This window comes from Bos indicus, chromosome X (genome assembly GCF_029378745.1).
Source record: "Bos indicus isolate NIAB-ARS_2022 breed Sahiwal x Tharparkar chromosome X, NIAB-ARS_B.indTharparkar_mat_pri_1.0, whole genome shotgun sequence".
Classification (NCBI taxonomy): domain Eukaryota; kingdom Metazoa; phylum Chordata; class Mammalia; order Artiodactyla; family Bovidae; genus Bos; species Bos indicus.
In genome coordinates this window covers 83073447-83145535 of record NC_091789.1, presented here as the reverse complement: position 1 = coordinate 83145535, position 72089 = coordinate 83073447, and the positions used below count along the sequence as shown (strand labels likewise).

General features: G+C 36.5%; 1 protein-coding gene across 6 annotated transcripts; it reads left to right on the top strand.

Moving 5' to 3' along the window:
- The first annotated feature begins 22480 nt into the window (after window positions 1–22480).
- CHIC1 (cysteine rich hydrophobic domain 1) lies at window positions 22481–69530 on the top strand. 6 transcript variants are annotated; one of them, XM_019956438.2, is made up of 8 exons: window positions 22481–22966; window positions 36895–36949; window positions 42635–42790; window positions 48899–48931; window positions 61385–61441; window positions 61682–61741; window positions 61851–61899; window positions 63052–69530. In XM_019956438.2, the coding sequence occupies exons 1-7, from the start codon at window positions 22668–22670 to the stop codon at window positions 61875–61877; spliced, it is 687 nt and encodes a 228-aa protein (XP_019811997.1). In that variant the 5' UTR covers window positions 22481–22667; the 3' UTR covers window positions 61878–61899; window positions 63052–69530. The 6 variants fall into 6 exon arrangements, with proteins under 6 accessions (XP_019811997.1, XP_070640807.1, XP_019811996.1 ...); XM_019956437.2 differs by lacking the exon at window positions 61851–61899 and having other exon boundaries at window positions 22483–22966; XM_070784705.1 differs by lacking the exon at window positions 48899–48931 and having other exon boundaries at window positions 22486–22966.
- Window positions 69531–72089: the final 2559 nt, after the last annotated feature.

Here is a 72089-nt window from a genome sequence, read left to right as displayed (position 1 = left end):
TCATTTAGCTCTGGTCAGGGTTCCGCCTCTTAACTCGAGTGTAATGCATCCACGAATCAATTCCTGGCACTCTGACAGCTGTGGGAGAAGAAAGAATAACCTGGTAAGGGCCTTCCCAGAGGGGCTCAAGAGATTGGCCCCCAGATCCTAATGTTTTTTTATCAGGACCTTGGTTCCTGGCTCAAATAGAGGCTTGCTTGACTCAGATGCTGGGTCAGGAGTCACCTCCTGGAGTTCCATTAATGCCTGTTGAAAAGCTGAGGGCTGAGCTACATAATTAGCTAATTCTAACAGACTAGTTCCAAATAGGAAAAGGAGTACGTCAAGGCTGTATATTGTCACCCTGCTTATTTAACTTATATGCAGATTACATCATGAGAAACGCTGGGCTGGAAGAAGCACAAACTGGAATCAAGATTGCCGGGAGAAATATCAATAACCTCAGATATGCAGATGACACCACCCTTATGGCAGAAAGTGAAGAGGAACTCAAAAGCCTCTTGATGAAAGTCAAAGAGGAGAGTGAAAAAGTTGGCTTAAAGCTCAACATTCAGAAAACTGAAATCATGGCATCTGGTCCCATCACTTCATGGGAAATAGATGGGGAAACAGTGGAAACAGTGTCAGACTTTATTTTTGGGGGCTCCCAAATCACTTCAGATGGTGATTGCAGCCATGAAATTAAAAGATGCTTACTCCTTGGAAGGAAAGTTATGACCAACCTAGATAGCATGTTCAAAAGCAGAGACATTACTTTGCCAACAAAGGTCCGTCTAGTCAAGGCTATAGTTTTTCCAGTGGTCATCTATGGATGTGAGAGTTCGACTGTGAGGAAAGCTGAGTGCTGAAGAATTGATGCTTTTGAACTGTGGTGTTGGAGAAGACTCTTGAGAGTCCCTTGGACTGCAAGGAGATCCAACCAGTCCATTCTAAAGGAGATCAGTCCTGGGATTTCTTTGGAAGGACTGATGCTAAAGCTGAAACTCCAATATTTTGGCCACCTCATGCAAAGAGTTGACTCATTGAAAAAGACTCTGATGCTGGGAGAGATTGGTGACAGGAGGAGAAGGGGACGACAGAGGATGAGATGGCTGGATGGCATCACTGACTCAATGGACTTGAGTTTGAGTGAACTCCGGGAGTTGGTGATAGACAGGAAGGCCTGGCATGCTGCAATTCATGGGGTCGCAAAGAGTCGGACACGACTGAGTGACTGAACTGAACTGAAACTGAAGGCTTCAGGAAAACTTTTCCATTGAGGATTTTCAGGAATTCTTAATAGTGCATCTGCAGACTGTAACCATCCTTTATCAGTAATCTTTGCTCCTCTTTTCTCATATCTTTCTAATTCTTCCTCAGTATATTGTGGTTTTTCCTGTTCCACAGGACCTGTCCAGATCAAAGGCGTCTGCAGTGAAGGGGTTTTGCAAAGTGCTGCTTTTCTGGCTTGACAGTCAGCCAGCTGATTACCTTTGGCTACTTTACTCCCATCTCTGTTTCTTTAAATTCTCAGTGATGGGTTTTAACCCGTCCTTAACCTCAGGTTTCAGTGGATACTGCTTCTTATGTGGAACTAAGTGCGGGTCTTTGAGCTTGACAACTACAGGAATAGCATTTTGTGCTCGACCCACAGATTTTCGATCAGCCCACACTCTAGGATTTACATATTCATGAAAACAGAGGCATGGACTTTGCTCAGTATATCCCTCCCCAAAAGGGATGAGAGAGACTCTGGCACAATCAGAAACTCATGTGAAAATAGCACAGAGTCCCAGTTACAACTTAAAGAACAACTGAAGTAATACCTTTTGGCTCGTCCAGACGGTCCCACTATGGAAGCGGATTAGGAAGAAAGAGGGCCAGGGGCTTCAGTAAGCACAGAGTAAGTTGCCCCAGTATCTAAAAGGAAATCAATGGATTGGCCCCCCACAGTTATTAATACCCAGGGTTCCTCAGGTGTAATTAGGACGGGAGCTTGTGTGGGGACCCCCGGGCACCTTCAGTCCTGATTGTCTTGAGAGTCCAACCCCTGAAACCTACACTTCTGAGGGCAGTCTCTCCTCCAGTGTGGTCCCTTGTAGACCGGACATGGAGCTGTGGGCAGCTTAGATGCCTGAGGGCAATCTTGCTTGAGGTGCCCCTCCCTTCCACAGTAATAGCAAGCCCATCCTTTTTCACCTGGGTTCCTCTGGGCATTTTTCTCAGGCTGTTTAAGAATGGTTTTGACAGCCATTACAAGGGCTTCCACCTGTTCCTTTGTCTTTTTCTGCCTTTCTTTCTTTTCCTCATATTCCCTACCATAATAGACTGAGGCAGTTGCAACAGATTATCAAAAGACTGACTTGGTCCATATGCCTGTTTTAATAGCTTATGGCAGATATCTGGAGCCGATTGAGTGAGAAATCTATCTTGTAAGATCACTCTTCCCTCTTCACTTTTGGGATCAATCTCAGTGAACCTGCGAAGGGCTTCTCTCAGTCTATCTAGGAATTTACCAGGAGCTTCCTTCTCCTCCTGTTCTATGTTTGCCAATTTGGCACCATTTAAAGTCTTAGCAAGCACTTGCCTGAATCCTTCAAGAATACATATGACAAAATGACTCTGATCCCATCTTCCTTTAGCCTTGTTATAGTCTCAATCTGTTTCTATAGTTAGGACCACCTGAATCCCAGTGGGGAGGGCAGCTATCTCGTTCTCCCTCTTCCCTACTGATTCATTACCAAGCCATTCATCTCCATAGGCAACTGCTTTCCCCAAAACTCGACTTTTTGAGTCGGGAGTCAGCGTTTGTCCCAAGATATACATCACATCCTTCAAAGTAAGGTCATAAAGCAGTCATAAAACACCTTTAAAAGCTCTAATATATTTTTCTGGGTCCTCTAAATAGTCTCCCAGATCCTCCTTGATTCTTTGTACTTCTTGATAAGAAAAGGGCTTATTAACTCTCATAGACTGATTACTTCTCCTGGTGGGTGCTTCATGAAGAGGCCAGCTTGTGTGGCTGTTCCTCAGCCACTCTGGCTGCTCTGCACATACAATCCCAGGGGTAGATTGGAGAAACCTGCTTTTCTTGATCTCTTTGCTTCCTGTCCTCCATCTCATCCTGCATTTCACCCTTAGTTTTTACTGTCTGAGCTTCTCTTACTTCAATTGTCTGAGTTTCTATTGAAACCAGAGTAGTCTGAGGTCATACTGAGACAGGAGTTGTTTGGACCTCTACTTGGGCTGTTTGAATCTCAGTCTGGGTTTTTACTGAGACCAAGGCAACCCTTCCTAGGGAGGTTCCCTGACTTTCAATTTGCTTAGTTTGGAGCCCCATAGGGTTAAAGTAGGAGGACAGGAGGGAGTTGAAGGTTTCACACCCAACTCTATACCCTTAAGACATAAGTCTGGCATACCTCACAGAGCGAAAAAGGGCAATACATATGCTACTTCTACACATTTCCCTTGTTTTCTACCGAGCCGGTCTAATTGTAGAACAGCAATAATTGAGATCCTTCAACCAGCCACCATTTGCCATCCTCCAATGGATACTGTGGCCATGCAGTATAACATAAGAAGACCAGGCGTGTCTTCTTTAAGCTCTGGGGATCGAACCTATCCCAGTTTTTCAGGATACAGTTCAAAGGAGTGAGGCTTTAATTGTTAGCTCCCATCTGTAAGAGAGAAAAAAGTGACCAGTGCCATCTTTCTACCAGAGGTGTTCCTCCCAGCTCTAGATGGGGGTATAGACAGACTTTACACCAAAACTTTCCTTCCCTGGTCAGACTTAGTCTGTCCCTTACTGACACAGGCACCATACACGTCCCTCGCAGTTCTACCACCAAGATGGGGTACAGATGCACCAGGGGTAGACCTGATGGCATCCTAGACTGATGTCCAGTTTCTCATCATTAAAACCTTGCTTGCCTCTGATGCCACCTGGGGTGCAATCAGAGTAACCTTCCAGAATTCCTCCCAAGCTAAGACTGCTGGGGGAAACATTCATCACCTGAGTGCCTGTGCACAACCCTGAGTATATTCCTGACCACAGTAAGACTGGTACGAACATAAAACTGAGATGTTCCTTCCAAGAGTCACCACACCAGTATGCTGCTGCTGCTGTTAAGTCGCTTCAGTCGTGTCCGACTCTGTTCGACTCCATAGACGGCAGTCCACCAGGCTCCCCTGTCCCTGGGATTCTCCAGGCAAGAATACTGTAGTGGGTTGCCATTTCCTTCTCTAGTATAAGCAATAGCAAAAGAGATGGTAAAAGGCTGGCCAGTGAGGAAAAAGTGATTTTTGTCCTCAAGTTATTAGGGCCAGTCCTTCTAGTCCATTCCCACAGATTCCACAGAAAGAATATCTAAGGAGTTTGGGACCAAAGCCATTGGAAAGCCTCCTCTGGTCCACTAAGAGCTAGTGTTACTAAAGGAAGAAACGCATTGCACTTCCAATTTGAGTAACCTTTAACCTCAGAGATGCTCTTGGAGCTAGAGCTCCATCTAACTTCCAAACTTTCAATCCCTAGCAAGGCTAGGCACTTCCTGACTACCAATCCAAGTTTGGGACCTAAGTAAGAGTACATAGTAACAGCATAGATCACAAGTCCCTTCAAAGTCTATGATCTGACAGATTAGGTTAGTAGTTCTAATTCCCAAGAAGTTATGAATTGGTCAAAGAGACTGGAAAGTTTTACCAATAAAGGAGTTTGGTCCACACGCTTTGCCCATTTCTGGTCAGTTCACAAAGGAGACGCTGGGTGCCTCTTGGCATTGGCAGGTCGGTATAAACCCCCAACAAGTTTCTGCCATAAGCCATATGAGGTCACCATGGAACTGGAGAGCAGGGCTCCTCAATTGCTTCACACATGCCATGTCATTCATTCATACAAGCACACCATAGAGTTAGTAAAGTACAGCAGAAAAATGTGTTCGCTAGGAGAACAAAGAACTAGAGCTCCAAGCATCCTTACCTTGTCCTGAAGAATCTCAGATGAGCCCCCAAGATGAAAGGTTGTTGCTGAACCATGAAAGACACCAGGATTCTTGGCCTCCAGAGGAGAAGAATTCAATCCAGGGCCAGAGATGAGGCTTGATTGCTCAGAGCTTTTGTTTAATAAAGTTTTATTTAAGTATAAAAGGGATGGGTAAAGCTTCTGACATAGACATCAGAAGGGGGCAGAAAGAGTACCCCCTCGCTACTGTTAGCAATGAAGTTATATACTTTTAATTAGTTATTACAGTGAATCAAAAGAATGTCTGGAGGTTGTAAAGACCTTACTAGACCCACTCCCATAATTTACATTTTAAGATAACAGGATTAGCCAGAAGGTTTTTTCCAGAGACTGTCCTCAAGCAGGATACATTTTTGTTATATAATCCTAAGGAATATAGAGGGGGAAAAAAAAAAAGTTTGTCCTTTCTTCCTCCTTGAGAATTTCAGACCCCTCTCTCCTTGGGGACCGCTGGACTTCTTATCAACCTGCCTAGGAATTGACTCTCTCAGTATATCTTGGTTGCCAGGGAAAAGAGATAGTTAGGGATTTGAGGAGAATGGTCATATGCCCACTGTTATATTTAAAACAGATAACCAGCAAGGACCTATTATATAGCATGTGAAACTCTGCTCAGTGTTATGTGGTAACCTGGATGGGAGAGGGGGTTGAGAGAATGGATACATGTATATGTATCAGTGAATCCATTTGCTGTTCACCTGAAACTATCACAATATTGTTAACTGGCTACACCCCAGTACAAAATAGAAAGTTCAAAAAAAGTGAAATTTCATTAGAACTACCTTTTTAGGAAGGGTAACATCATGGTAATGGGTATCCCAGAATAAGAAGAGAGGGAGAAAGTAACAGAGTTTATTTAAATAAATAATAGTTGAGAACTTCCCAAACCTGGGGAAGGAAATGAATATACAAGTTTAAGAAGCTAAGAAAACACCAAATTGATTAAACACATAAATATTTTCTTCAAGACACATTATAATAAAACTGTCAAAATCCACAACAAAGAAAACTGTAAAAGCAACCAGAGGGAAAAAAGAGATGGAAGCCTACAAAGGAACCCCTGTTGTGCAATAAGCAGGTTTCTCAGCATAAATTGTCCAGGCCAGGAGGGAGTAGAAAGACATTCTCAAAATACTGAAAGATAAAAAGTGTCAGCCAAAAATACTTTATTCAGTAAGGTCATCATTCAGATATGAAGGAGAACTAAAGGGATTCCTAGAACAAAAATTGAGTTTATCAACACTAGACCTGCCTTACAAGAAATGTTGAAGGGAGTTCTTCTACCAGAAACAAAAAGGAAAAAGTACACAAAACTTGTAGTCATGAACTTCCAGATGTTCAAGCTGGTTTTAGAAATGGCAGAGGAAGCAGAGATCAAATTGCCAACATCCACTGGATCATGGAAAAAGCAAGAGAGTTCCAGAAAAACATCTATTTCTGCTTTACTGACTATGCCAAAGCTTTTGACTGTGTGGATCACAATAAAATGTGGAAAATCCTGAAAGAGATGGGAATACCAGATCACCGGACCTGCCTCTTGAGAAACCTATATGCAGGTCAGGAATCAACAGTTAGAATTGGACATGGAACAACAGATTGGTTCCAAATAGGAAAAGGAGTACGTCAATGCTGTATATTGTCACCCTGCCTATTTAACTTATATGCAGAGTACATCATGAGAAACGCTGGGCTGGAAGAAGCACAAGCTGGAATCAAGATTGCCAGGAGAAATATCAATAACCTCAGATATGCAGATGACACCACCCTTATGGCAGAAAGTGAAGAGGAACTAAAAGGCCTCCTGATGAAAGTGAAAGAGGAGAGTGAAAAAGTTGGCTTAAAGCTCAACATTCAGAAAACTAAGATCATGGCATCTGGTCCCATCATTTCATGGGAAACAGATAGGGAAACAGTGGAAACAGTGTCAGATTATTTTTTGGGGGTGGGGGCCTCCAAAATCACTGTAGATGGTGATTGCAGCCATGAAATTAAAAGACGCTTACTCCTTGGAAGGAAAGTTATGACCAACCTAGATAGCGTATTAAAAAGCAGAGACATTACTTTACCAACAAAGGTCCGTCTAGTCAAGGCTATGGTTTTTCCAGTGGTCACGTATGGATGTGAGAGTTGGACTGTGAAGAAAGCTGAGTGCCGAAGAATTGATGCTTTTGAACTGTGGTGTTCAAAAGCACTGTGGTGAGAAGACTCTTGAGAGTCCCTTGGACTGCAAGGAGATCCAACCAGTCCATTCTAAAGGAGATCAGTCCTGGGTGTTCATTGGAAGGACTGATGCTAAAGCTGAAACTCTAATACTTTGGCCACCTCATGCGAAGTGTTGACTCACTGGAAAAGACTCTGATGCTGGGAGGGATTGGGGGCAGGAGGAAAAGAGGACGACAGAGGATGAGATGGCTGGATGCCATCACTGACTCGATGGACATGAGTTTGAGTGAACTCTGGGAGTTGATGATGGACAGGGAGGCCTGGCGTGCTGCAATTCATGGGGTTGCAAAGAGTTGGACACGACTGAGCAACTGAACTGAACTGAACTGAATAAATATACAGAAAGAATCATAAAATTGCAACTCTATATCAAAATAGGTTTTTAGATGTAAGAGATCAAGATGGTAGAATAAAAGGACATGGAGTTCACATTCCCCCATGAACACATCAAAAATACATATATATGTGGGACAGCTATTTCAGTTAGACATGGAAAACTAACAGGAAACTGGAAGAAGGACTTCTGTACAAGCAAGGTAGTAAGAAAGATACACATATAATCAATTATGAAGAGAAGAAGAGTGATTGGTTTGGGACTTGTGCCCCAAGTAGGGGACTCAGAGGAAAAGGGAGATCACAAGGGTGGATACTCTCCCTGGGGAGTGAGCAGATGAAGCTACAGACTGGGAATCCCAGTCCTGGGATCTTACACGTAAGAGACAAGACCCTTAGCTACTTAGAGAACCACTGAAATGGATAGAAGGGATGGAGAAGCTTACACTGAGCTCATGAGAAGTGTGAGGATATTGGCTTGCCCATAGGAAGGGCAGAGAGAGGTCTGACCCAGTGGTTGTAACATAGCCATGCAGCCCAACGTGAATTGAGTAAACACCCTAGCACTGCTCACCCCAGGCCACAACTTGGCACTGGATCTAGGGCATCCACAACCTGGGAAAAGACTGAGACCTATGGACACAGTGGCCACCCAGGGCATATTCCAGGACAGGGTGTAGTAGCTGCTGGACATTTGCTCAAATGGGGTCCCAGAAGCACCCCAGAATTCTGATGGCAGTGCAGATACCATAATTCTCACATCTACCTTGCTGTGCACTCCAGCCAAGCCAAGCAAATGCTCCAGCCCCACAAACTCCATGTTATGGTATAACACTAGATCTGGGATAGTCATGCCCAGGGAAATGATGTGACTGTGGGCTGCACCTGAACTTAACCACAGATGCCTGCACAAGAAAAGCATCCAATCTCTGTAAGTGCACAAGCTCCACTTGTTTGAGCACTCCACTCCTTTGGCATGAAAGTCCCATTAGGGAAGAAGGAAAAATACACAATTAAAGTAAAGAAAGCCAGCTTGAGACCAACTCTCAGGGCTTCCACTCCAGCAACCTGGAATCAGGCCCTACCCCTGACAGGATGGTGGCAGCCACTGAATAGAAAAGTCCCACCTCACAGCCACACCTGCTACAAAAACGATAGCTGCCAGCACACCCTAAGGAAAGACATTACTGGCATCCACCTCAGATCCAGCCCTCTCACCAAACACAATGGGTACACAGAGTCTGGAAAGGGATGCTCCACCCAAGAACACAGCTTCAAGGCTACAATAATAATTCTGTCATCTAAATTCATAGTGAAGGAAGAAGTTAAGTAAAATGAAAAGACAGGGAAACTACTCTCAAATGAAAGAATAAGATAAAACTTCTGAAAAAATAAATAATAAAAATAATCTATCAGATAAAGATTTCAAAACATTGATAATAAAAATGCTAACTGAATTAGGTAAGATAATTAATCTAAAGAGATCAACTTGATAAGGAGCTAGAAAATATAAAGAAGACTCAACCAAAAACAGATAACTCCATATTTTAGATTAAAAAACACTCTAAAGAAAATGAAGAGCAGACTAACTGACATAGAAGAATGCATAAGTGATTTGGAAGATAGAATAAGGGAAATTATCCAATCAGAACAACAGACAGAAAGACAAATGGAAAATAAAAAAGAAAGTAACATAGAGATCTGAGATGTGAAAGTAGGGCCATAAAGAAGGCTGAGCACCAAAGAACTGATATTTTTGAACTGTGGTGCTGGAGAAGACTCTTGAGAGTCCCTTGGACAGCAAGGAGATCAAACCAGTCAGTCCTAAAGAAAATCAACCCTGAAAATTCATTGGAAGGACTGATGCTGAAGCTGAGGCTCCAGTACTTGGCCATCTGATGTGAAGAACTGACTCATTGAAAAAGACCCTGATGCTGGGAAAGATTGAGAGCAGGAGGAGAAGTGGGTGAAGGAGGATGAGAATGGTTGGATGCTATCATTGACTCAATCGACATGAGTACGAGCAAACTCCAAGAGATAATGAACGACAGGGAAGCCTGGTGTGCTGCAGTCCATGGGGTTGCAAAGAGTCGGACATGACTGAGTGACTGAACAACAACAACATGGAGATCTAAGGGATAACATTAAATGTGTCAACAGCTGCATTACAGGGTTATAGAAGGAGAAGAGAGAGAAGGGGATTAATGCTGTATTTGAGGAAATGATGGTAGAAAATATCCTAAACCTAAAGAAGGAAACAGATAACCAGGTACAGGAAGCACAGAGGATCCTAAACAAGATTAACACAAACAGGTCCACACACATCAAGACATATCATAATCAAAATGGCAAAAGTTAAAAATAAAGAGAAATGTCTAAAGGCAGCAAGAGAAAAACAGCCATATAAAATTGTCCCTATAATGCTATCTGGAGAAGGAAATGGCAATCCACTCCAGTACTCTTGCCTGGGAAATCCCATGGGTGGAGGAGCCTGGTAGGCTACAGTCCATGGGGTCGCTAAGAGTCGGACACGACTGAGCGACTTCACTTTCACTTTTCACTTCCACACATTGGAAAAGGAAATGGCAACCCACTCCAGTATTCTTGCCTGGAGAATCCCAGGGCCAGAGGAGCCTGGTGGGCTGCCGTCTATGGGGTCACACAGAGTCGGACATGACTGAAGCGACTTAGCAGCAGCAGCAGCAGCAGCAGCAACAGCATAATGCTATCAGTTGGTTTCTCTGCAGAAGTTTTGCAAGTCAGAAGAGAGTGGTATGATATATTCAAAGTGCTGAAAGGGGAAAATCAGCAACCTAGGATACTTTACTCAGCAGCATTATTATTTAGAATAGAAGGAGAGAGAAAGAACTTCTCAAACAAGCAAATACTAAAAAAAAATCATCAATACTAAATCTACCCTAGAAGAAACGTTGTAGGGTCTTGTCTAAATGAAAAAGTGAGAATCTATAGCAAAGAGAAAATCCCAATAGGAAAAGCAAATATATAGTAAGAATCGAAAATTTCTTAAATAAGCCAGTATATGGATTAAAAGACAAAAAAAAATTGTTAAAGCAACTATAACTACAATAAACAGTAAAAGAATAAGCAGAAAGATATAAAATATGACATCAAAACAAAAATGTAGGTCAGGGGATTAAAAACATAGATCTTTTAGAGTGTGTTTGAACTTAAATGACTATCAAATCAAGTTTTTTAGTTTAAATCAAGTGCTACATGCGAAGTCACTTCAGTTGTGTCCAACGCTTTTCGACCTTATGGACTCTAGCCTGCCAGGCTCCTCTGTCCTTGGAATTCTCCAGACAAGAATACTAGAGTGGGTTGCCATTCCCTCCTCCAGGGGATCTTCCTGACCCAGGGATCGAACCTGTGTTGCTTATACCTCCTGCACTGGCAGGTAGGTTCTTTACCACTTCTGCTACCTGGGAAGCCATAACTAAAATAATAATGAAAGTGAAAGTGAAAGTGAAGTCGCTCAGTCGTGTCCGACTCTTTGAGACCCCATGGACTGTATAGCCTACCAGGCTCCTCTGTCCATGGGATTTTCCAAGCAATAGTACTGGAATGGATTGCCATTTCCTTCTCCAGGGGATCTTCCCGACCCAGGGATTGAACCTGGCTCTCCCATATTGTAGACAGATGCTTAACCGTCTGAGCCACCAGGGAAGTCCTAAAAAAATAATAGTAGAGGACTTTAAACCCCACTAACATCAATGGATAGATCACAGACAGAATAGCAAGAAGGCAAGCCACAGCAATCAGAGAAGCAAAAGAAATAAAAGATATCCCCACTGTAAGGGAAATAGTAAAACTGTCACTATTTACAGATGACATGATACTTTACATAGAGAACAGTAAAGTCTCCACATCAAAACTATTAGACCTGATAAATAAATTCAGAAATTTTGCTGAATTAATATACAGAAGTTTCTTGGATTTCTATACACTAATAATGAAATATCAGAAAAGGAAGTAAAAACACAGTCCCATTTAAAATTGCATCAAAAAGAATAAAATATCTAGGAATAAACCAAATAGGTGAAAGACCTGTACCCTAAAAACTATAAAGCACTGATGAAGGAAATTGCAGATGATACAAAAAATGGAAAGATATCCCTTGCTTTTGTATTGAATTAATATTGTTAAAATGGTTTTACTACTCAAAGCAATCTACAGACATAATGCAATCACTATTAAAATACTCATGACATTTTTCAAAGAACTAGAACAAATAATTCTAAAACTCATATGGAACCACAAAAGACTACAATTTTGAGAAAAAAAGAACAAAGCTATGGTAGTCAAAACAGTGTGGTACTGGCATAAAAACAGTTACATAGTTCTGTGGAACAGAATAGAGCCCAGAAATTGCACCTATAGTCAGTTAATCTATAACAAAGGAGGTTAAGAATATACAATGCAGAATAGACAGTCTCTTCAACAAGTGGTGCTGGGCAAGTTGGACAGCAATATGTAAAAGAATGAGATTAGAATATTCCCTCACACCATGTAAAAAATTGAAATGGTTTAAAGACCTGGATATAAGAACAGAAACCACAGAACTTCATAGAAGAGAACATAGGCAGAACACATGTTGACATATATCATATCAAATTTTTTGGATAAGTTTCCTAAGGCAAAAGAAATAAAAGAAAAAATAAACAAATGGGACCTAATAAACATTTTTTAAGTTTTTAAACAGATAAAAACCTTTTGCATAGCAAAGAGAATTATCGATAAAACCAAAGGACAACATCTGGAATGAGAGAAAATATTTGTAAATAATGTGACCAACAAGAGGTTAATATCCAAGATACATGAACAATTCATACAACCCATTATCAAAAAAAAAATCCCAATCCAATCAAAAAATGGGCAGAAGACCTGAATAGACATTTTTCCAAAGAAGGCATACAGATGGTGAACAGGCACAGGAAAAATGCTCAGCATCATTTATCATTAGAGAAATGCAAATTAAGACCACAATGAAGTATCACTTCACATCTGCCAGAATGGTTTTTGTCAAAAAGAACACTAATAACAAATGTTGGTAAGAATGCAGAGAAAGGGGAATCCTCATACACTGCAGGTGAGAATGTAAATTTGTGCAGCCACTGTGGAAAACAGTATGGAAGTTTCCCAAAAACCTAAAATTAGAACTGCCATATGACTCAGTAATTCCCCTCCTGGGTAGATATATCAAAAAAAAAAAAAAAAACCACACCACTAATTTGAACAGATACTGGCTCCCCAATGTTCACAGCAGCATTTACAATAGCAAAGATATGGAAGCAACATTGATGGCCATCAACAGATGAATAGATAAAGAAGTACATCTTCTTTACATACACACACACACACACACACATACACACAATGGAATAATGCTCAGCCATAAAAAGAATGAAATTTTTCCATTTGCAATGACACGTATGAACTTGGAGGGTATTATGCTAAGTGAAATAAGTCAGAGAAAGACAAATACTATATGATATCATTTATATGTGGAATCTAAAAATAAAACAAAATAGTGAATATAATAAAAAAGAAACACTCAGATATAAGGAACAACTAATGGTTATCAGTGTGGAAAGAGAAGGGAGGAGGGGCAAGATAAGGGTATTGAATTAAGAGGTACAAACTACTATGTATTATATAAGCTACAAGGATATATTGTACAGTATAGGCAACATAGCCAATATTTTATCATAACTATAAATGGAGTGTAACCTTTAAATATTGTGAATCGCTATGTTGTACATTGGATATTTACATAATATTGTAAATCAACAATATCTTAATAATTTAAAAAAGAAAACATAGGGAAGAATCTCTTTGGTGTTAATGATTTTTTGGATTTGACACCAAAACGACAAACAACAACAACAAAAAATCAACAGACGTGAGCACATTAAACTTAAAAGCTTTGCACCACAAAAAAGAATCAACAAGATGAAAAATACAGAATAAAAAAAATATGCAAAGCATATATTGAATAAAGGGTTAATATCCAAAATTTATAAAGAACTCACACAACTCAATCTAATTAAAAATAGGCAGAGGAACTACATAAAGATTCTTCCAAAGAATCCAACAGGTATATCCAGCAGGCCAGTAGGTCATGAAAAGGTACTCAACATCACTATTCATCAAGGAAATGGCAAATCAAAGCCACAATGTGATATCACCTCAGACTTTTAAGAATGGCAGTTACCAAGAAGACAGGAGATAAGTGTTGGTGAGGATGTGGAGAAAAAGGAATCCTTGTACATTGTTGGTAGGATTGTAAATTGGTTCGGCCACTATAGAGAACAGTATGGAGGTTCGAGAAAAAGTTAAAACTAGTACTACCACATGGATATATATTCAGAGGAAATGGAAACAAGTTATTTAAGAGATATGTGCATTCCCATGGTTTTTGTAGTATTATTCAAAATAGCCAAAATATGGAAACAGCCTAAGTGTCCATCAGTGGCTGAGTGGATAAAAAAGATTTGGTGTTGTTGCCATTTTTAACAACACAGATGGACCTTGAATACTTTTTGCTGAGATCAGTCATACAGAGAAAAACAAACTACTGTATGATATCTAAACTCTGGGAGATAGTGGAGGACAGAAGAGCCTGGCATGCTACAGTCCATGGGATCGCAAAAGAATTGAAAGTAGAATAGTGGTTACCAGAGGTTGGAGACTGAGAACTGGAGAGATGTTGTTTAAGGGTACATACTTAGCAAGCAGTAAATAAGTAAATCCTAGAGATATAATATACACTACAGTGATTACAGACAACAAAACTGTATTATAAATATTAAACTTACTAAGAGAGTAGATCTTAATTGTTCTACTTAATTGTTCTAATTATCACCTCTAGAAGAAATGATAACTATGTGATATGACAGAAGTGTTACCTATCATTACAATGGCAATATTTTTGCAATATAAATTTATGAAATCAATATGTTGTACATCTTAAACTTATATATCAATGATATATCAATAAAAATTTTAATAAAGTAGAAGAATGGAAAAATATTATGGAAACAGCAACAATAAGAGAGTTGAAGTATCTACAGTAATACAAAAAATAATGTTTTTACTTGAGATATAAAGGGATATTATATAATTATTAAGGATCAATTTAAAATACAGTATGAAAAAATAGTTACACCTAACAAAGGAGTCCCATACTACATGAAGCAAAAGCTAACAAAAATGAATAAGAAATGGAAAATTCACCAATAATATTTGGAGACTTCAGTGACCCATTCTAAGAAATGAACAGCAAAATGAGACAAAAAATCAATGAGGGTATAGAAGATATTAGAAGGCAAAAGGAGAAGGGGGTGGCAAAGGATGAGATGGTTAGATAGCATCACTGACTCAATGGACATGAATTTGAGAAAACTCTGGGAGATAGTGGAGGACAGAGGAGCCTCGGGTGCTACAGTCCATAGGGTCACAAAGAGTCAGACACAACTTAGTGACTGAACAACACATAGAAGACATGAAGAGCACTATAATGTACACATAACTGACGTTTTTAGAACAATCCAACCAATAAGAGCAGAATGTAGATGGAACTTTCTCAAAAGTAAATGATATGACAGGCCATGAAACAAGTCTCAGTATATTTAAAAGGACTGCTATCACACAATTTGTGGTCTCAAACAACACTGGGAGTAAATCAGAAATCAGCAAGAGACAAAATTTTGGAAATCCTCAAATATATGGAAACATTTCCTAATAACCGATGGGTCAAAGAAAAATCACCAAGGAAAGTAGAAACAATTTTGAGCTAGATGCAAACAAAAACACACAGAGAAAAATTTCTCTGATAGTTAAAGCAGTCCCTAAAAGGAAATTAATAGGAGTAAATATAATGCATATGAAGGGTCTCAAATCAATAATCTACATGTCTATCTTAATAAACAGAAGAAAAGAGCAAATTAAACTAAAGAAATCAAAAAGAAGGAAATAATAAAAATTACTACATAAATCAATGGAATGGATAATAGAAAAAATAGTTTAAAATCAATGAAATCAGCAGTTGGTTCTGTGAAAAGGGGCTTCCCTGGTGGCTCAGACAGTAAAGCGTCTGTGAAAAGATAAACAAAATTGAAAACATGAAAAATGAGAAAGAATATATAAATTACTAAGTCATAATGAATGAGGACAGGACTTTCCTTGTGGTCCAGTGGTTAAAACTCCACGCTTCAACTGCAGGGGGTACGGTTCACTCCCTGATGAGGGAACTAATCCTGCATACTGTGTGGCATGGCCAAAAGATAAAAAAAATTAATAAAGAAAGAAAAATAAGATAAAAAATTTTAAAAACATAGTAAATGATGAGCTATTACTACAAAACTTACAGAAACTAAAAGGATTATAAGAGAATGCTATGGACAATTTTAAGCCAACAAATCAGACAACTTATAAGAAACAGATAAATTCCTAGAAAGACAAAAAGTACTGAAACTGACTTAAGCAGAAATAGAAAATCTAAATAGATTTTTAACAAAGAGATTGGATTAGTAACTAAAAACTACCCATTTTAAGGAAAAAAAAAAAAAAAAAGCCTAGGCCTGGTTAATTCCTTCAAACATTTAAAGAAGAAATATAACAATTCTTCACATATTCTCCCAGGAAATAAAGGAAAAGGGAAAACAAAATCCCCAAATGATTATAAAAGCCTGTCATTACCATAATACCAAATCCAGACCAATATCACATGGAAAAAATAGAGCCCAATATCCCTCATGAAGATAGATGCAAAAATTTAAATATTAAGAAATTGAATCAACCCACATATAAAAGTGACTATACACTAAGACCAAGGGGAATTACTCCAGGAATGAAAAGTGGGTTTAAGAACTGAAAATCAGGGAATTTTCTGTTGGTCCAGTGGTCGGGACTCCATGCTTCCACTGCAGGGCATGGATTTAATCCCTAGTCAGGGAACTCAGATCCCACATGCCACGAGAGGAAGCTAAAACAAAACAAAACAAAAACTAGAAATTATATTATGTAATAAAACATATAAGAGAATAATGAACAAAAACTTAATGATCATTTCAATTGACATGGAACAGGCATTTGATAAAAACCCAAGACCCATTCATGATTTAATTTTTTTTTTAATTCAACAATCTAGGAATAGAAGGAAACTTGTTCAACCTAATTAAGGACATTTACAAAAAAAAAAAAACTACAGCTAACATCATACTTAAAAGTGAAAGACTGCTTTGGCTCTGAGATGGCCCTGAGGGATGGGATGGGGAGGGAGGTAGGAGGTGGGGTTCAGGATGGGAAACACATGTACACCCATGGCTGATTCATGTCAATGTTTGGCAAAAACCACTATAATAATGCAAAGTAATTAGCCTCCAATTAAAATAAATAAAATATTTTAAGTGAAAGACTGAGTCATTTTCTCTTGAGATTGGGAACAAGTCAAGGAATTCTGCTCTCAACCATTCAGTTCAATATTTTTTTACTGTAAATTTAAGGCCAGGTAATCAGACAGGAAAGGGAGGAAACGAGAGGGAGGGAGAAGAGAAAGGAGGAGGAGGAAGAGAAGGAGAAGGAAAGGAGGAGGAAGAGAAGGAGAAGGAAAGGAGAAGAAAGGAAGGGAAGGAGAAGAAAAGGAACACATAAAACTATGCTTATTTACAGGTTACACAATTTATATGTAGAAAATCCTAAGGATTTCACATACACATAGACACACATACACAGGCTACACGTCAATACACAAAAATAAATTGTATTACCATAAACTAACAATGTGCAATCCAAAAGGAAATCAATTGAACAATTCCATTCACAATAGTATTAAAAAGAACAAAATAATTTAGTAATAAATTTAACAAAAAAAATTACAAATTTTGTACACTGCAAACTATAAAACATCACTGAAGGAAATTAAGGATCTAAATAAATGAAGAGGTATCCCACCTTAACAGAGGAGAAGCGTTAACATTATTAAGTTGCCAATATTCCCAAATTCATATGCAGACTCAATGTGATTCCTATCAAAATTCCACTTGTTTTTTCTATAAGAAATTGATAAGATGATCCTAAAATTTTTGTGGAAATGTAAAATATTCGGGGGGCAAAATATTATTGTAAAAGAGCAAATTTGGTGGACTTACATTTTCCAATTTTAACAAAATTTATAGTATTCAAGATGGTGTGGTACTGGCATGAAGATAGACATAGATGAACTGAATAGAATTAAGGGTCCAGGAATAAACCCATACATTTATGGTTAACTGATTTTCAACAAAGGTATCAAGGCAATTCAACAGGGGGAAAAAAGTCAGTCTTCAGGAAACGATGCTGGGACATGCAAAAATATGAATTTAGACTCATGCTACATGCCATACACAAAAATTAACTCAAAATTCATCACAGATATTTAGAAAAACTTTTAGAAGTAAACAAAGACCAAGTTTTTAGACAATGCACTGGCAAAAATTTCTTAAGATATATTATCAAAGGTACAAGTGATAAAAGAAAAATTGATAAATTGAATTTCATCAAAATTTAAAACTTTTTTAGTTCAAAAGACACCATTAACAACATGAAAAGGCAAGCCACAGACTGGGAGAAAATATTTGTACACCATATATCTGATAAATAATTTCTATCTAGAATAAAGAACAGGCACCTTATAACCCAATAATATGTAAACAAATAACCAATGTCTTAAGAAGGAAAAAGCTATACACAAATGTTCATAGTAGTTTTACTTATAATATTTAAAATGTGGGGAAACAATAGTAGGTGAATAAGTAAACAAACTGCTGTACAGTCATACTGTGGAATAGTACACAGCAATAAAAAGGAATGAACCACTGATGTACTCAATAACCTAGATGATTCTCACAAGTATAATGAGTGAAAAAGGCCAAGGCCCAAAGGTCACACACTGTATAATACAATTTACATAATATTCTTGAAACTCTAATAATTAAAGGTGGTAAACAGCTTAATGGTTATGAGAAGGGAGAAGGTGATTATAAAAGGATAACAACTGGCATCCTTGTGGTGATGTAACTCTTCTGTATCTCAACTATGGTGGTGGTTAAATGAACCTACATCTGTGATAAAATTGTATAGAACTAAATACACACACACAAATGAGTACATGTATGACTAGAAATCTGAGTAAGATGGTAGATTGTGTCAATGTTAGTTTCATGGTTGTGATAGTGTACTATAGTTATGGAAGTTGTTACCATTCAGGGTACTAAGTAAAGGATTAAACGGGACTTCTCTGTATTATGTTTTACAATTGTATATGAATCTCCAGTTATCTTAAAGTTTATTTTTTAAAATGGACCAAAAAATTTGAATAGACATTTTATCAAAGAAAGTATAAGAAAGTTCATTTGTAAATGAACAACAAGCACGTGAAAATATGCTTAACATTATTAGTCATTCAGGAAATGCAAAGTAAAACTACAAAGCAATAGTACTTCATACCCACAAGAATAGCTATAACCGAAAAGACAATAACAAATGTTGGAGAGGATGTGGAGAAAAATGGAATCCTCATACATTGCTGATGAGAATGTAAACTGAGTAAGCAACTTTGAAAACAGTTTGTCAGTTCTCTTAAATTCAAAACAGTCTTACCATATGTCCTAGCAATTGCACCCATGGGTATTCACCCTGGAGAAATCAAAACATATGTTCATACAAGGACTTGTATGTGAATTTTCGTAACAGCATTTTCATAATATCCAAAGGTGGAAGCAATCCAAATGTCAACAATTGGTGAATGGATAAGCCAAATGTGATATATCCTTACAAAGGCATGCTATTCATCAATTAAAAGCAATGAAGTATTCATACAAGACACAACATGACCAAACCTCAAAAACATTATGCTAAGTTCAAGGAGATCCAACCAGTCCATTCTGAAGGAGATCAGCCCTGGGATTTCTTTGGAAGGACTGATGCTAAAGCTGAAACTCCAGTACTTTGGCCACCTCATGCGAAGAGTTGACTCATTGGAAAAGACTGTGATGCTGGGAGGGATTGGGGGCAGGAGAAGGGGATGACAGAGGATGAGATGGCTGGATGGCATCACTGACTCGATGGATGTGAGTCTGAGTGAACTCCGGGAGTTGGTGATGGACAGGGAGGCCTGGCGTGCTGCAATTCATGGGGTCGCAGAGTCAGACATGACTGAGCGACTGAACTGAACTGAAGTGAAAAAAGCTAGACACAAAAGAGCACATATTGTATGGTCCAATTTATTTGAAATGCCCAGAAAAGAAATCTATACAGAAAAAAAAAGTAGATTAATTATTTCCTGGGGCTGGGGTAAAGAGTGAGGAATGACTGAAAGTGGGACTGTGATTTCTGTTGAATGTGACAGAAATGTTCTAAAAGTAGTTTGTGGTGATAGTTGCACAACTCTGCAAATTCACTAAAATCACCAAGTCATATGCTTTAATAAATAAATATCTAAATAGAAAAAGAGGAAGGGAGGAACAGAAGGAGGGAGGGAGGATGAAAGTTGTTTTTCATAAGTTGCAATTGGTTTCAGCTGTTTTAAGGTTGAAATCCACCCCCTCAAATAGTTAAACTTGTGATCTCTTGCCTCAGGTCCCCTGCCATCAGATGGGACAATTACCCCCATGCCCTGCTTAGCACGTTGGACAGAAGTTGTGCGCTTTCTTCTCCATCCACTCCTAGCTTTACTATCCTTGATGGCAGCTCAAGTATCATTTGAAAATCATGTTCTTGTGTTTTGCTGAAAAAAATGTGTTTTTCTCAGCTTGACCAATTCCAAATTCTTCTATAGTTCTGCAAAACAAATTAAGCTTGAAATCATATATGCCTTTTCAGCCCACCATATATACAGTAAAAACAGATGCGCAAATTTAACTATACTTGTGAGTTTCTCAAAGCATAGCACTTCTCTTAACTGCTTTGTTCTTTTGACATCTGACTGTCAGGGGCTTCTTTGCATCTTGACTATGGAATTTCACTGTTCCTCTCCTTCCCTCCCATCTCCCACAGCCTTAATTTCTTCACTTTCACCATAGTTCCAATACCTATTTTATACCTATCACAAGTACACTCCTTATAATCCTTTCCCTTCAAATATCCCTACCTAGTCTAATCCTGAGTGGTGAAAAGAAGAAACTAAAAGAGTCGGACATGACTGAGCGACTGAACTGACTGACCGACTGACCAGTTAAGTAGTCATCAGCATAATACTTCCCTCTAGAGATTGACTTGGTAGACTTTCATGGATAATATAAGATGTTTGGAAATTTTTTTAAATATTGCCTGTGGGGTTTTTTGTTTTTGTCTTTTGCTTTTTGAAAGAGAACTGGTGCAGAATATTGATTTGATCTTAAGTCTAAGGTATTTTGCTCTGATAAATGACATATGACAAATTATCAATGCCCAAGATAACAGACCTAACAGAAGTCTATTATAAAATTCTTTAACATTCCATCTTTAATTACAATTTCTGGTTAGTAGATAAAGTTCTCTCTGTTATAAAAACCTAGATTTTTTTGCTGAGAGTGTTGCAACTTATTTTTAAAGTTCCAAAATAATCAAGTTTTTGAGTACAAGTTTTTTTTTTTTTAATAACACAAATTTCTTGATAATAATGATGATTTGACTCAGACAGCCTAAATGCTTTGTTTTCACTGCTATACTGTTAATATAATACTCACCATACATTAAAGTGTGGCTTGGCTACATCTATTTCTTCAGTCTCATCAACTAATTGGGATGCAGCCGTCTTGTAGCAGAAAGAGCAGTGAAACTGATATTAGAATACCTGGATTACAGTATTTGTTTTATCACTTAGCAGCTGTGTTACTTTGTCTTAATGATCCTTGAATTATGGCATGAATTTTTGTGCTATTGCCAAATATGAAATAGTTTGAGACATGGATTGGAAACTCAAAATATGTGATCTCTGTAACATTTAGCAGATGTAAGGAAGGAGGTGTTTGAAAAAGAAAATCTTAGACGAAAGGTCACCAGAGACCTTAAGACATTATTTAAACTTCCTGAGACTGCTTTGTCATCTATAAAATAATGATGATGATGCCTACCCCCACAGTATTGTTTAAGGGTTAATTGAGATATTGTATGTTAGAGTCTAGCCCAATGTCTGGAAAATGGATGATGTTTATCGATGTTTCCTTGGGTTGGAACGCTCCCTTTACTCCCCCCATTTCCCTCCTCCCCGCGGAAAAAGAAATAAATTTCAAAATTCAAACATCTTTCAAGACGCCCAAAAGGCACCACTCCATGAAGCTCTTCCAAACAACTTTAGGAAGTATAGCCCTTTAGTTAAGAGTGCTGGGCTTCTGGAATCAGAAGCATTGGGCAAGTTACTTCTCCTCTCTGCATCTAGGTTTCCCATGCATAAAATGAAATCATGGTACATATTTCATAGGGTTGTTTAGTATTAAATGAGACATGTACACAGAGCACTTAGCACAGTCCCTGACACTTAGTAAGTCCTCCATAAGTATTACATAGTAGAAGAAGTAATAGAAAGTTTCCCTTTCAGTAAAATGTTAATAAAAATGCCTCCCAAGGTGTGGCAAAGTTCTGCAGCAAGTCTTTTAAACTGTAATGCTGAACAAGTGTAAGGGATTGGTGAATATTTTAAGATATATGATGCAAAGTTCTAACCTCACTTTTATAGACTATCCTTTCTCTGCACTGGAGGCAAACCGGGTAATAATACCATTATTAATTAGTAGGAAGTAAAATCAGAAGATACATCCCTGGGAGACAAGCAGCAGAAGCCCAAACAGCAGTATTAAGAGCAGCACCCGCATACCGGACCTCGATAATTCCCTGGAGTTCACCTCTAACGTCCCTTTTCCCTTGGAGCCGCGCAAGCGTACACTGATTTTGCTCCTCTCTCCCTTGTGCCCTCGCCTCCCCCCGCCACCCCTACGTCCACCCCACCACGCAGGCGCATCTCCTTAAATCCAGTCCCTACACCCCTCCTGTTTGCCTGCATTAAGTTCTCCCTCCTCTTTCTGCACCTCAGCAGGTTCACTCTTCTCCGTGAGGGTGGCGGCGATAGAGAGGTCACGTGATGAGCATCTTGCTGCCCAACATGGCGGAGTTCGATACCATCTCGGAACTGGAGGAGGAGGAGGAAGAAGAAGCGGCAACGTCGTCGTCGTCGTCGCCGTCGTCGTCGTCGTCGGTATCAGGGCCTGACGATGACGAGGAAGATGAGGAGGAGGAGGAGGAAGAAAACGAAGAGGAGGAGGAGGAAGAAGAGGAGCAGGTGGAGGAAACGCCGCCCCCGCCTCGGGTAGTGAGCGAAGAGCATCTACGGAGATATGCCCCCGACCCTGTATTGGTGCGGGGCGCCGGCCACATCACTGTGTAAGCCAGAGGGAGCTATGGGGTTTGAAAAGGCTGAGATTTGGCGACAGAGGAATAAGGCGATCGAGGGGCGTGTGGTGTGGGGGAGGGTGACTGAGGCATACAGTTAGAAAAGGACACCTAGTCTAAATGGAGAAACTGAGGGAGATAGGTGTAAAGGAAGTGAGGAGAATGCAAATGCGATGCACCAACACCAGGTAAAGAGTGAGTATAAGACAGGGAAGTCTGGGGTTCGGAGCCAGAGGGATTGGAGTAGAGGTGAGTCTCCTTGCTTCTGTGTATGCTGGCGAGAATAGTCTAAACTGCAGGATGTACCAGCGGATTCTTTGCTGTTAAGATTGGTGTCTAGTGGAAAACGGTGACTGCTGTAACAAGTGACAAGACTGAGGCTTGGACTCTTCAAAACAGAAACAGGATATATTTTGTGAATAACGTTATAGAATATCCACTCACCTACGTTTGCATCCATTCTTCTGTTTAATTCTTATGTAAATGAATACAATAATCCTTTCTATGTGTTGATCACTCTGACATTCCTTGAATATCACACAATTAGATGTTCAGGTTGAGAGGCAGCTATGAAACGTTGAAAGAGCAATAGATTGAGAGTGAGGGCTCTTGTATGTTAGTCCCAGCTTTACTTCTTACTGGCCCTGTGACCTTGGTCAGGTTACTTCGTATTTCTGGGCCGTAATATCTCTATCCATAAAATGAGGGGTTTGGAGTTAGATGGTTTCTAAACTCTTTCACCTCTGAGATAATTTAAGATACCTTCAGGAGATTTTGTATGTGCAAATAGTAAATATGCAAACATTAAATATGTATGGACATGAATCCCCTAGGAGCTGAGGATGATTTTTTGAAAACTTATGCAGAGTTTTTAAAAATTGAAATCTTGGATCATATTTGAGAAAATAAAAGGGAGAGGGCCCTCATAGCATAGTAGTTGCAAAGCCAGAGAAAAATGTAGTGGTTTTCTGGGCTTTGAAGAGTGCTTTCTCATTTTTATGTAATGCAATGGACTGTAAATACTTGAAAGTTTGAGTATTATATCATGTTCATCATCTTAAATATGCTGTCATTTACTGCATTTAAAAAACAGGACTATTTTTTCCTATTAAGTCATGCTGCCTATAATTTTGATAATGCCTCACCTACCACATTGACTTTAAATTGAGTCCATATTATCTGAAATCATGTAATATGCACCACCTCCCCCCATCATGTTAGCTTTTAATTTTAAGATGTTGAGTATCTTGATTGTAATATACTTTTGTGATCTTTGCATGAAAAGATTTTGCAAGAAAGATTTTGAAATTGTGGAAGAATGTGAGGAGATTTTTAGATCTGCCATTTGGTTAGGCAAGTTTAACACAATTTTTTTGGTTCAAGAATTTTGCAGATAGTCTACAATGTTCAGATGCCAGCTTACTACACAGTTTTACTTAGATTCCTTTCATCACTATGGAGACAATCTATTACTCAAATTGATTATGATTCTGGCACCAAAGTTTACTTTCATGCAGATTATTTCACATGACTAAACAGAAAAAGACTTTTTATTCTAGTCTGTAATTTTATATTCCAACACTCCTTCCCCTCATTATTTTCTAAAATTCAGAAAACAAAGAACAAGCAAGAAAACAGAATTTAAGTTCTCCAAAACTTATTTGTGGTTTCATTTTACTCTTCACACAACTTATAAATCTATTTTCAATTAAAAGCACTTGCCATGACACTTGCCATGCTCAGGCCCTTTTGATAAGTGTAATGTCCCTCCTAGCTTAATAATTATGGAATAAAGAGCGTGAAATAGTGGTGCTCTTAGTAACTGTTGGCATTAATTGAAGGCAAAACCTGAAAAGCAGCAAACCAGTACTTGAATTGCTAACCAATGTACATAGTTTGGAAAAGTATTTCGTTGTACATGTTCTCTGACCTAGAGAGAACATTTGATGTTAAATGTCTGAGATTTGGAGAAAAAAAAAAAAAGGTTGAATGTTTAGGAGAAAGTTTTACTGGATCTGAGAAACTGGTCTTTCTATGATAGTAAAATCTTCCTTACAACAGATAAAGTAAAGTCCTTAGGAAATAGTAAATTTAATTTTGAAATGTCTAATATATCAGCCTTTGTTTAATTTTTTCTGACATGGGAGTATTAGTTGCCCTATCTGAATGAAATATTTCTTATTCTCTCCCATCCTTATTTTTTTCATTCTTTGTGTAGTCACTTGTTCTTTAGAGGATGTTGTTTCTTTTCAAAGTTTAAGATCTGAGAACCATCACTTCAGATTCAGTATATCTTAAACCTAATATTTTCTCTCCTTACATTGTCTGTGTATTCCAGTTGCCCCATTTCTGACTCTGATACTACCATTCCAATCTTCCCAGGTAATATTTCAAGTTATTGAGTCATTTTTAACTCTTCCTTCTCCTTCAATTGTCCATTGCCAGTCTGTCCCAGAATTATGTCTTCATGCCTTTTAAAAAGTCTATTAGATTATTCATTTTTCTCCATTTCTACTGGCACCTTGCTAGTTTGGGTCATCATCATCTTCTACTTGAATTGCAGCCACAGTCTGCTGCGTCTTCCCACTCCAATCCATCTGGATGCTTATGCCAAACTAATTTTCTTAAAACACAGTTTAAAATGTCACTTTCCTGCTGAAAAACCTGCATTGGATCTTAATTAGGTTTGAATTTTATGCTTTCCTTCTCCACTTTCAGAGGTCAAGGAGTCCCTCCACTTGTTCAGAGCTCACCCCTCCACTGATGCCTTCCAAAACCTTCTTTTGCAACCTCCTTCCAGGCAGCCCCTCTCTATATACTATTACCTCACTTGTCCTCTATTAGCTCAGCCTATAACTGTATTCAGAATCTAATTCTGTAAAAATAAAATAGCCTTCTTAGACCTATGTTCCCCATTAGCTACTGTCTAATCTCTTTTCTTTCTCCAGATTTCTTAAGAGTAGCTACATTCACCATGTCTATTTCCTCTTCACCCTTCTGTTACCTGGATTTTGCCACCATGACCTCAGACAAACTGGCATCAATAAGATCATCATGACCTTCTGTTGCTAAATTAATGGGCATCTTCCATTTTCTATCTTTCTGGTCCTCTCTATTGCATATGAGACTTATAATGACTCTCTCTTAGAGGCTTTTACTCCAGGGGTCACAAACACACAGGCCTTCAGAGGCAAGACAGGTCACAGAAAATGGTTGCAGCTTGAGTAATGATGGGCCTTAGTTGAACTGGAAGGTATGTGTTTTGCCTCAAGGGTTTCAAATTCTGTTAAAAAACAAAACATTTTACCAGCCAAACAAACCTAGGAATTTCTTGGCCACTTTACTCTCCCTGGTTTCCTTTTATTTTTCTGGTTATTCCTGAACTGTCTCATTCATGGGTTTTTCTTCCTCCTTTGCTCCTTGAATACCAGTGATCTCCAGAGTTTTGTTCTCATCCCACTATTCTCATTCCTTACTCTAGATAGGTGGCCTCATCTTGATTCCCATGGTTTCAGTTATCTGATGTCTCCCAAATATGTATTGCTATACCAGACTCTGCTAAGACTCTTATCTGGGCTTCCTCACCTAATGAGTCACTGACATCTTAAATTCAACGTGTTCAAAACAGAACTCATCCTCCCCTCTCCTACAACATATCCTCACACCCCCATCCCAACCCCTCAAAAAATTCCTTCTATTTCTGAGTTCTCCAACCCAGTTAACTCTGGCAAGTGGTTCATCTTCCCCATTCAGTCTTCTCACATCTAAGAAATCAGTGAGTATAAACAATATATGGCTTAAATTTTTCTTCTTTTCCTCCCTACCACCACTTACTTCCCTGATTCAAGCCCCTTTCACCACTCTACTCATCATCTTGTCTTCATCCTAATCACCTTCACATCGATCCCTCAGTTCAGTTCAGTCGCTCAGTCGTTTCTGACTCTTTGCGACCCCATGAATTGCAGCACGCCAGGCCTCCCTGTCCATCACCAACTCCTGGAGTTCACCCAAACTCATGTGCATCGAGTCGTCCCTCAGTCTGCTGCTAAATGGAGACACCACTTTCCTCTTTAAGACTTCTGTCATTTTCTCTTCATCTGTAGGATCAAGTCTAAGCTTTAAAGCATGGAATATATGACTAGACCCTGCCTATCCATCAGCCTAATCTCCTGACATTTCCCTTTACTGCTTGTATTTTCTTATTCATAGCATGCTCATAGCTTTTCTTCCAAGGAGCAAGCGTCTTTTTATTTCATGGCTGCAGTCACCATCTGCAGTGATTTTGGAGCCCAAGAAAATAAAATCTGTCACTGTTCCCATTGTTTCCCCATCTATTTGCCATTAAGTGATGGGACCGGATGCCATGAGCTTTGTTTTTTGAATGTTGAGTTTTAAGCCAGCTTTTTCACTCTCCACTTTCACTTTCATCAAGAGGCTTTTGAGTTCCTCTTCACTTTCTGCCATAAGGGTGGTGTCATCTGCATTTCTGAAGTTACAGATATTTCTCCCAGCAATCTTGATTCCAGCTTGTGTTTCTTCCAGTCCAGCGTTTCTCATGATGTACTCTGCATTTAAGTTAAATAAGCAGGGTAACAATATACAGCCTTGACATACTCCTTTCCCAATTTGTAACCAGTCCATTGTTCCATGTCCGTTTCTAACTGTTGCTTCTTGACATGATACAGATTTCTCAGGAGGCAGGTAAGGTAGCCTGGTAGTCCCATCTCTTTAAGAATTTTCCACAGTTTGTTGGAGAAGGCAATGGCACCCCACTCCAGCACTCTTGCCTGGAAAATCCCATGGATGGAGGAGCCTGGTGGGCTGCAGTCCATGGGGTCGCTAAGAGTCGGACACAACTGAGCGACTTCACTTTCACTTTTCACTTTCATGCATTAGAGAAGGAAATGGCAACCCACTCCAGTGTTCTTGCCTGGAGAATCTCAGGGACGGGGGAGCCTGGTGGGCTGCCGTCTATGGGGTTGCACAGAGTCGGACACAACTGAAGCGACTTAGCAGCGACAGTTTGTTGTTATCCATGTGGTCAAAGGTTTTAGCATAGTCAATGAAGCAGAAGTAGATGTTTTTCTGGAATTCTCTTGGTTTTTCTATGATCCAACAGATATTGACAATTTGATCTCTGGTTCCTCTGCCTTTTCTAAATCCAGCTTGAACATCTGGAAGTTCTCAGTTCATGTACTGTTGAAGTCTAACTTGGAGAATTTTGACCATTACTTTGCTAGCGTGTATGATGAGTGCACTTGTGCGGTAGTTTGAACATTCTTTGGCATTGCCTTTCTTTGGGATTGGAATGAAAACTGACTTTTCCAGTCCTGTGGCCACTGCTGAGTTTTCCAAATTTGCTGGCATATTGAGTGCAGCACTTTCACAGCGTCATCTTTTTAGGGTTTGAAATAGCTCAGCTGGAATTCCATCATCTCCACTAGCTTTGCTCGTAGTGATGCTTCCTAAGGCCTACTTGACCGCTCACTCCAGGCTGTCTGGTTCTAGGTGAATGATCACACCATCGTGGTTATCTGGGTCATTACAATCTTTTTTGTATAGTTCTTCTGTGTATTCTTGCCACCTCTTCTTAATATCTTCTGCTTCTTTTAGGTCCGTACATTTCTGTCCTTTATTGTGCCCATCTTTGCACGAAATGTTCCCTTGGTATCTCTAATGTTTTTGAAGAGATCTTTAGTCTCTAATTAATATTAAATATATTTAACAAGAGTTATTTAATACCTTATCAATGAATTATAATTTTGGGGAAGTCGAATAACCTAACCACAATAATTGTAGTTCTAAATCTGAGATGATGATGATCATAAATGGATATTTAATGATCTTTTTCCAAAATACATACATGGCTAAATTAGCTCCCACAGATTTAAGGTTTTAGAAAACAGAAATAATGAAATGTCTCTTGTAAGAGTTGTTTCAAAAACACTGTACATCTGAGTGATATAGCTTAATAGCTATGATTTTTCTTCTTGATATTTTTAGGGTAAATATTTGGATCCAGTGTATTGAAATACAAGAAAAATTTTATCTCATGAGATTATTTTCTTATTTTTAGGTATTATTAAACTCCTTATTTTTCTTAAAGTATATAATTATTTACCCTCTATCAGATCAGATCAGTCGCTCAGTCATGTCCGACTCTTTGCGACCCCACAAATCGCAGCATGCCAGGCCTCCCTGTCCATCACCAACTCCCAGAGTTCACTGAGACTCACGTCCATCAAGTCAGTGATGCCATCCAGCCATCTCATCCTCTGTCATCCGCTTCTCCTCTTGCCCCCAATCCCTCCCAGCATCAGAGTCTTTTCCAGTGAGTCAACTCTTCACATGAGGTGGCCAAAGTACTGGAGTTTCAGCTTTAGCATCATTCCTTCCAAAGAAACCCAGGGCTGATCTCCTTCAGAATGGACTGGTTGGATCTCCTTGCAGTCCAAGGGACTCTCAAGAGGCTTCTCCAGCACCACAGTTCAAAAGCATCAATTCTTCAGTGCTCAGCCTTCTTCACAGTCCAACTCTCACATCCATACATGACCACTGGAAAAACCATAGCCTTGACTAGATGAACCTTTGTTGGCAAAGTAATGTCTCTGCGTTTGAATATGCTATCTAGGTTGGTCATAACTTTCCTTCCAAGGAGTAAGCCTCTTTTAATTTCATGGCTGCAGTCACCATCTGTAGTGATTTTGGAGCCCAGAAAAATAAAGTCTGACACTGTTTCCACTGTTTCCCCATCTATTTCCCATGAAGTGATGGGACCGGATGCCATGAGCTTTGTTTTTTGAATGTTGAGTTTTAAGCCAGCTTTTTCACTCTCCACTTTCACTTTCATCAAGAGGCTTTTGAGTTCCTCTTCACTTTCTGCCATAAGGGTGGTGTCATCTGCATATCTGAGGTTATTGATATTTCTCCCAGCAATCTTGATTCCAGTTTGTGTTTCTTCCAGTCCAACGTTTCTCATGATGTATTCTGCATATAAGTTAAATAAACAGGGTGACAATATACAGCCTTGATGTACTTCTTTTCCTACTTGGAACCAGTCTGTTGTTCCATGTCCAGTTCTAACTGTTGCTTCCTGACCTGCATACAGGTTTCTCAAGAGACAGATCAGGTGGTCTGGTATTCCCATCTCTTTCAGAATTTTCCACAGTTTATTATAATCCACACAGTCAAAGGCTTTGGCATAGTCAATAAAGCAGAAATAGATGTTTTTCTGGAACTCTCTTGCTTTTTCCATGATCCAGCAGATGTTGGCAATTTGATCTCTGGTTCCTCTATAGTAGAGGTATATAGTAGTAGAGATGAGAGTTTGTCAATGCTCAGATATATAAAATTCTCATTAAAATTAATCTAAAAAAGCTGAAGTTATTACATATAGAATTTCAAAAGATAGCCAAATTTGTCAAACAGTGCATTTCTGCAAAAAGTTAAATAGCAATGCAAATGTTGCCTTTTCTGTAAACAGCTGTCTTTGAGAAATAACAGTGAAGCATTGTTAATTTGTGTTTGTATAAGGTAAATCTTTTATAAGATTTTAGGCTTTGAGAATACTGAAGCTATAGTAATTTGTCATTTTACAAAGCAGCAAGACATATTTCCATATGGAAGATTAGAGAAATTTAATTTTTCAAAATATCTTTTAATCATATGTCATAGACTTTCCTTTTTCTTGGTGTAGTAAATAGAATTCAATGCACATGCTTCAGAAACAGTGTTACTATAAGTGCAAAGTTTTCTAGTGAAATGTGTTTTTCTTTGGCAGAATTTTAATACATTTTATCTGTTTTCTTAAACAACTTAACATATAAACTTAAAATTTGTGCAGGATTTTCAGAGGCTGATGTACAGCCATTTTCAAAAGAATTAAAGACAGTGCAAGGTGTAAAGAGGAAGAAAAGCAGAAGAGCAACTAGAGGACCCACATTTCTTTGCCTCAATTTCCTTTACTGCAAAGAATTGTCCAAGAAATTAAAACTTGGGACATTGCAGACATTTGACAAATACAATCATTAAGAACCACCAGTGGGTCAGCTTCAAACACATAATATGCTCTTTATTTAATGAACCTGATAAAATGAAAATGTGAGCAGTTCTCAAATTCTTCTGTCTAATGCTGACAAACTCCACATCTTTACTCATGTCTCTCACTGATCACTCACTAATGGGTAGATGAGTTTATCTAACCTCTGTGAACTCACAGATCTTATTAACTTAATGGTGCTGAGATGTTCATCATTTAGCAGTAGCCATTTCAACATTTTCCTAGTAACTACTAAGTAAAATGTTGTACCACAGATTATTTAAGTCCTCATTTTAGGTGCTTAATAAATATCTAATGTAAAAGTTAAGGGAAAAAAACGCTGGTAGGCAAGAATGCAATTGCTACTGCCTTTTAGCCAAAATTATGAGAATGTATCAGAGAAGGCAATGTCACCCCACTCCAGTATTCTTGCCTGGAAAATCCCATGGACGGAGCAGCCTTGTGGGCTGCAGTCCATGGGGTCGCTAAAAGTAGGACACAACCGAGTGACTTGACTTTCACTATTCACTTTCATGCATTGGAGAAGGAAATGGCAACCCACTCCAGTGTTCTTGCCTGGAGAATCCCAGGGACGGGGGAGTCTGGTGGGCTGCCATCTAAGGGGTCGCACAGAGTCGGACATGACTGAAGCGACTTAGCAGTAGCATGAGAATATATTGGCCCTAGTTTGCCTACCTTTATACCTTTTAAAGTAGATAAATGTAGGCCATAATGGAGTATTTTAAGAAGTAAAATGACTTCCGTACCATTTCCTTCCCTTCCCTTACCGTTTCTATTTTTTGAATTTTTTTGACCATGCTGCACAGCTTGTGGGGTCTTAGTTCCCCAGCCAGGGATTGAACTTGGGCCCTCCTCAGTGAAAGCACGAAGTCCTAACCGCTGGACTGCCTGGAAATTCCCTGCTTTACCATTTCTAATATACTTTTTATGTGTTAGAAAAGACAATCTCTTTTTATATTAGAGAAGAAAATTTGTAATGTGAATTTAGAAAGAATTTTTTGAGAACCTGAGCACTGAGATAAACACTATGAAGAATACAGAAAAAGCAAAGAATAGGTCTTGCTTTACAAAGTTACAGGAAATTTGCCTTTAAGAAACTCATGTGGATCAGCAAAGAATAAAGGAAAATATCTTTAATACTTTTGAATTGTATAGTACAGATTAAAATTGGCTATCAGTTTTCAGAGAAAGGGAAATCCATGAAGACTTGCAGCAAGGGTTGGAACTTGGCTTGAGCCATAAAGACTGCACTGGATTTAAACCAGGGAGAGGAAGCAAAACCAGCAAGAGGATGCTAAAGCTGAAACTCCAATACTTTGGCCACCTGATGCAAAGAACTGACTCATTGGGAAAGACCCTGATGCTGGGAAAGATTGAAGGCAGGAGGAGAAGGGAATAACAGAGGATGAGATGGTTGGATGGCATCACTGACTCGATGGACATGAGTTTGAGTGGGCTCCAGAAGTTGGTGATGGACAGGGAAGCCTGGCGTGCTACAGTCCATGAGTCGCGAAGAGTCGGACACAACTGAGAGACTGAACTGAACTGAACTGAGGAAGCAAGAGAAACCTCATAAGCAAAGAGCCAATGTAACAGTGGCAGTGGAAAGGAAGTAAATGTTATAAGAATGATTTCAAAGGAACAAATAACAGTATTTGGGACCACTTGGATATAAGCAAGGTGTGAAAAGTAGGAGATAAAAGGTACAAAAATGATACCAGGATCTAGGTTAAAGAGAGTCAATGCGCCATTGAAAGAGATGAAGGATTTGAAAGGAAGGAGCCAGTTTCAAATAAAAGGTAACATTTAATTTTACATGTGTTCACATGAGGTATAAAGCTATCCAAATGGAAGTTTTTATTTTTGTTGTTGTTTTAATTTATTGTATTCAAGTATAGTTATTTACAATGTTGTGTTAATTTCTGCTGTACAGCACAGTGATTCATTTACATATGTATGTATTCTTTTTCATATTCTTTTCCACTGTGGTTTATCACAGGATATTGAATATAGTCCTCTGTGCTATATATTCGGAGAAGGTGATGGCACCCCACTCCAGTACTCTTGCCTGGCAAATCCCATGGACGGAGGAGCCTGGTGGGCTGCAGTCCATGGGGTCGCTAAGAGTCAGACACGACTGAGCGACTTCACTTTCACTTTTCACTTTCATGCATTGGAGAAGGAAATGGCAACCCACTCCAGTGTTCTTGCCTGGAGAATCCCAGGGACGGGGGAGCCTGGTGGGCTGCTGTCTCTGGGGTCACACAGAGTCGGACACGACTGAAGCGACTTAGCAGCAGCAGCAGCAGCAGTGCTATATATTAGGATCTTGTTAATCCATTCTATGTATGTTAGTTTACATCTGCTAACCCCAAATTCCTACTCCATCCCTCCCTCACTCCCCTCCCCCTTGGCAACCATAAGTCTGTTCTCTATGTCTGTGTGTCTGCTTCATAAATAAGTTTGTTTGTGTCATATTTTAGATTCCACATATAAGTGGTATCATATGGTATTTGTCTTTCTCTTTCTGACTTATTTCACTTAGTAAATAACCTTTAAGTTCATCCATCTTGTTGCAAAAGGCATTATTTCCAAATGGAAATTTTTAGTATGCAGTTAGAGGTGAGGGTCTAGAGCATGTTGGGAAATATAGAATTGGAGATATAGATTTGATGGTCATCAGAATAGAAGTGATTTTTCAAAGCTATTAAAATAGATGAACTGTTATAATTCCTTTAGAAAGAGAAGCAGATGACTAAAAGCTAAATTTTGGGAAAAGATAAGAGTGTTAGGAGAGAGTGAACAAATGGGAGAGTGTTGAGAAGGGAGTGGTAAACAGCATCACAGAGTGCAAAGTCAGGAGGGGAAGTTCTGAAAAGAGGGTATTGAATTTAGCAATAAATAAGATGAACTTCGGAGAAGCCAATGGCACCCCACTCCAGTACTCTTTTGCCTGGAAAATCCCATGGATGGAGGAGCCTGGTAGGCTGCAGTCCATGGGGTCGCCAAGAGTCTGACACGACTGAGCAACTTCACTTTCACTTTTCACTTTCATGCATTGGAGAAGGAAATGGCAACCCACTCCAGTGTTCTTGCCTGGAGAATCCCAGGGATGGGGGAGCCTGGTGGGCTGCCATCTATGGGGCCGCCCAGGGTTGGACATGACTGAAGAGACTTAGCAGTAAGATTAACTTGTCTTTCTAAATAAATTTGCCAAATAAGGAATTATTTTCAGTAAAATAATATCAAAAGACAAACCAAAAGATTAAAGGATGGGATATTAAGGAAATGGAAACAGAGACAAAAAGTTCTTTTGTCTGAGTTCATTTGTCTGATGATAAATGCAAAGAGAGAATAGCAAAGCTAATTTTTTTAATAATAGAAATATTCCATACATTTTGAGGAACACATATGTCTATATCCTCTATGTATTTGGTATATGATAAAAGAATGGCAACTTGGAAAAATCTATAATGGCGGCAATCTCTAATAGGGGTAGAAACAAATTATAAACATTGCATCTAAAAGACAAGAAGGAAAAGGACTCCACACTTCCACTGCAGGGGGTATGGGTTTGATCCCCTGTCAAACTAACATCCAGGTGGCATGGTCATAAATGAATACATAAATAAAATTGGATTTGAAAAATAAAAGACAAGGTAAAAGAATGGAAATAGAACTCTACTTTCAAATGTATCATGTCTATTTTCATGAAAACTATATCTGTTTCTTTGTTATACAATAAGAATTCTGTGGAATAATGAATTGAATTACACCTTCCTGACTAGTGATAAAGCCACTGTTTAGCTAAATATTATTTAAATGAAATGTTTCTTGCTCTGTTAAATATTTGCTGTTTTACTGATCACTTAGTACACAGTTGCAAATATATAAATAATACTAGAGTTATCAATTTCTCTAACAGCACATGAAAGTTGTCATAAAAATTTATGTACAAGAGTACTGTTTTAAGTTTGACTGTACTCCTCTACGTAAAGACTTAAAGAAAATGTTATTATGAGGATGTTATCCTGAAAATACTATGTTTTCATTACATGTACTGACACCTAGAGAAGTAATGATATTTTTAATGAAGTTATGGTCTTTTTATAATTGCTAATTAATTTTCTCAACTCTTTTAAAAACTGGAATTTTTTGTTTTAAAATACATTTTAAACATATAAAGTAAAATTTATTTATGTATGGATGTGTTCCTTGCTGCTAGCTACTAAGTATAGAGTCTTTGTGTTTAAGACTCACTTGGGTCCTTGTAAAGGAGCTATTAGCATAAATAATACAAGGAGACTATGATATTCTCACAGAGTTTTAATAGGACATTGGATTCTTAAGATGTCTATAAAATGACCCTAAGACCGAAATGCCATACATCAGTAGAATCAAACAGTACACACAGTAGCTCATTTTTCAACAAACTTTTATTAAGCACTTAGATTCCATTGTGCTGCTAAGCATAATGGAAGATAGCAAAGTAAATAAGCCATAGTTTTTGTTCTTCAGGAGCTTAATATAGAACAGAAAGAATTTAAGGATTAGCATTTGAATTTTGGTTGTCCTTATTCCCTGGTGGCTCAGAGGGTCAAGAATCTGCCTGCAATGTGGGAGACCTGGGTTCCATCCCTAGGTTGGGAAGATCCCCCAGAGGAGGGAATGGCAAGCCACTCCAGTATTCTTGCCTGGAGAATCCCCATGAACAGAGGAGCCTGGTGGGCTACAGTCCACAGGGTCTCAAAGAGTTGGACACGACTGAGCGACTGAGCACAAGAGAATACAAAATAAATAAATAAGCACAATCTCTTACTATAATAACTTTGGGCAAATCATTTAATTACTTTTTGAAATAAAAATTTTCTGTCAGATTCCTTCTCTGTAAAACAGAGATAACAATACCTCTATTGCAGGGTTGTAAAGTTTAGAGGTAATATATTTACCTATAACAGTGTCTAACTCATGGTAAATAGATAGTTACTAATAACTGTTACTATTATTGTCTACCTCACAATGAGTTCTTATTAACTGTTGGATGTTTTTTTTTTTTCCTTTTGCTTACACTAACATAAATTGTAGTCGCTCTGATATATCATCTAATGTGCAGGAAGTGACTTTTGTTGTTCCTACTGAAATCAACAAGGAGGTGAAGGAAGGCTTATAAAAATCATCTTGACATAGTACAGATTTCAGTTAAGTGTACTTAAAGAAAGTCAGAGCTTTTGAGGCTGGGATCTGTCTTCTTAAAATTGGTTGCATATACATAAAAGCCATTCATAAGGATCAACCTTTGATTATCTGAATAGTCACTGATCATAAGTTATCAAGCTCTATAGTTCCAAAAGCTGCATTAATTTTTATTAGGAAAATTTTTATATATCCACAGAAGTAGAAAAAAATAGTATAATCCACTCCCACATACAACCCATCAGTTCCAACAGTTATCAACTAAAATGGGTTTTACCAGAAATATCCACAGAAGTAGAAGAAAACAGTATAATCCACTCCCGCATACAACCCATCAGTTCCAACAGTTATCAACTACAATGGGTTTTAATAGAAATATTTCAATCAAAAAGTATAATATTTCCAGCTCTATATCAGTGTTTCTGTATTATTTTTTAATCTCATATCATGGCTCTTGTTGGAATCCTACTTTAACATTGGCTCCTTAAGTTCCTTTTACTTTTAATTTGGATTAATAGTCAAACACTTATTTTCTATAAATATAAAATTATTTATAGGACATGCTTTTAGGTCACAGAATCAAAGGAAAAATGCATGGCTTTGTAACTTTTTTAAGGAAAAGAGTTAAATACGCTGGGTAGAATGTATTTTGTTCTTTGTTTTTAAGGTTTGGCTTGAGCAACAAGTTTGATACTGAATTTCCCTCAGTTCTAACAGGGAAGGTAAGTGAGAGTTTGCATTGAACTTTTCAATTCTAAAAGCATTGGTGTATGGCTGATTTAGTGTTATGACAGGTGCTTTGATGCACTGTAATGAAGTCTAATAGTAAGAGGCCAGGATAATTTTAGGCTGTATCATTAGTGACTGAAAACTGTCTCCGTGACTACTAGCCTATGACCAGTTATTTTGTTCATTGTCTAATAATGCCAGCTATCATTTACTTATCTATTCAGTTTTTCCAGTTTTGCTTTTTTTTCTCAGCACTGGTAGCTATGATTGTTTTAATTTAGATCAGTAATTTCCAGTGATTTTAGAGTTAACAAAATTATTGTTCAACTTTGTATCACTCTGTGAATTTTAAAGTATCCTGTGATGTGATTTGTTATACCAGTACATAAAAAAAAAAATCAAAATTTTCTGCACTTTAGACAGTTTGAGTTTCTATAATTAGACTCACTGCAATAAATTGTTACCAACCTTTTTGTTTCCTGGTTCCTCTACACTCAGTAGTATCTTCTAGCATTGAGGTTCAATCTTCAGAGAGCTTCTAGGATTCAAAAGTGTTTGGAAAATCCTCTTACAACAGTAATGCTAACTTCTAAGCCCAAAGGAAAAGGCTGTGATAAGACAAAAGAGAGTATATAGAACGCCTAGTGTATTGTCAGGTACTTATTAGTTTCACAGTGTAAGTTTGTGATTGTTATTGACAATTCTTCATCAGTATATCCTAGTTTCACCCTGATTGTTTTTCCAGTTTTCTCTACTCAACATCTTTCCATTTTAATTGCTTTTGCTACTTTAACCTTGTTCTTCTGAGTAATTTTTTGTTCTCAGTCCCACCAATAATTTGTTCTCTCTCCTGATATATGATGTCAAATCATTCCATACAGTAATAAACAAGTAGTGATAGTCCCTGGCTAAGTGAACATTAGAAAATATGTGGCCATTTATCTTTTTAGGTTACAAAGAGCCCTTTGGTTTGAGATTTTGGCCTCATTTTCTAGTATGTTATACCTTCCTGTCCTGATCATATAGAATAGTTCACCAGTTTAAGCAGCAGTTCAGATTTAGATTTGTTTTAGATAAACTTTTTTTCCAAGGAAAAATAGCTATGGGAAAAAAAATCTCTTGAATAATAATTGGTTTGTAGAAAGATGGCAAATTCAATATTAAAATTAAAGACAATGTGAATTAAGATGTCTCCAATGGAAAACTTGTTCTTTATATTTCCCTTGTTGCTGCCAAATGTGTGGTCTTAGCAGTTGCATCCAGTTTTAATATTGGTTTAGTTAGAAAGAGTTTGAATTACAATTCCAAGTAATTCTAAAAACTGAATAATTGAAAAAGTCAGAGAATAGAGTTTCCAGGTATAAGACTTATCCATCTTTCCATCTTTGAAATTGGCCAGTTTTATATGCTCAAGTAATCTTCAGAATATTTCTTCACCTTTCCAAGTCTTCTAAAAACTGAAATTCCACCAGCGCAAAGAATAGTACAGTTCTTTAAACTAGGGAAGTAGGAATATTGGACTTCCCTGGTGGCTCATTGATAAAGAATCTGCCTGCAACCTGGGCCTGGTTTCGATCCCTGAGTCTGAAAGATCCCCTGGAGGAGGGCATGGCAACCCACTCTAGTACTCTTGCCTAGCAAATCCCATGGACAGAGAAGCCTGGCAAGCTGAAGTCCATAGGGTCGCACAGAGTCAGACACAACTGAAGTAACTAAGCAGAAGCACCAGGAATATTAAGCTGGATATGAACTGTTCTTAAAGACATCCGTTCTTTTCAGGTGACCACTTTTGTAACACATAATGATTGGATATTTATTCTAGTGTACATTATTTAAATGCACAAAATTTCTCATATGTTGAATGAGGCATAAATGATACAGTGATCCTAGTTTAGTGTTTGATGATGGAAAATGCTGAAGGAATTCTGAAAATCTGATTTTGAAAAATCATATGGTGGCTTTGTTTTCTCTTTATTTTCCCTTTCATGAGATTATTTTTCTCCAGTAGGCACTATTTCACGTGTAAAGGTTATTCTGGATTATCAAAATGCATCTCTGATAACTATGAAGAAGAAGCAGAAAAAAAAATTTACATGTTTCAGGAAAAAGCTAAAGAAAAAAAGTTTGAATTCCAGACTGAGCAGCAGTGTAAATATATTTCACAATGAATAAATGCAGTAGCTAAAATAGAAAATTAAATCTGTATTTTATAAAACCAGTATTCTAGCATGAATGGAATTCTTAAATAGCTTTTATGCCTAAACTAAGCAAAATTGCAGGGTGAATTCCAAAAATCTCAAAAGCCATTTTGTTAAGCTCTATGGCTTAGTATTAATTTTGTGCTTCTTATGTGTTAGTGCTTTTAATATAAATAAAAAGATAATCTTTTACATTAAATTAAGCAAAGATTGTTTCCATCTTTCACTAAGATAAGTCCTGTCATGATAGGATGTATGGAACAGGTGTGTACATACAAATTTTGGTGACCAGAAAATGAAAGAACCACAGAATTTCAGAAAAGAAATAAAAGCTTTCAGCCCTCAGCTTGAAACAGTTAAATGGTGTTACAAGGAAATTAGCGTGCAGTGTTGGGAATTGTAAACCATAAAATCCACCTTTACTATTGTGATCCAGTATGACAAGTGATTGATGGGGTTGTGTTCCCCGTGACTGAAGGAGGCAAATCAGTCCTGCTGGGTTTTGCTTAGATTTTCTTCTGTTTGCAAAGTCTCTTGCATCCTGTTATAAAATATTATGACCCTTTCCCCCACTTTCATGATGTGACTTTCTTTTTTCTAAGAAAGTCAAGAGGAATTAAATGTTTCTTTACAACCTGCCATTCAGCTACAAAGTAAAAGACTTCCATCTAACCTTCATTACTAGTGATACTCAAATTATATGGAAGTAAATGAGTAAAATGTTATTAACTCTGATTCCACACAATTAACTAAACATTTCTTTCACATTGTTTAAAATTGGGAGTTAACCAGTTCTCATTTCCTATGCCTTTATTTCTGTTTTATGACTTTTACTGTTATTCAAATACAGATTTTTTTTTTCAAAGACAATTCTGGCTTCCTTTTAAAGTCAAAATGCAGATTTTAGTTTATTGTGTGAAATTCTAGTAAAAGTTTTATTTTCGGTATGTTTATGTTATGACTTCAAAAAATTTGAATTGTCATTTTTAGAAACTTGAATGTTTTAGTTTTTAATTTGTCCATAGTGATAGAGTACAAGCTATGAATATTATGTATTACATATGGAAAATATTGGTGGGGAAGAAGGAAAATTGCCACATTTTAGAAATGGTTTTATTAATTCATTTCCAGAAGCATGTAATGACAGATAAATCTTATAACAAATTTTACATACCTTGGCATGCAATTTATTTCATTCACAGTGTTTTAAACAAAAATCAAGTTTTACTTTTTGGATTGATTCTTTTCTGGCTTTAGCCTCATTCTTTACTTTTTTTCATCTGTGCTTACATTACACACTTTTAAATAAAAGTTATATATAAAAATTTTACTTTTTAAACAAAATTTAAATTCTAATTACAGGTACTTAAATTTGTAAATGGACAGATTTAATATGAGTATATCAAAATTTGCCATATTTTAAAAATGTATTAGTGTTTCTAGATACACAATTTAAAGAAAATTGATAATGGTGTATTACAGATTAGAGCTAAATATATAAATACATTTTCCTTATTTTAGCTTCCATTTGGTTGCTCACTGGTTCACTAGGAAAAAAGAAGCTGAATGTCACTGTTTAAGAGGTAAATGAAGATAGCAACTTAGTACCTAGATTTTTAAAAAGAACATTTTTTTCTCTAAAGAATTGAAAACCATTAAATTTGCATTCAAAATGTAGCAGATTATCCTTTTATGTAGAATAGAATGTGTAGAAAACCTGTGGAGTTTAACACTGTTAAGTTACCTGATCCAAACCTTCAGTTGATACTCCATGCAAAAAAAAGCCTTGCTTTTTTTCCCCAAATCTAAGCAGAGATATGATTCACTATCGTCCTTTTTCAAAGCATTCTAGGTAGGAGGTTCTTTCTAAGGTATAATTTCCATTCCCCATGAGGTATATAATAGAAATATTATTTTTCTCATTTTACAGATGGGAGACTAAAGCTCACAAAAATTAAATGAACTTACCTAGAATTTTTTATAACTAATAAGAAAGAATCTAGATCTTGATTTATTGTCTTAATGTGCTTAGCCTGTTGGTGTTTTGTTTCCAGTTGTCAGCCATAGTTCCCTGAATTTATTTTCATATTGACTCTAGAAATTTAGTTATTTATTTGGAACTCTTTTTCCTCGGTGATTGTCTTTAAATCATATTGGAGAATGAAATAAATTTACTTTCCTCTTGTAAATACAATTTTGAGCCTTACAAGTTCATAACTAATTAACATATTAGGAGAAAAGGAAAATTTATAGGTTAAGCAAGCAGCATTATTAGGTAGCATGAACAATTCTAATAAAGCTAATATAATTACTTAATGTTTTAATCATGATGGTACTGAATTCTGTGGTCGTGTATCTTTCTAACATCCATTAATCAGTATGTATTATTGATTCTAAGACATGTCTATTAAAAGACAAAAATGTAATAATTTGATTCCTGTAGAACAGTTTTTACTTAGAAGGTTTGTGGAGCTCTATATTTTTGATGCCAAACATGCTAATGGGATTTTTATTTTACAGCAACTTATTTTTCTTAACAATTTCCTAATTCTTGCCTGCATAGCCAGATGGTAGAATTTTTTCTTATAGATTTTACAGTGTGACAGCTTTCTAAATGAAAGGGAATCATTTTTGTGATCTAGAAATGTGATTTCACTGAAAGCAGTCTTTTTAGTATACCTTTGAATTGTATAACCTTCAAGCAGAATTTTCGGTATAAATCTAATTATGCTTGTCATGATCGTGCCTTTGAACTGACTTTGTCGTTGTTTACAGAGAACCATAAGCATCCACTTCCAGGAATGGAGGTAGTAATTAAAAATATTAAATTTGTATATTTAAGGATCTCTCAACTTCTAAAATTTACAGCAGTTATGAATCCATTTTACGCTAAAGTGTTTTTTGAATGTGATCATTTCTCACTGTCTTTTGTTAATGTACCTTTTCCCTACAAACAATGGCAAGTGTTTAAGTTGTTATGTTGCAAATTTACCAGGGAGAAAAGATTTGAGAGTTGCCTTTTTAAAAGTAATCCAGGAATATTACCGAGGTCTAAATTTAATTCTATTTCCTCTAGTAGTATTGAGGTTTTATTGTTATTTTATGCTTCTAGTCTTATTCAACCTTTAGTCAGAGTGACTGGAAACTATAAATAATATTGCCATAATAATGAGAATAACTGGTAAGAAAACTGTGTGACGGTATCCTTTACTACGAATTTTACTGTTGTCATTTTATTATTGGTAATTTCAGAAGATTGTTTTCAAACATCAGAATAAGTTCTGTAAACATGAAATTACATTGTTTTGCTTTCTAATGTCATCCAAGAGCGTGTAATACCTATTTATAGGAAAAGATAGGGAGGAAATAAATATGTTAATTCCTTAAAGTGTTTGTAATAAGACAAACATTTTATTTAGGTTTAGAGATAAATAGTAGAAAGCTGCCCTCAAAGTGTTAAAGATTGTGCCCTTGTTGTAGGTGGCCCCAGAAGAATTTAAGACCAGCATTGGCCGTGTGAATGCATGTTTGAAAAAGGCTCTCCCAGTCAATGTGAAATGGTTGCTCTGTGGTTGTCTCTGCTGCTGTTGCACATTGGGTTGCAGCCTGTGGCCTGTTATTTGTCTCAACAAAAGAGTGAGTAACCATTTTATTGTGTAATAATAATGAGCTAACATTTATTGAACACTTGTTGTGTGCCAAGTACTTTACAGGATTTAATTCTCCTAGCAATGCTGTCCTCATTCTAGACATAAAGAAACTCAGGGCCAGTGATACTGAGCCATTTGTCCAATCTTTATCAACATTTTATTACTTAATATGGGTTCCAGTCATTATTTTAAATAAGTACAAAGTAAGTGGAGTGCTTAAGTAAATGTAACTTGGCTACTTATTCTTTTTACAAAATCTGAAGTTATGATTTAAAGTATTTCCAAGTCACAAGTGTACGGGAGAGTTTTTTCTTGATCTGAAGAAGTGAAAGTAATCTACAAAGTTGGTGGGGGAAATCTTGGTTAGTTTTGAACATGTTGAAACAACGTTCTGGCATGACATTACTCATTGCAGCATAGATTTAAGACTACTATCTTAATCTGATTTTCTTTAAAATTTTATTTTGATCTTCAGAATGATATTTTACCCACTGGAAAGATATCTTTACACTTTTTAATTCAAGTCAGTGAGGAAAATTAATTCATTTACCTCCAATTCTTTTCCCTGTACAACATTGATGATTCACTTAAACTTCTAAATAATAAGCATATTCAAATTCACAGCACCTTGATGGGGTATAATTAATGGTACAGTTGTTTCATAAAAACCAGAAAGATTCCCACCAAGTACTCATATTTTCCTCTCCATCTTTCTCCTGCCCTTCTTAATGTCTGCTTCAAAAAATAAAATGCTGCCACCCCTATCATTTTTTGAATGGAAAATTGGACATTTTATTAATCGTTTTGGTCACTACCAGTAGGTCAGAGCTTTATTTTAAATAGAGCTTAGTTTATTGTTTGTCAAAGCATGAACAGTGTTCTCAAATGGCTTTCTGTAAGTTAAATTATGGGATTTTTTTCATCACACAGATATAGCCAATTTCAGTTACTTTAAGAACAGAGTTTTTGATTTTAATATTATCCAGGATCTTTTTTTCTGATGACCTGTTTACATAGTTGCCTGTTTATTAACACCTCCACCACAAGGCCTGAAATAGAAGCAGTTTATTCAGTCATGTGATTTCACTATGAGCACTACTGATTTGACATTAACGCTGATGCTATGATTTCTCCCTACGCCCTCTATGGTTAATTAAGTATTCATATTGAAATTAAGGTATCAGTATATTCTTAGATCACTGATCTGTCAATTTTTACAGTCTATTAAGTACAGATATGCAGACTGTAGTCCTGTGGGCTAAATCCAGCCCACTCTGTTCTTTAAACATTTAAATCAATTGCTAGCATTTAAAAATTAGAATATTTCTCTTTTTTTTAATTTTATTTTATTTTTAAACTTTACAATATTGTATTAGTTTTGCCAAATATCGAAATGAATCCACCACAGGTATACCCGCATTCCCCATCCTGAACCCTCCTCCCTCCTCCCTCCCCTACCCTCCCCTCTGGGTTGTCCCAGTGCACCAGCCCCAAGCATCCAGTACTGTGTATCAAACCTGGACTGGCGACTCGTTTCATACATGATATTATAAATGTTTCAATGCTATTCTCCCAAATCTCCCCACCCTCTCCCTCTCCCACAGAGTCCATAAGGCTGATCTATACATCAGTGTCTCTTTTGCAGTCTCGTACACAGGGTTATTGTTACCATCTTTCTAAATTCCATATATAAATAAAATTTGAAATAGCCAGTGTCTCTTGTCAAATCTAAAAGTCTGGCAATATGGGACCCACATGCCTACATTTCAGCAGTTGGCCCTTGCTGAGTGGTGGCTGCTTCCTTTAAATAGGACATGTGGTCTCTGATTCACCACAGAACTACCCAGCATTTACATTATCTGCCTTGCTCTGTACACTTTATCGTTAGGACCCTCAATGTTGTACATACTAACTTGTTAAACACACTAGACAATGAAGCAGCAAGCATATTCTAGTAACCTTGTACAAGACACTGTCCTTTTTGGAGCCTCAACTTCTTCACCTATAAAATCCAGATAATATTACTTACTTTAAGGTGGTTGTGAAGATGAAGAGATTTAAGATACCTCACTGCTTTTTTTGTCTACATGGAGAAATAAAAAATAAAATGCAACAATTTAAGAGCGGCTCTTGCCTTTCTAATGAGGAATCTAGCTTCATGACAGTCATGTCTGTGTTTAGCCACAAAATAAAATGGAAATAATATAATTAATCTGCCCTGTGTCAAAGGTCATTGCTGTATAAATGAATGATTATAAAATGTTTCCAAGAAAGAACTATGTAAACAGTCTGCCTTGTAAACTATTTTTTGCCAGTATACATCATGGTTATTTTTCTAGCAAATTAGTTGAAAGAAAAGAAATACAAACCAGAATGCCCTGAGCTGCTCCTAGTCTCTCTTGGCTCTGATAGGATTCTATGGCTACATGATATATGAAATGAAGGTTTTCACTTAACCATTTTTATATTTACCACAGTGATATTACATCAATTTTCAGGCCTAAGCATACTACCATCCTTAAATTTGAAATTACTTTTAACATTTACCTTTGTTTTTGCTATAATATTTACTAAATTGAGAGGGATGTTCAGAGGGAAGGGACTATTATCTCAGGCTTACAACATGAACCAATAATGTTGTTTTCCTTATGATTTCTAATTTAATTCCATTGTTATTAGAAAAGATACTTTGTATGATTTTAATCATTTTAAATTTATTGAGGCTTATTTAGTGGTATAACATATAGCCTATCCTGGAGAATACTCCATGTACACTCAAGAAGAAAATTGTATTGTTGTGGGGTGGAAGGTTCTATATATGCCTGTTAGATCTAGTTGTTTCACAGTGTTGTTCAAGTCCTGCCTTTCTGTATTGATCTTCTGCATAATTGTTCTATCCACTATTGAAAGTGGGGTATTGAAGTCCTAGCTATTATTGTAAAATTGTCTATTTCTCCCTTCAGTTCTGTCAGTTTTTGCTTCATGTATTTTGCAGATCTGTTGATAGTTGTATATATGTTTATAATTGTCATTTCCTCTTGAAAGATTTTATTATTATTTTTCTTTTTTTTAATTTTATTTTATTTTTTTGGGAGAATGGCATTAAAACATGTATAAGAAATGAAAGATTTTATTTTCATCACTATATATTGTTATGGAATTGTGTTCCCTCAAAAGTCATATGTTCCAGCCCTCCCCTTTAATCTAATGGTATTTACAGGTGGTTGGTACTTTGGCCCTTGGAAGGTAATTAGATTTAGATAAAGTCATGAACATGGGGTCCTCATGGTGCATTAATGCCCTTATAAGAAAAGATCAGAGAGCTGTTCTCTATCTCTCTACTGTGTGAGGATACAGCAAAAAGGAAGTTATCCATAAGCCAGGATGAGTGCTCCCATAAGAATTCAACCAACCATGTTGATACTCTGATCTAAGACTTCCCATACTTTAGAGCTGTTGTTTAAGCCACCTAGAATATGGTCTTTTGTCATAGTAGCCTGAGTATATTAACACATATACTGAGCATCTTTGTAACTTTTTTTTAGTTGAAATCTATTTTGTCCAGTACTATCTACCCTAGCCCTTTTTTTTTTTTTTTGGTTACTATTTACAGTGGAAAGTCTTTTTCTGTCCTCTCACTTTCAACCTACTTGTGTCTTGAATCTAAACTGAGTTTCCTGTAGACTCATGGATCATATTTTTATATCCATGCTGTAGATCTCTCCCTTTTAATTGAGAGTTTAATCTATTTGCATTTAGAGTCATTAATGATAATATATTAGTTTGCCAGGGCTGCCTTAATAAAGTACCACAGACTAGGTGGTTTAGACAACAGAAATGCATTTTCTCAAAGTTCCAGAAGCTGTAAGTCTGAAGTCAAGGTTTTCGGAAAGCTGATGCTTTTTATTTTTTTTCCTGAATCTTCTCTCCTTGGCTTATAGATGGCTGTTTTTTTCCCTGGGTCTTCATGTGCCTTCACCTGGTTCCCTCTATACATATCTGTGTCCTAATCTCTTTTTATAAGGACACTAGTCATATTGCAGCAGCAGCATATTGGATTAGGGCAAACCCTAATTTTGGGGTTTCCCTGGTGGCTCAGATCGTAAAGAAAATGCCTGCAGTGTGGGAGACCTGGGTTCAATCCCTGAGTTGGGAAGATTCCCTGGAGGAGGGCATGGCAACCCACTCCAGTATTCTTGCCTAGAGAATCCCCATGGACAGAGGAGCTTGGTGGGCTATAGTCCATGGGATTGCAAAATCGGACACAACTGAGTGACTAAACACACAAACACTAATTATCTCATTTTAGCTTAATTACCACTTTAAAGCCCACATCTCCAAATATAGTCACATTCCCAGGTACTGGTGATTGTGACACTTGAATATATGAATTTGGGGGGAACATAATTCAATCTGTAATAGATAAGGGAGGACTTCTGTCATTTTGTCTTTTGTTTTCCATGTGTCATATCTTTTTTTTTATACTCACTCCATTACTTCCTTATTTTATATTTAAATAATTTTTATAGTGTGCCATGTGCCTTCTCATTTCCTTTTTTGTATGTATTTTTAGCTATTTTCTTATTTGTTACCCTGGGGTTTATAACTAATATCTTAAACTTATAACACACTAGTTTGAATTAATACCACTTTAACTTCAGTAATACACAGATTCTGCTTCTGTCCATGCATATACCTCCCCATATGTGTTATTATCACAAATTGCATCTTATATATTATATATCTTTTAATATGTATTTATAATTATCATTTTATACATTTGTCTTTTAAATCATATAGGATGAAAATATAAATTTCAAAACAAAAACAACAATATTGGCTTTTGTATTTATTTATTCAGTTTTACTAATGTTCTTTATTTCATCATATAGCTTGAGTTATTGTCCAGTGTTCTTTCATTTCAGTCTGAAGGACAGTTTTTATCATTTATTATGCTGCTGCTAAGTCGCTTCAGTCGTGTCCGACTCTGTGTGACCCCAGAGACGGCAGCCTACCAGGCTCCCCCGTCCCTGGGATTCTCCAGGCAAGAACACTGGAGTGGGTTGCCATTTCCTTCTCCAATGCATGAAAGTAAAAAGTGAAAGTGAAGTCGCTCAGTCATGCCTGACTCTTAACGACTCCATGGACTGCAGCCTACCAGGCTCCTCCATCCATAGGATTTTCCAGGCAGGAGTACTGGAGTGGGGTGCCATTGCCTTCTCCGATCATTTCTTATAGGCAATTCTAATAGCAGTGAACTCCCTCGGTGCTTATCTGGGAGTATCATAATTTCTCCTTTTTTTGAAAGGATAGTTTTGTTAAGTATAGAATTCTTGAATGACATTTTTTTTTTTTCCTTTAGCACTTTAAAAATGTCATTCTACCTCTTCTGAACCTCTTGGTTGCTGATGTGAAATTGGCTGTTAATCTGACTGAAGAGCTCTTTATACATAAGTTGCTTCTCTATTGCTGCTTTCAAGATTTTTCTTTTTGTTTTTGGCTTTCAAAAGTTTGAATAAAGTTTCTATAAGTATTGGTCTCTGAGTTTATCCTACTTGGAATTCATTGAGCTTCTCAGTTTTCCTTTTTCTGTATGTGGACTCATACTAATACCTGATGTGCTGTGGTTTCAGCCTGAGGAACTCCCCACAGTATTTCTTATATGGTAGGTCTGTAGGCAGTGGATTCTCTCAGTTTTTATCCAAGAATATCATTTCATTAGTACTTTTTATAGATAATATCTTAATTAATAGACTATCTTTGAACAATTTGAGGTTTACAGAAAAAATTGAGAAAAAGCAAAGTTCCCATATACTTCCCTCACTCAACCCCCAATTTTCCCTGTTATTAACATCTTGCTCTATTGAAGTACAATTGTTAAAACTGATGAGCCAGTATTGACACATCATTATTACTAACTAAAGTCCATAGTTTACATAAGAGTTCACTCTTCATGTTGTACATTCCATGGGTTTTGACGATGTATAAAGATGTGTACCATCATGTATACCAGTATACTTTGGTATGTTAATCTTGTATCCTGCATCCTTTCTATAATTGCATATTAATTCAAGGAGTTTTGTTGATTTTTCAGGTTTTCTACATAGACAATCATGTCATCTATGAAGTAAGATAATTTTTATTTCTTCTTTCTTATTATGTGTACCTTTTTTTCTTATCTTATTGCGTTACCTAGGGCTTCTAGAATGATATTGAAAAGCAGTGGTGAGAGGGAATATCCTTGCCTTGTTCCTGATCTTAATAGGAAAGCTTTGAGTTTCTCATCATCAAGTATGATATTAACTGTAGGTTTTTTGGTAAGATGTTCTTTATCAACTTGAAGAAGTTCCTGTCTTCCTAGTTTGCCAAGAATTTTTATCGTAAATGAGTGTTGTATTTTGTCAAATATTTTTTCTGCCTCCGTTGATGTGATTATGTGATTTTTATTTTTTAATCTGTTAATGGGATGGCTTACATATTAATTGATTTTTGAATGATGAACCAGATTTACATAAACCAGATAAACCCACTTATTGTAGTGTATATTGTTGTATTTCTTTGCTAATGTTTTGTACAGGTTTTTGCATCTATGTTCATGAGAAATATTGGGTCTGCAGTTTTCTTTTCATATAATACCTTTGTCTGGTTCTGTAATACTGGCCTCATAGAATGAATTAGGAAATATTCTCTCTGTTTCTGTTTTATGGAAGAGATTGTAGAGTGCCACATCCAGCACAACAGGTGAGAAAGACCTAAAACAGGGGTGAGCACATAATGAAAAGACAGACACATATAATTTGGCAAATGAGGAATCAGGGGGCCCTCCTGCTCTCCATGGCAGGAAGACAAAATGGCTCCTTTCAGCCTGCACTTTTATTGGCAGAAGTCACATGAGCTCATTAGGGAATAGCTATACTGGGGAGTTTGATTAGCACAGGCTCTGCTGTTGATCAGGAATATCTTGTTTTGTTTCCATGGAGATGGATGCAGGGTTATGCAGTGAAGTGGAGCAGAGAGCAGGTCCCACCCCAAGAATGTCTGTTCGGCATACTTGGATGATCACAAGGGCACAGTCTGCCACACCCTCGAGTCTGGTCTCTGTTCCACCAGGCTGCAACAGTAGAGCACTGGTATTTCTTCCTTAAATGTTTGAACCCATCTGGGCATGATGTTTTCTATTTGGGGAGGTTATTAATTATTGACTCAGTTTCTTTAATAGATATAAGCCTATCAAGATTGTCTATTTCTCCTTACATGGGCTTTAGTAGACAGTGTCTTTCACCCTTTTCATCTAGCTTATCAGATTCATGGGCATAGATTTGTTAATAACGTTCCTATATTTTCCTTTTGATCTCCATGGCTTCAGTAGTGATAACCTGTATTTTGTTTCTGAAACTTTGTAACATTTTTGTCTCCTTTCTTTTTTTTGTAGTTAACCTGCCTAGACACATTAATTTTACTGATCTTTCAAAGAGCCAGTTATTTATTTGTTGGCTTTTCTCTATTGAAGTCCTATTATGAGTTTGATTGATTTTTACTCTAATTTTTATTTCTTTTCTTCTTACTTTGGTTTGCTATTTTTCCCCCTAAGGTGTAAGTATGTATGGTTGATTCAAGGTATTTCTTCTTTACTAATATATACATTCAGTGCTACTGATTTTACTGCATCCCACAAATTTTGATGTTTTGTTTTCATTTACATTTAGTTCAAAATATTTTAAAATTTCTCTTGAGATGTCTTCTTAGCCATGTGTTACTTGGAAGCGTGCTGTTTAATCTCCAAGTGTTTGTGGATTTTCCACTATTTTTCTCTTGTGGTCTGAGAGCATATATTGTATGATTTCTGTTCTTTGAAATCTCTAAAGATGTGTTTTATGACCCACAATGTGGTCTGTCTTGGTATATGTTCCACCTCAGCTTGAGAATAATCTATCATTTGCTGTTGTTAGATAAAGTAGTCTGTAGATGTCAAATATATCCAGTAGATCAGTAGTGCTCTTGAGTTCACCTGTGTCCTTACCAACTTTATGCCTACTTGATCTGTTTCTGATAGAGGGCTATTGAATTTGCCAACTATAATAGGGGACTCCTCTGTTTCTCCTTGCATTTCCATCAGTTTTTACCTCATGTAGTTTGATGCTCTTTTGTTAGGCATCACTTCAGTCACTCAGTCACGTCAGACTCTTTGCGACCCCATAGACTGTAGCAACCAGGCCTCCCTGTCCATCACCAACTCCTGGAGTTTACTCAAACTCATGCCCATTGAGTCAGTGATGCCATCTAACCATCTCATCCTCTGTCATCCCCTTCTCCTCCCGCCTTCAATCTTTCCCAGCATCAGGGTCTTTTCAAATGAGTCAGTTCTTCGCATCAGGTGGCCAAAGTATTGGAGTTTCAGCTTCAACATCAGTCCTTCAATGAATATTCAGGACTGATTTCCTTTAGAATAGGCTGGTTGGATGTCCTTGCAGTCCAGGGGACTCTCAAGAGTCTTTTCCAACACCACAGTTCAAAAGCATCAATTCTTTGGCACTCAGATTTCTCTATAGTCCAACTCTCACATCCATACAAGGACTACTGGAAAAACAATAGCCTTGACTAGATGGAACTTTGTTGCCAAAGTAATGTCTCTACTTTTTAATATGCTGTCTAGGTTGATCATAACTTTTCTTCCAAGGAGTAAGTGTCTTTTAATTTCATGGCTGCAGTCAACATCTGAAGTGATTTTGGAGCCCAAAAAAATAAAGTCTGCCACTGTTTCCACTGTTTCTCCATCTATTTGCCATGAAGTGATGGGACTGGATGCCATGATCTTAGTTTTCTGAATGTTGAGCTTTAAGCCAACATTTTCACTCTCCTCTTTCACTTTCATCAAGAGGCTCTTTAGTTCTTCTTCACTTTCTGCCATAAGGGTGGTGTCATCTGTGTATCTGAGGTTATTGATATTTCTCCCAGCAATCTTGATTCCAGCTTGTGCTTCCTCCAGCCCAGCGTTTCTCATGATGTACTCTGCATATAAGTTAAATAAGCAGGGTGACAGTATACAGCCTTGATGTACTCCTTTTCCTATTTCAAACCACTCTGTGTTCCAAGTCCAGTTCTAACTATTGCTTCCTGACCTGCATATAGATTTCTCAAGAGGCAGGTCAGGTGGTCTGATATACCCATATTTTCCAGAATTTTCCACAGCTTATTGTGATCGACATAGTCAAAGGCTTTGGCATAGTCAATAAAGCAGAAATGGATGTTTTTCTGGAACTCTCTTGCTTTTTCAGTGATCCAGTGGATGTTGCCAATTTGATCTCTGGTTCCTATTGCCTTTTCTAAATCCAGCTTGAACATCTGGAATTTCATGCTTCATTTACGTTGAAGCCTGGATTGGAGAATTTTGAGCATTACTTTACTAGTGTGTGAGATGAGTGCAATTGTGTGGTAGTTTGAGCATTCTTTGGCATTGCCTTTCTTTGGGATTGGAATGAAAACTGACCTTTTCCAGTCCTGTGGAACACTGCTGAGTTTTCCCAATAGGCTGGCATATTGAGTGCAGCACTTTCACAGCATCATCTTTTAGGATTTGAAGTAGCTCAACTGGAATTCCATTACCTCCACTAGCTTTGTTTGTAGTGATGCTTCCTAAGGCCCACTTGACTTCACATTCCAGGATGTCTGGCTGTAGGTGAGTGATCATACCATCGTGATTACCTGGGTCGTGAAGATAATTTTTGTATAGTTCTTCTGTGTATTCTTGCTACCTCTTCTTAATATCTTCTGCTTCTATTAGGTCCATACCATTTCTGTCCTTTATTGAGCCCATCTTTGCATGAAATGTTCCCTTGGTATGTCTAATTTTCTTGAAGAGATCTCTAATCTTTCCCATTCTGTTGTTTTCCTCTATTTCTTTGCATCGATTGCTGAGGAAGGCTTTCTTATCTCTCCTTGCTATTCTTTGGAACTGTGCATTCAAATGGGTATATCTTTCCTTTTCTCCTTTGCTTTTTGCTTCTCTTCTTTTCACAGCTATTTGTATGCTATGCTATGCTAAGTCACTTCAGTCATGTCCGACTCTTTCCAACCCCATAGACGGCAGCCCACCAGGCTCCCCCATCCCTGGGATTCTCCAGGCAAGAACACTGGAGTGGGTTGCCATTTCCTTCTCCAATGCATGAAAGTGAAAAGTGAAAGTGAAGTCGCTCAATCGTGTCCAACTCTCAGCAACCCCATGGACCACAGCCTAGCAGGCTCCTCTGTCCATGGGATTTTCCAGGCAAGAGTACTGGAGTGGGGTGCCATCACCTTCTCTGAGCTATTTGTAAGGCCTCCTCAGATAGCCTTTTTGCTTTTTTCTATTTCTTTTCTTGGGGATGGTCTTGATCCCTGTCTCCTGTACAATGTCATGAACCTCTGTCCATAGTTCATTAGGCACTCTGTCTATCAGATCTAATCCCTTGAATTTATTTCTCCCTTCCACTGTATAATTGTAAGGGATTTGATTTAGGTCATACCTGAATGGTCTAGTGGTTTTCCCTACTTTCTTCAGTTTAAGTCTGAATTTGGCAATAAGGAGTTCATGGTCTGAGCCACAGTCAGCTCCCGGTCTTGTTTTTGCTGAATGTGTAGAGCTTCTCCATCTTTGGCTGCAAAGAATATAATCAATCTGATTTTGGTATTGACCATCTGGTGATGTCCATGTGTAGAATCTTCTTTTGTGTTGTTGGAAGAGGGTGTTTGCTATGACCAGTGCATTCTCTTGGCAAAACTGTATTAGCCTTTGCCCTGCTTCATTCTGTACCAAGGCCAGATTTGCCTGTTACTCCAGGTATTTCTTGACTTCCTGCTTTTGCATTCCAGTCCCCTATAATGAAAAAGACATCTTTTTTGGGTGTTAGTTCTAGAAAGTCTTGTAGGTCTTCATAGAACCATTCAACGTCAGCTTCTTCAGCATTACTGGCCGGGGCATAGACTTGGATTACCATGATATTGAATGGTTTGCCTTGGAAACAAACAGAGATCATTCTGTCATTTTTGAGATTGCATCCAAGTAATTCATTTCAGGCTCTTTTGTTGACCATGATAGCTACTCCATTTCTTCTAAGGGATTCTTGCCCACAGTAGTAATATAATGGTCATCTGAGTTAAATTCAGTTAAGAATTGTTATGTCTTAGAAAGTTGACCCTTTTTCATTATGTAATATCTCTTTATTTCTGAATATTTTCTTTACTCTGAAGTCTGCTTTGTTTAAAATTGCTAAAGTGACTCTAGCGTTCCTTTGATTAGTATTACTATGGTGTATCTTTCTCCGTCTTTTTACTTATAGTCTCTGTATGTCTTCATATTTAAAGTGGTTGTCTTGTAAACAGCACTTAGTTGTTTTATTTCTTGATCCCTTCTGACAGTCTCTGTTTTTTAATTGATATATTTAAACCTTTGATATTTAAAGTGATTATTGTTATAATTTGACTAATATTTACCTTGTTTGTTACTGTTTTCTATTCATTACTCTTGTTCTTTGTTCATATTTTCATCTTGCAGTCTTTTTGCCTTCTGCTTAATTATTTTTGTATGACAGTATTATTTATCTTCCCTTACTATATCACTAATCCTACTTTTTAATCTTTTTAGTGGTTGCTCACTAAAGAGAGTTTGCAATATATATACATATAAAACCAATCCAGGTCCCCTTTCAAATAACACAGTACCACTTCCCAGGTAGAACAATTACCTTATTACAGAATATTCCCAGCTCTTCCCTCCAATCCCTTATAACATTGCTGTCATTCACTTTACTTATCCATAAGCTATAATCATGGAATACATTATTGTTATTAACAAACTGCTATTAGATCAGTTGAGAATAGAAGAAATAAAAGATTTTATTTTATATCCATTTGTTTCTTCTCTACACTCTTTCTGTATGTAGATCCAGATTTCTTAGTTGTAGTGTTTTCAGTTCAGTTCAGTAGTTTCAGTCGCTCAGTCGTGTCCGACTCTTTGCAACCCCCTGAATCGCAGCACGTCAGGCTTTACTTCTTTCTAAATAAAACTTATTTTAACATTTCTTGCAAGGAGGGTCTAGTAGCAACAGAGGCCCTTAATTTTTGGTCTTAGTCTTTATTTCCCTTTGATCTTTGAAGGACAGTTTTGCTGGGCACAGATGGAATTCTAGATTGGTAGTATTTTATTTTAAAACATTAAACATTTCATTCCACTTTTTTCTTTGCTTGAATAGTTTCTAAGGAGGTGGCTAATATGACTCTTATCCTTGCTTCTTTATATGTAAGGTATTTTCTCCCCTGGCATCTTTGAACATTTTTCCTTGACTTTCTGTAGTTTGAATATGAGATGATTAGGTGTAGATTTTGGAGTATTTATCTAGCTTTGTTGGAGAAGGAAATGGCATCCCACTCCAGTATTCTCGCCTGGAGAATCCTATGGACAAAGGAACCCGGCAGGCTACAGTCCATGGGGTCACAACAGTCGGGACACAACTTAGCGACTAAACTACCACCACCATCCAGCTTTGTATTCTGAGCTTTTTCTATCTATGAGTTTGATGCCTTTCATTAATTTGGGGAAATTGTATTGTCATTGTCATTATTGCTTTAACTATTTCGTCTCCTCTTTTTTCTCTTTACCTTCTGATATTTCTATTATGTAGGGCTTCCCTGGTGGCACAGAAGTAGAGTTTCTATTATGGGTCTATTGCTCCTTTTGTAATTGTCCCATAGTTTTTGGATATTCTGTTTTGTTTTTCTTTTTTCTTTTCTTTTTCTTCTAGTTTTGTAAGTTTCTACTGATATGCCTTCAATCTTCTTTGGTGGTTTCTTCAGCCATTTCCAATCATTGATGAGCCCATCAAAGGCATTCTTCATTTCTGTTATGATATTTTGGCTCTCTGCCATTTCCTTTTGATTTTTTTCTTATAGTTTCCATTTCTCTTCTAACATTATCCATCTGTTCTTTCATGTTATCTACTTTTTTCATTAGAGCATGTAGTATATTTTTCATAGTTGATTTATATTCCCAGTCTGATCATTTCAACATCTCTGCCATTTCTGAGTCTGATTCTAATGCTTGCTCTGTCTTTTCAAACTTTTTGTCTTTTAGTATGACTTCTGATTTTTGTTTGAAAGCTATACATGATGTCCTAGGTAAAAGGAACTGAGATAAATAGGCGTTTAAAGTGAGATTTTATTTTTTTGTTTGACTGTGTTACTGTTTACTGTAGCTGTTACAGGGCTTCTCAGGTGGTGCAATGATAAAAAAAAATCTGCCTGCCAATGCAGAAGACACAAGTTTGATCCCTGGGTCGGAAAGATCCCCTAGAGTAGGAAATGGCAGTACACTGCAGTATTCTCACCTGGAAAATTCTATGAACACTGGCGCCTGGAGAGCTACAGTCTGTGAGGTTGCGAAGAGTTTGACACAAATGAGCACACATGCACATAGCTATTAGAAATCGAAGGCTAAATATTTCTTAGTGTCCTTGTTTTTGTCTGGCCTATTTTCCTTGGATTTCCCTACAGACTTCTTAGATATCATCTGAGATGCACAGTTCTTTTAATTGTATTCCTTGTATTATAATACAGAAGCCTTATTGATTTAGTAGTAAGGTGCTGGGGAAGGAGGCTTCCCTGGTGGCTCAGTGGTAAAGAATCCATCTGCCAATGAGGGAGACGCAGGTTCAGTCCCTGGGTTGGGAAGATCCCAAGTACAAGGAAATGGCAACCCACTTCAGTATTTCTGCCTGGGAAACCCCATGGACAGTGGAGCCTGGCAGGCTACAGTCCATGGGGTTTCAAAGAGTAGGACCAACTTAACAACTAAACAAGGTGTTGGGGGACTGGACATGTTCTATTGTATTCTGTTTAGGCTTAATTTTTTATTGAGACTGTGCTCCTCGGCTGTACCCTACAGAAGTGCTTCTCAGATTTTTTTTGTTTTGTTTTCCCCTTTAGGTGGGACAGGAAAGCTAGAGGATGCTAGAGTTGTGTATTGCCTTCTCCGAGATTGGTTAGGCTCTAGTAATATCCTAGTAGATTAGGCTCTGGTACAGTAGTTTCTCTGAAGAGCAGGCTTTGCTAAGAAGAACAGAATGTTATGGGCATATATAAATGTGACTGACTGTTCTTCCCTTTCTCCTGCTGGAAGGATGAGGGGATTTTTCTGCAATCACTGTGAGAACCTGATAGGTCTCCTGGTAATAAAGTCATAAAAGTGTGGGAGTCTCCACCAAGACTGGACCCCTTTGGAATTTCAAACTCTCAAACTTGTCCCCACTGAGCTTCCAACAATTCATCAATTAAAGTTCAGGCATTGATATCAAACAAACAGCAACAACAAAAATTGCTATCCTAGTCCTAGTTCCCACAGAGTTTTCCTCTTCTGCATTTCTACTCTGGTAAACTGTGCACAAGGTTTCCAGTTTCTCCATATCTTCACCAACATTCACTATTTTCCATTTTATTGATAATAGCCACCATAATGAGTGTGAAGTGATATCTCATGGTGGTTTTGATTTGTATTTCCTTAATGACTAGTAGTGTTGAGCATTTTACATTTGCTTATTGACCATTTGTCTATTAGGTACTTTGCCCATTTTGTAACTAGCTTGTTTAGTTATTTGTTGTTGAGTTGTGGCATATATATTCTTGTTATTAATTCCCTATAGATATGTAATTTGCAGATATTTTCTGCCATCCTTTTGGCCTGTGCTTCAGTGTCATATCTAAGAAATAATTGCAAAATTCAGTGTCGTGAAGATTGTCTCCTGTATTTTCTTCTAAGACTTTTGTGATTGTCATTCCTATGTTTAATTCTTTGATCCATTTTGAGTTAATTTTTGCATATGGCATAAATTTAAAATTCAACTTAATTCATTCACATATGGATATCTAGTTTTTGCAGTATTTAAAAGTCCTTTTCCCCCATTGAACGGTTGTCACTTTTGTCAGAAATCTGTTGACTGTTTATTTGAGGGGTTTATTTCTAGGCTCTCTGTTCTATTCCATTGGTCTATATGTCTATCTTTATGCCAGTACTATATTCTTTTGGTTATTATTGCTTTGTAATAAGTTTTAAAATCAGGAAATGTGAGTCCTTTATATTTGTTTCTCATTTTCAAGATTTTTTGGCTAATAAGAGTCTTCTGGGGTTCCATGTGAATTTTAAGATGAAATTTTCTATTTCTATATAAAAAGTCACTGGGATTCTAATAAGGATTGCATTGGATCTGTGGTCATTTTGGATAATATTGTCTTCTTAACAATATTAAGTCTTCCAATTTATGAACATGGGATTCTTTACATTTATTTAAGTCTTTAGTTTCTTTTAGTATCATTTTATAATTTTATATGTACAAGTCTTTTGCCTCCTTGCTTAAATTAATTATTAAGTATTTTCTTCTTTTGATATTATTAGAAATGTTATGTTTTCTTAATTCCTTTTTTGAATTGTTTACTGCTGTTATATAGAAATGCATTTGAATTTTGCATGTTGATTTCATATTCTGAAATGTTCCTGAATTTGTTAGCTAGCTCTAACAGGGTTTTTTGTGGATTCTTTAAGGTTTTCTACACATAATATAATGTCACCTTCAAAGAGAGATAATTTTATTTCTTCCTCTTTGATTTGGATGCCTTTTATTTCTTTTCTTGCTTAATTTCTCTGTCTAGAATTTCCAGTAATATGTTGAATAAAAGTGGCAATCATTGTCTTCTTTCTGTCTTAGAGGAAAAGCTTTCAATCTTTCACCATTTAGTATGATATTAGTTGTGGCTTTTTTCTTAACCTAAAGCCAGGGAGAGTGGGGTCTGCTAATATTCCCCATCTTTCATATCTACCCAGAATATGTCTGCCATAGGACGCTGGGAAGATAGCAACTGCCACTCAGTTGTCAGAGCAACTGTAACAGCTCACCTACAACATAGATGTGTACCAGAAAGAGGGACTGCATTCTTTGCCAACTATCCTGCCTATTTTTCAGAAGCTGTGGGTAGGGAAATAGGTGCTGCTCTCCTGACATCACCCACTTGATTTAGGCCTTTTATTGCACAGAACTATAGAAAATGGGATCTACCTATTTTCATTGTCTGCCCAAACTAACCAGAAGAACTGTTCTACTCCACGTATCTGGGAGATGTGGAAACTGCCTTACACTGAAGCAGTTCTTCCACAAGGCAGATATGAGTATAGTGTCTAGCTCCAATGCCAAGGCTTCCCACTGTTATTACTTATTTCCCATAGATTTTGTTGAATAACTACTTCTCAATCTGTTGTAAACCCTTTGATCAATCTCTAGAACATTTGAATGATTGTACTTGGTAATACTGATAAGCTTAATAGTTGTCTCTCCAGGAAAGAGATTTCCCTAAGGTCCTCACATTGACATTCTGGGTGGGCTCTTACTAACCTGATGTTATATTTGACACATAAAAACTTTTAATTTGATTAAGTCAAATTTATCTTTTAAAATAGTGTTGCTTGTGCCTTTTATATCATATCTTAAGAGGGCTTTGCCTAACTCAAGATTTAAAAGATGTACTCCTGTGTTTTTTTCTAGTTGTTTTAATGTTTCTTATGACTTGGTCTTTGATCCATTTTAAGTTAGTTTTGTGCATACACTACTTTAAAAGATAAATTTGACTTAATCAAATTAAAAGTTTTTATGTGTCAAATATAACATCAGGTTAGTAAGAGCCCACCCAGAATGTCAATGTGAGGACTGACTCATGAATATATATATATGGGATATTTTCCATTTATTTACCTCTTTTGAAATTTATTTTAGCAGTGTTTTTTGTTCTTTGGAGTTTTTATTTGGCCACACTGTGCAGCTTACAGGATCTTAATTTCCCAACCAGGGATCCAACCCAGGCTCCCTGGACCACCAGGGAATTCCCTTTAGCAATGTATTTTAGTTTTCACCTTACACATCTTATACTTCTTTTGTTAAATTTATTCCTAAATATTTTATACTTAAATCTGTTGTGAATAGGGATAAATTAGGAGTATGGGATTAACATATAAAAAGAAAAATCTATTGTGAATGGAATTAATCTTTTACTTTCTTTTTCAGATTGTTCACTGATAGTATATAGAAATATAATTGATTTTTATATGTAAGAACCTTGTATTACTTTTTTGTCTAGCATAACAAATTTCCACAAACTTAATGACTTAACACTATTTTATTAATTCACAGTAAGAAGTCTAGGTACAGTGTGGCTTAATTGGGTTCTCTTATTCACAAAGAGTTGGACACAACTGAGTGACTTCACTTTCACATTTTTTTTTTTATTAGAATCTTATAAGGCCAAAATCAGGGTGTTGGCAAAGCTGCATGCCTTTCTGGAGATTCTGGGAAAGAACTTACTCCCAGCCTCTTTCAGATTTCAGAAATCATCTCCTCCTTAGACTTTCTATGTGACCTTTCCATCTTAAAGCCAGCAATGATGGTTCGAGTACTTCTTGTGTTTCAGACCCGTCTGGGTATTCTTCCATCAGCTGGAAAAAATTCTCTGCTTTTATGGGCTCATGGAATTACATTGGGTCTGCCAAAATAATCTAGAATAATCTCCCTATTTTAAAGCCAAATGATTAATAACTTTAATTACAATTGCAATGTCCCTTTTGCAATGTAGTATAACATTCACAGGTGTAACTCCAGGAAGTAAAGATCATGGGGGCCAGAATTCTTATTTATTAGTTCAAGTAATGTTTTAGATTCCATAGGGTTTTCTCTATACAAGATCATGTCCTCTGCAAATGAAGATGGTTTCATGTTTCCTTTTACAATTTGGATGCCTTTATTATTTTTGTCTAATTGCCCTGGCTATAACATCTATATGCTGTTGAATAAAACTAGCGGGAGGAGACATCCTTGTTTTGTTCCTAATCTTAGGAGGAAAATATTTAGTCTCTCTCCATTTATTGTGATTCCCTGATGGCTCAGATGGTAAAGAATCCACCTGCAATGCAGGAGACCCAAGTTTGGTTAAAAATCAAAAATGCCTAACAGTCTTTTAATGTTTTGGAACATTTTGCGAACTTTTCTTATTCCTTTCAAAATACATGCACTCCAAATGATAAACTCAGCCTCTGTCCTCCTGTTTACTACAGTACTGCTTCTCTTGTTTTTACTTTTTCCTCTAAATACAAATTTTTCAACTGCCTGATTTTGTACTTCTTTTCAGTGTAAATTCTGATATGTGTTGGTTTGTTTTACTGAACTTGTAGACCTTGACTACTATTTGTCAGGTATTATGCTAAGAACTCTGATAGGAAAACATTTGATGAGTAATCAGATTAGCTTGGCATATTATATGTATATTAAAAAACTAACCTTGTGAATAGATATACGAAAGTCTAGATTTAGGTTCATAAATGGACTACTAGCAGTACTGGTAATGTTTTTATATAGTCCATTTAATGGACTCACAACACAGAGTAATTTGTACATATTTTGTTTTGAAAAGAAAAGGCAAGAGGAGAAAATAATGGGATCTTACAAGTATGCAGAAGAATATACACATAGTTTACAAAGCTCTTCATCTTGTAACAAAGTCTTATTCTTTCTCATAGACCAGAAGATCAATTCAGAAGTTGTTAGAATGGGAAAATAACAGATTGTATCACAAGGTAAGAAAGTTTAAGCAAATAAGTATTCCATTCATATTTGCATTAATAAATTGAAAAAATGGAAAGTTTTCAGCCACAAAAGCATGGATTAGAGAATACTCACTTTTTAATATTTATTCTTTACAAAGTGTTTTTAAAAGTATCTTATTCCTGGATTGTTGTTCAGTGGTTTATTCTAATGTGTAGGTAATAATTAATATAAATTGTTGTTAAAATTCTTAACAAACTTTACCTTCTTAGCTTGCTTTGCACTGGAAGTTGACTAAAAGGAAATGTGAAACTAGCAATATGATGGAGTATGTAAGTATGCAGTTATCTTTAATTGCGTATTTTTGGATTCCATCCTGAATGTTACATTTTACTGTATTTATCATTTGTCACATCTTCTTTCTACCTTTTTTCTTCTCAGCTTGAACTTTTGTCATTTGGAACATAGAGATTTCCTTCCACATTTTTAGGTTTGTAGCCAACATAAAATATCTTGAAAGCTGACAATTATTTATATCTTAGAGAAACTTTAGCTACTATGCTCAGATGAAAACGTGGTAAAACCTTAATCTTCTAACGCGGGTGCAAACCATAACACATGTTGATGGGCGCAGATGAACAAATATTCCTAAATGTAATCTTGTCAAAACTTACATAAAATAGGAATTGACTTCTGGATTCATATTCCTGGCTTTTTTTTGTTCCCTTAGCTGATATTTATTAATAGCTTTCAGTGAAGAAACTATAGATTCTAATTTTTTTAAACTGAAAGATCTGCGATCTTAGTCACAATGCATAAAGTCACATATAGCCAATGTGATAAATTGAATATCATTAACATTCAAAAGAATATGAAATTTATCCAAACTTTAAGTTGCTGACATGTAATATATATTTAATAATAAACATTCCATTTCTATTTCATAAGTAAGGATTATTATGTATCTTTCTCCACTTTGAATAGTCTTGAGGATAATGTGCAAATGACCACAAATCTAAAATTCTCTGTAGGTAAAACCTTGTATAAATTATTGTAACTTTATGTAACTTTATAAATATATTGTTTTTATTCCCAAACCTTTTTTAAATTAAAATGTTTTAATCAATCCATTTGAACACTATTTTTTACAAAAAAGCTTCTAAAAGATAGTAATACTCAACCAATATCAGCTGTTTTAATTGAAAAATATATAAATGTAATATAAGTGAAGGTATTTTTTTCTAATCCTAATCCTAATAAATTTTTGTTAGAGATTCTAATAAAATTTGTATCCTTCCCATTTAATCCCTTCCACTTTGCTACAAAAAAAGGGAACCAAGGGAAAATGGAAAAGACATTAAAATATAATAGGGTTTGCTTTTCTGTTAACTAAACGGTTACTGTAAATCAGATAATAAAAACTATGAGCTATAGCAAGTAATTATGTTTTTCAGTTTAATTGCCAATCTAACAATAACTTGTGGTAAGTTCCTTTTGTAACTGTTTTATATATTTCACTTGCTTTATAGTATAAGACCAAAACATAGTCCTGTGAGAAATGATTATAGACTTTTTGGGTTATGTATAAGTTACAGTAAATGAAAATTTTGTCAATATATTCTTGTTTATTTTTATTTTACAGGTAATACTAATAGAATTCTTACCAAAATATCCCATATTCCGACCTGACTGAGGAATTTTATTCAGTCACTTCTGTTTTACCTGTCATTTCCTACCCTTAGTGCCTTGTAGATGATTTTGGAATGAAGATGGTCTCCTTTGCTGTTTTCAATTTATTCTTTATAATCGTAGAATATTCTCCTCACACTTCATTTGTGTTGGTTTAAGAAGAAATTTTGCACATCCTTTTTGTTGTTGTTAAATGAGGCTTGTATTTTGCACTGTCAATTTTTAAATAAATACACACACATATATATGTGTGTGTGTGTGTGTATATGTGTGTATATATATATATATAGTTGCCACTAAATATAACATCAGTGCAGGTGTTTAAAAAACAAAAACATGTTCTGAGCATGCTGCCTTATAATTTTCATACTTAACTGTTTCTAAATATGCATCATTTTTCTAGGCTATTTAATGCTCTGTAATCCCTTACTGAACATACATAAATAAGCTTTTGGTAGCTTTTAGAAACGGTTTTACTCTTACCTGCTTTTAAAGGACATGCGGTTAATAGCACTGGTTTTGTCCTGCACTTTGCTTAATTATCACTTACATTAGTAGATAAAATATTTAAACTCCTAAAGACCTGTAAATATTGTTTCTTTGCATAAAGTAAAAAAATGTGATATGTCATGGTTTACAGAATGTACTGTTATTCTTAATATGTTGCCAACAATTCTGCATAAATTTTAATGTGAATGAAGTTTGCAAGCATCCTTTCGAATGTATAGATTGTTAACATGCTGTGTTATGGCAAAGCCATAATAAGTATGTTAAAAATTTCAGGTGTGGGCAGGATGGCCCTTTGTAATGAGAAGATTAAAATTGAAATCATTGTCTGAGATCTTCTGCATTGCACCTGAAACCAAGAACCTTATTTTTTCCATTTAGTTCAATACATCCCATTTTGTCTTCCACTTACAAAAGAATTCATTTGACGTCTGACACATTTCACAGCCTCACTCTCCTCATTTGTCTCCCTTTATGTATCCTTTTCTTCACTTGGAAATACACAGGATTATGACCTTTTAAGGAGTGTCTCAAGTTTCAGGTGTTTTAGGAAGTATCTAGACCCCACCCACCCCACTCCAGTACTCTTGCCTGGAAAATCCCATGGACGGAGGAGCCTAGTAGCCTGTAGTCCATGGGGTCGCTAAGAGTCGGACACGACTGAGCAACTTCACTTTCACTTTTCACTTTCATGCATCGGAGAAGGAAATGGCAACCCACTCCAGTATTCTTGCCTGGAGAATCCCAGGGATGGGGGAGCCCGGTGGGCTACCGTCTGTGGGGTCACACAGAGTCAGACAGGACTGAAGCGACTTAGCAGCAGCAGCAGCAGACCCCATCCCCAGGAAAGCCACCGCTAACCCCTATCTGGAGTTATGATCCACTTTGAGAAAGAGAGAGCTAATTGAAAAGCTCTACCTAAAGTGGCAGATTCATAATTGATTAAATATTCTTAGTCCTCATTTTGGGGATCTTTTGTAAAGGTATGGATACTATTAATGAGGAAAGACAAGAATTTAACTAAAATAGTTTCTAAAGTAGCCACACATGCAGCCTTTTCATTGGTATGTGCATATTTCTCTATTTCTCTTCACATTGGAATAAGAGCAGGCACTCTTAATTCTTCTAGAATTTGAGTTTTTAACATAATGAAAGCTTTACATTGCATTAGTTCAACTGCAAATTTATGCCTGTATGCAGACACTATTTGTAATTCCTAGTGTTAAAAATAAAAGTATCTGAGACTGAATAATATTTTATTTATTATTTTAGTCTATTAGTTAACTTTTTTAGGCAAACATTAATCCCAATGAAGAAGCAATCATTTTTTCATACAAGGTCAAGCCTTTTAAAGCCACTTTTAAAATTTATGCCTAATTTGAAATCCACAGTCCTGGACCAGTAAAAGAAGAGGGGAAAAAAGAGATTTTTGATATGTGAATATAATTGCATGAACAACTTTTCCACCTCTCTCTGTAGAACCCTGTTACCCCCATACCACCCAGAATCTCTAACTTTTAATATATTGTGTGTGCCTGCAAATATCATTTGTCTGTCTGCTGCAAAATTGAAGGTGTATTTTTATAGACAAAGTGGAAACCTCTGAAAATGTGTACCAAATGTCTTGTTTTATAGATTAATACGGGGAAAAATTGCATCTGTGGTTTATGTTCCAGCTAATATCATGTTTAGGTTTCAAATTATGACAGTTTAATACCAAAATTGATTTCAGCATAATACAAAATTTCTAATTATCACTGATAGAATAATTACTTTGAGTCAACCCTTATAATCTCATTTTTTTCCTGTAAACTTAGAATTTGGCCATATGATGGTCATAGTAACTTTTTCTGCCATGTATAGATCACACTTGTTTTGCTCAAAGAACAGCAGGAAGTGGTGAATTGTTTCTATAAAACAAATATTGAGACAGGGATAGAGTGCATCTGGAGGTAACAGAGTATATAATTCAAGTTACAGTAGTATTTATCATAAAAAAATTTACCAGCATGTGTAAACTTAATTTTAAAACCTATTCTAGTAACTCTTAAATTTATTATCTTATTATTCATTATGTTGATTGACTTATTTTCTTGAACTACTCAGAAAATACCCAATTTTTTTCTTTCTTCTATGACTACTTTTTCAAGCTCTTTTCCTTTGGAGGGGACTAATTAGCAGTTGAGTATTTTTGAGTCCTTTAAGAGACTTGTTTTCTTTTCAGTGATATTGGCAGCAGTGAATGCTGAAATGACAGAGTACACTGTGGACATTAATTTCTCACTCACTGACTTTTTTCTTATATCCTCAGGATAGAGCACATCAAGTTAATGAAGTATTTTTGTGCCAGTTGTTTTTAGATTAAAGAAACAAATTTGAGTTTTCTTTGTTATATAATATTCATTTGTGAAACCTGCTATGGATGTTTCCAGAGAAAATAACATGTATCTGCTGAACTATATAAATCTTACAAAGTTTTGAGGTTACAAGTTAAAACTGTTCCTTCTCTGACTTTCCATTATGCATCTCTACCCCCATAAATTGTGTATAAAATGAAATAAGCTTTAACATTTTTAAGCTACTCTTTGATTCTTTCTACCCTCTATACTAATCTAGGAAGAAACCATTGTAGTCAAATGTTAGAAGTAGATGGAGAAGTGCCTTGTCGTCTTTGAATAAAGATAACATTTTATGTTGAAGGAAGCAGAACAAATGAATTGGTAAATCATTACATTAAAACCATCCTTTTCAGCTAAGTATAATATAAGAATATTTTACTAGTATATTGTATTTCTTCTATTTCTTATTTAAAGCCTATTTCCTGGGTTTTCCCCAATCGTGAGATATATTAGTGACAAAATATTACAGAAGTATCAGGCACTTATAAAACTAGTATAACTCTAATGCTAGTAAACATGTAATTTAACATGGTCCTGTAATAGCAGTAGTCTTTGACTGAAGCTCTACTAAAGCCTACTGAAGTATTTAACATACTGTTCATGTTATCATGACCTATAAACACTAATGTCTGATTAGTTAATCAAACTGTTACTATTTAACACTCTACCATTTTAATGAAATTTATTCTTGTTTTATCATAATTTGAGTGAAGTTCTATAACATTTGTAAGTCTTCAAACAAATGGGTTTTTTTATGTAAAATCTCTTTAAAAATCATTACCATTTTAATTTTGTTTATAAATTACCACTCAAAAAATCAGGCCTCACTACTTAAAGCCTCCAAACAGTTTTTTATTAGAATTGACTATATTGACCTGAGAGGATATATAGAAATTTGTATATACCCATTTAATTGGAGCAGTTTCACATAGTGGGAATACTTTTTGCTAATTTGATAATAAGATGCTCAAATTCACTGAAATTAAGTCCTCTTATGCTTATAAAATTCTACTTTAATCCATTGTGTAACAATTGTCAAATCCTTTGGGTTACTTTAAATGATGAACTGTTGGAAAATTTTCCCTAGAAAATGAATAATGAATAGATTTTATTAATAATACCTGTCCATGTAATATGTGGAATATATATATGTATGTGTGTGTATATTATATATACACATCTTCCTATTATTGCCCCCAGTTTCTCTTTTCCTGATTCTGAGCCAGCCTTTTCATTTTTATGATGGCAACCTGAGAATATGTTCCATTTTCTGTGAACTTTGTCAGATTCATACTATATGAGGAAATGATCTAATGTGCTCCAGGCAAGTCACTTACATTACATGTCAGTCTCTTCATCTGTAAAATCATGAGATTTAACCTAGAGCTGGACAGAAAATTAGAGGTCACCTGACATTCTGTGATACTAGGAATCCTTAGAAAGTTTTTACTCTACAAAATCTCAGAAATGATTTTTCTCAAATCTACTACCCTTTGTGGAAATTCTCGCAGTGCCTTGCACACAATACAAGTTTGATTTGCCAACAGGCACCTAGCTGGTATGTGTTCATATCATACAGACTCAAAGAACCTGATGCCTGTGAGATCTCAGCACCTCCCTGCTGATAAGAATGATTGTAGTTTCTCTAGAAACTGAGGACTGAGGTCTGTGGGCTTTACCTATGTGGAATCTGACTATATATGCAGTTGGTACCTGAGCAAGAATTACGGCTGCAACAGATGTGGAGGTATGGTAAGACCCACCTTGACATTGATGTGAAAAAGAATTTTATATCCCATCCAATATCTGCTTCAGTGTCTTAATTATTTCCATATCCTCAAAAACATCTGTTGGAACAAATTAGTAATATTAGAAAGGAAAGTAGTATAGAAGTCAAACCCAAGTCACTTCTGGTTTAATTCTTAGCTCTGCTGCTTAATTCCTCTATACCTCATGTCCTCATGGTGGAAGTGGGGACAATAATCTGGACCTACCTCACAGGGGAATTGAGGATTTTTTCATATATAAATGTGCTTTTGAAATTGACTGAAGGATATATTGCATATCATAATTTTGTAACTTCTAAATAGAGTCCTTTAAATCTATGTTGTTATGTTTTCTTTCTCAGTCAAACCTTACAGAAAGAGTATTGCAATTAATCTAGTTTTGGTAGTAATTTTGTTACTAATCCCTTATGTGTTAATATGGATAATTGTGTTATAATTGTGTTATATTGTGTTATAATACTTGATTGAGAGAGGAAAAGCACGTGGATATAAACCAATGGTTCTCAACTTGGGGCAGATGAAAATAGCAGTGGGGTCATCCTGAACCTTTTTCAGCATTTTAAAAAGTATACTAGAAATCATGCATTTACCCATAACATTTCTACTGCACAAGCCAACTAAGACAGAATTTTTACACATTTTGCTTATATTTCTTCAATTCTAATACTGGTTATCTATATTGATCAGAAACTGTGAATGGTGGTTAGGCTTTTAATTATTTTTTTAAATGAGAAAGCCTATTGTAATATGCAGTTTAATAAATACTTGAAAATATGGGGAAGGAATAATAAAGGAATCCTCATGGCAGAAATGTTAGGAGCCACTTTCATAAAGGAACCGAAATTATTTGACCTCCACAGGTTGCTTACCTAGTCCCTAAATAATGAAATGCTAAAGTATGTGTGTGTGTTTTAGCTAGACTGGGCTATATAACTTCAGGTTAGAATTTGCCTTCAGTTTTTTTTTGTTTCAAGATGATATAATTGAGCTAATTTATCTGGGTATATATGTGTAAATCATTCATATACACACATACAGGATTACAAGTGTGGAAAGTGTTATAATGTTGTCTTCTAGCATTGGAGTAAACACCAATATCTGAGTCTCAAAGTAGTTCTGTGTATAAAGTCAACATGAAGTCAATTATTGCTTTAAGCAATAATTTCTCAAATGTTTCTTTTATTCCTGCTTATTTTGTTTGCTATGATCTTTAATTTTTTAATTTTTCATTTTATAGTAAGCAAATAGTATAAAATTGATTTAATGCCTGGACTTTGAAACCAGTTACCTATGTTTGAAATTATATGATCTACAAGCTAGTTTGCCATCCTTGAACTAACCATGTACAAATGTAAGTCAGCTGCAAAAATAGGAAATCCTGCTAGAAGGTGGGCACTGATCAAAATATTTGTCTGAAAAACCTAGGATTTCTACTTTGGGGCAGAGGATTCCTGTTGAGACAGTTTTACCAGAAAAGGGTAAAAGTGAATATGTCCATTTAAGCCAAGAACTTTCATGCATCTTGTATTGTTATATAGCCTGTGGAATGAATCATTTTTTTCTCCCTTGAGTTCCGGAGTGACTCTCCTGGAAAAACTCAACCTATATACCTGTGCCAAAAGGAAGGATACCTGCCTCTCTGAAACTTTCACTGCTGCTTCTGTTGTTGTTCAATTGTCAGATATTAAATTTTATTCTCTCAGGATGCAAAATTACAATAAAGTGCAAATCTCTGTTAATGAATTGTGTATTCTTTGGTGCATCTTCCTTCTTCCGTCCCTGCTTTCATCATTATAAGGTAACTAAGGATTCCTTTTAAAATGTTTGTCTTGCATATTGCCCCCTCCCACATTTGCTAGTGTTATGTCTAATACTGTAATTCACGCTCTCTGTTGGTTTTGTGGGCCTTTGTTGTGCCCAGGGTTTGGCATTTGACTAAGTAGGAATTTGTTTCTAAACAACTTTGCATTCACCTTGTATGCCTACTTATGAATTATAAAAATAAAGTACAAGTGGATTTCCACCGTACTAAGCATAATGTTTTAATACAAGAAATGTTGAAATGTGAAGCTATTTGGCAAAAGTTTTGACTCTTGTCAGCAGACTATATGACACTAAGTGTTAACTCAAGGTGGTTAACATGCAATAATACTAGATTTTTAAAAACTTATTCCAAACTCCTGCAAATTTAGCAAAACGGCAAAATGTAAATAACAAGAAAAACGGTTTAATGTTTCCCAGTATCTTTGTCAATTGTATTGAACATTTCAAAGACTGTAAATTTCAAAATGTTAAATTGAAGATGACACACTTAAACATACAGAGAAGTTTCATGTTTTGTTTTAAAATTCTTTTTTGAAATGTTACTATATGGGTGGATGAAGATCTATACTTTTCATTGATAATTTCTTGGATGTGGTATAGGATGTGCTATGTAAGAAATACTTTTACATTGCATTTTATATTGTTGAGGGCAGAGCCAGGCCTTTAAATCTGCCATTAAATAATATTTAACAGTTTATGGGATACTTCACTTACCTAAATGTAGGAAATTCTCTGCGGGATAGAAAATTCTCCAGTTGTAACTACCATAAATCTGAGTTGTTATCCCTGTTCTATCACCCGAGTGACCTCTAGCAAAAATCAGGTCATTTAGTCTGATTTTATCCATCATCCCTAAGGTAGGAAGTTGGGTTAGAGCAAGGTTGCAAACTAAACTATAACCAGTTCTCAGATACATGTCTTTTTGACCTGCAGAATTTTTTTTTAACACATTTTGAATTAGTTGCCAGCAATTAAGTGATTTCATGTAGAAAACCAGATTTCTGTCTTTGTGAGAAATTCCACATGTAAACAGTCAGCAAGAGCTGAGTAGCAACCTGCCCCTTTTTGATGGAGTATTTTTTCTTTTTGTCTCTTTTTAATATTTGATAAACTTGACCACATACAGTTGAAGCAAAATTGATCTTTATACATACCACAAGCAAAGACAATGACAACAAATGGGTGTGGGGAGCATTTGTGCAAATATATGTGTAATAAGAAAATGGACATCAGCATGACTCATTATAAGAACAGAACACTTGGAAAATAAAGCCATTAAGAGGGACCAACTAAGTAAATTTTGGTACATTTACACAATGCAATGCTATCAATTTGTGTTTTGGTTTTTATTTTTAATTGAAGTATAGTTGGTTTACAATGTGGAATTAGTTTCTGGTGTACAGCAAAGTGATTCAGTTATATGTGTGTATACTTTTTGTTCTTTTATTACATATACATTTTCAGATTTCTTTCCATTATAGATTACAAGATATTGATATAATTCCCTGTGCTATACAGCAGGAACTTGGTGTTTTATATATAGTGGGTACATGTTCATTTCAAGCTCTGAACTTATGTCTCCCCCCCGCCCCCCGCTTTCTCCTTTGGTAACCATAAGTTTGTTTTCTATGTCTGTGAATCTGTTTCTGTTTTATAAATAAGTTCATTTATGTAATTTTTTTAGATTCCACATATAAGTGATATATTTGTCTGACCTTACTTAGTATGTTAATCTCTAGATCCATCCATGTTGCTCCAAATAGCATTATTTCATTCTTTTTATAACTGTTTGTATATTACCACATCTTTATCCATTCATCTATCAATTAATACTTAAATTGCTTCCATGTCTTGGCTATTGTAAATAGTACTGCTATGAACATTGAGGTGCATGTGTCTTTTTTAAGTAGAGTGTTCTTTGGGTATATGCCCAGGAGTGGGATTGCTGGATCATATGGTAACTCTAGTTTTTTAAGGAACCTCCATACTGTTCTCCATGGTGGCTGTACCAGTTTACATTCCTGCCAACAATTTAGGAGGGCTTCCTTTTCTCCAAACCTTTTCCAGCATTTATTCTTTGTAGACTTTTTGATGATGGCCATTCTGACTGGTGTGAGATTGGAGTATTTATTTTCTGTTTTTCCAGTGTAATACTATTCCCTCTTGTCCCCGTGAGACTCAGATTATTTTGTTTGTCTTATGATGTAGTTGAAAAGGAAGCAATATATTTCTTGAACACGTATCTCTTTCAAAATTGAGGAAAAGATGCAGACCACGGTAGCTACATGTATTATTTAATATTCATTTGGTTGGAGGTATGGAGAGAGTGCCTTATTTGTGGAAGGGAAGTGTTTACTTACTAATGACCTATGTGGATGAAAAATTTCACCTGCCATATCAGTAAACAAAGGAGGATGTTGCAACCTGCAAGCCAGCAGCCACTGCAGCCACCCCCAACTGTGCATCCTGAGGTG

Coding starts and splice junctions, on each gene's coding strand:
- CHIC1 (XM_019956437.2), top strand. CDS start 22,668: ATGAGCATCTTGCTGCCCAACATGGCGGAGTTCGATACCATCTCGGAA. Junction 42,791..48,898: donor TTATTTGTCTCAACAAAAGA/GTGAGTAACCAT, acceptor TTGATTTTTCAG/GTTTTCTACATAGACAATCA. Junction 61,442..61,681: donor ATAACAGATTGTATCACAAG/GTAAGAAAGTTT, acceptor TTACCTTCTTAG/CTTGCTTTGCACTGGAAGTT.